Here is a 70,204-nt window from a genome sequence, read left to right as displayed (position 1 = left end):
CAGAGACGGACGGTGGCCCAGCAGACGGCTCTCAGATGCCGGAACGGCTACAGCGCATCCTCACCCCGGTGCCTGCCCAGCCTGGCCTCCTCCCTGAGGTGGCATCTTTGGCCAGCATTTCAGAAACTTGGTGACCAGTGCTCGCTGCAGTGTCTCATTGTCCTGCAGTCCCTCATGCTGTGGAGGTGGCTTCACTGGAGGACCGGTGTGCAGGATTTCTTGGCGGGCCTTAGCAGCCGCTGGGGGCAGGCAGCACCTGCAGAGCGCCCTCATCACAACAAGAGCAGGTCCCCTGTGGCAAAGACGGGGCCTGGCCCTCGGTGTTTCTTGGAGAATGCGGATGGCCACCGACTCTCCCTCACTCCCAGGAGCATCTCAGGCAGGCTGAGCGCCAGCTGCTGAGCTCCAGGGTGCCCAGCTGCGCGGCCAAAGCAAGGCCCTTCCTTGGTCCAGTCTCCAGCTTGTCCAGGGTGTGGCTCCAGGAGTAGCACTGGGCCCCAGAGTCAGCCCTCTTGCCCACTGCCTGCTGGGTGCTGGGTGCTGCTCTGAGCCCGCCAGCCGAGCCTCCCCACCCCGCCACCTTTGTAGGCCCCTGCCCCCCACCGGGCTTCCCTCGGCCCCAGCCCAGTTCCCATGGCATCGTCCCTCCCTGCGGTCTCTCCTCCTTGCCTGGTTGACCGCACCCAGGGCTGGGTTCCCCCGAGAGCCAGGACAGCGCTCATCAGTCTCGTCTCCTAGCCCTGGGACCCACTGTGACATGTGAGGTCCTGCTCCCCGCACACCTGGCTGCACCCGATACAGCTGGCCCAGGCCAGGCTGTCCTCCACTGCAAGGCCTGGATGACAGGGTCTGTCAACATAGCAGCCCCAACATGCTGGTCGCAGGAGCACCTCCCACCCCACTGTGACAGTAAACTATGCCTGGACATGGACAGCATCATGTGCATGGCCGGAGGCCCCCCCAGAGGTGGCGCCATCCCTGGCTGAGGACCCTCTCTAGGCTGACCCCTCCAGGGCCTGCTTCATGCCAGGTGTCCCAGCCAGAGCAAATGACTGCCACTTTCCCAGGTACCTCTGGCTGTCCCCATCTCGAGGGCTTTGCACTAACTGTCCCCTCTTTCAGGAATGTCCTCTGACACCAGAGACTTCTGGAAGGATGTGAGCTGGTTCCCACCACCCTCTTCCTAAGTCCGCACAGGCCCCACCCAAGGGGCCTCCAAGCAGGGGCTGTAGGCACACAGGGAACATCCCCCAAGATCCTCCAGTCTCAAAGGACCTCTGAGGTACAAATGGCCCTGTTGGTGTCAGGGCAGATGGAAGGTCACAGAAACGCAGGGTGTGGGTGCTTGACCAGTTCCCGGGGGCCACAGACGGAGAGCAGAGTCCAGGGGACAAAGAGGTCAGGGGGCATGACAGGTGAGGGATTTCTGCCCCAGCCACCTGTCCCTCCCCCTCAACCTGGACATGGGCAGCTCCAGAAGGGCCTGGCATCTGGCCAGCAGTCTGCCTCAAGAGCAGGAGCTTGGGACAGAGCCCTGGCCTCAGAAGGAAGCTGGGCCACCACTGCCACCCAGAGGCTGGCTGGAGCCAGGCCCCCAGCACAGGGAGCCCTGGAGCCCCCCTCCAGCAGATGATCCAGGCCGCCCAGGGGCAGCCCGCAGCACCTCAGCAGGCCCGGGGAGGGGGGGCTGCAGGTCAGACCCTGAGGCCCAGAGAAGCCACAGAGGGGGCCCAGGGCCCAGAAGCCGCTGATGGGCAGCACAGCCTGGAGGACTAGGTTCCACCCCACAGGAGACTGAAGGGTCCAGTCCTCCCTCAGGCAAAGCCAGCCCCTGCTGCCCCTCACAGCCTCGTTCAGGAAAGGGACTGGCCAGACGCCGTCCTCCTGAGCCCCCCCCATGCAGCCCCCAGTACCTCAGTCCTGGACACGGTTTCCTCCCCAGCCCAGCCCAGGCCACTGGGCTTCCTGGCCAGCACAAGCTGCCTCCCAGACCTTTCCAAGGGAAACCCATCATAACCAAGGCAAGACTGTCCCCAAAGCACAGGCTGCTGGGGTTGGCTCACTAAGGACAGGCAGGTGGAGCAGGAGTCTGCATCCCCAAGGGACCAATCTCCGGAGATACCTGCTGGGGCCCTCACTGCCCACCAACCACCCCACGGAGCTCAGAACCTGCAACCCCACTATTATCTCCCGCTCAACCCCAGCAGGAGCCACACCTCCAGGGGGCCTCCCTGCTTCTGGACACCCCACATCACAGAGGACATTGAGGTCCATAGGGGAAAGTGACCGCGGAGTCCACCACAGAAACAGGACTCTGTGTGGCCAGGAAGGGACCATGAGTGACATCTTTGTGGCCTCCACCAGCTCTGGGACAACCTCACGACTTCAGAGTCACCCTCTTCTGCAGCAGCACCCAGCCTGGCCATCAGGCTAAGTGACCCCGACAGTCCCCACCCTTGTCAAGCCAGCCCTGAGCCTCCACTGTGCCCGTCTCCCCATGGTGACCTGTCTTCCACTGCACATGACGAGAGGGTCCCCTCAGAGGGTGTCTCGGGGCCGCCCTCACCTGGCCAGGGGAACTGCTCCAGGGTTTCCCTACAGGAGCTCGCTGCCCTGTGGAGCCAGGGCATGGGGCCGCCAGCCCCAAACAGACCAAAGGGACCCTGCAGCAGCAGGGCTGCAGGACGCAAGGCGCCTCCCTACAGTCTCAGATCCAATAGCAAGGGCGCAAGGGACCCAAGAAACATGGCTCATGCAGATCCCTCCCACACGCACTATCCAAGGGGAAATCGAGGCCCAGAGAGGGGCACGCACCAAGCACACCAGTCTCTCAAGCTGGGGTGGTCTGCACCCTGGTCACCTGTGCAGCCAAGGCAGGTTGGGAACCCAGGGACAGCCTGGGTCATCGCCCCACCCAGCAGTGTCCACACAGCCTGAAGAAAGGAGCAACACCACCAAGAGCAGGGCAGATACTGCACTGAGGTTTGGTGGACATTCCTTCCTCCCCGCTCAGGGGAGCCCTGGAAGTGGCCACCTCCCTGTTTACACAGGAGGAAATGGGCCTGAGGAGATCCCACCTGCAGGAAGCAGCTGGGGAGAGGATCCCGGCCAGCTGACTCAGGTCTGCTGGACACCACAGCCTGCAACCCCGTAAGCATGGTGAGGGACATCAGCCTTGCTCTCTTCCAACAGACCCAGGGCAGCCCCACTGCTAGACGGAACCACTGAGAGGGCAGTGTGGGCAAAGCACCCCGCGGGCATCTGAGTGGACACTGATGTTCTGACCTTACCACAAAAATAATGATGATATCCTGGCAGCAATGAGCCACCCTGACTGCCCATGCCCGATGGCAGCTGTGTGGGGCCTCAGAGGAGGCTGCGTCCTCAGCCAGGGAGGTCAGACAAGCAGCCTCCACAGACTTCAGTGGCAATCTGGAACCCACTGGGAACCTGCCCAAGTCTGGCAGGGAGCTGGCGTGGACAGGCCCTGCTCCAGGAGACATCAGGGCCACCTGCCGGGCCTTCACCGTGGGTTATCTGGGCTGCCACCCTCTGAGAAGGCCCTGAGTTCCATATGCCAGAGACAGGGAGGTGTGAGCCCCTTCCCAGGAGGAAGAGCAGAGGGCAGGACCCAGCTGGAACTCAGGCGCAGCAAGGTGCTCAGAGGTCCGTGGCTCTAGCCCCTCCATTTGCAGATGGGGACTGAGGTCAGAAAGGTAAGTGGCTTGCCCCACACCACAAAGCAGCTGGGTGAAAACAGAGCCCAGGGTCTGTTGGCCAGTCCAGGGTCTATTATTGACCAGTCCAGGGCTTTGCCACGTGCTCAGCTCCTAACTAACCGCTGACTTGGAAAGCTTCAAGTTTCACTCCGAGAATGGCCAGGAACGTCTTGCAGCCACTCACCCAAGTCCATGTCTTCACCCACCAGCCTGCCCTCCCTCCGCCCCTCCACCTTCCATCTGCTCACGTCCCCCTGCCTGGGCATCTATATCCATCTTCCCACTGACTCATCCGTCCCCTCCTCCTACCCTCCCACCCACCACCCGTCCACCCACCCAACCGTCCATTCTCAAACCCACCCACCTACGGGCCCATCCGCCACCCAGCCTCCCACCTGCCCATTCACCCGCCCATCCCTCCCTCCGCCACGGTGTCCCGTCCATTCATCCTCCAGCCATCTGCCACTCTGCCTCCCCACGGCTTCTCGCCCATCTGCATGTCCGCCCGTCCACCTCCCTACCTCACTGAGCACATGGTTTTCTATCCCTTCTCCAACTCACACTCACCCCACCCACCCACCCATTCCTCCACCTGTCCACCCATTACCCCTCCCTCCACGTGCCCATGCTACACTCACGCCCCTTCCCTCATCCCCCACCCACCCTCCTCCTCAATCCCGCCACCCGACACTCCTGGCGCACAGACCCCAGCATCCTGGCTCTGCGGGTAACAATTCTAATGTGCCCAGGGGAGGCGGAGCAGAAGGAGAGGAAGTCGGAGAGCAGAACCCGGCCTGCAGCTGGTGATGCTCCACCCCCTCCCAGGGCTCCTGGCGGGGTCATTTCATGCCCAGCCTGGGCCCCCAAGTCCCCCCACCATGACCTTTCCCACCAGGGCAGTGGTGCAGCCTGGTCTTTTCTTCTCCCCTCCCCAGGATGTGGGTCACCTGAGTCACCCTGGCCTCTGTACCCTCATTAGTGAGATTAAGTAGCGGACAGGTAGTTCCGGGTCCCCCACTGCCTGCCTCCTGCGGTGGACCCTGTACTCATCCCACCCTGCCTTGGCCCTCTGGGGACCTCAGTCTCTCCATCTGTGCCTTGAGGCACTAGGACCCAGTGGCCTCCAGGGCACAGGAGCCCCTAACTCACAGAGCCACCCTGGGTAGGGGCTGGGGCTCAGGGGGTGGGCACAGCGAGTACGTGAGGTTGGCACCAAGGTGCCAGGGCCTGTGGCCCCCAGGATGAGCCATCAGCAAACTCGGAGCCAGCATCCTGCAGCCCACAGGCCATCCCTCGCCCCCTCCCTGTGACTCACCCTGTCAACACGGATGAGTCACCTCACTGGAAAATGGGGGCACCGTTCCAGCCACCCCCACACAGAGGACTCAGCCCACTCCAGGCCCAGCCTGAGCACGAACCACCACAGCTGGGAGAGGGGGAGACGCCCTGGGGAGGGCAGTGGTGGTGGGCGTCCATTCAAGGGAGAAGCCCTTCCCAAGCTCATTTTGATCAATGAGGGCCTCCAAGGCCCAGAAAGGTTAACTGCCTTGCCCAGAGTCACACAGCTCACGTGGGCCAGAGCAAGGATCAGACCCAGCCCACCTCCCAATAAGCTTCTCGGCCGTCTGTTCTGCTCTTCTCACCCACACTGGGTTAGGGCCTTCACATGGACCCTGGGCTGGGCAAGGGCCCACACACCAGCCACATTCACCTACCTACCTCCTGTTCTGACTCCCCCTTCCCCTTCACCCACCCAGGAGAGCAGAAGGGTCACAGCAGGTCCAAGGAGGCCCTCCCACCCAGCCTCAGGCCACAGCCACTGCCCCACGAGGCCACCTCCCCCCTGGACAGGGGAGAGAAGGGCCTGAGATCTCAGGTTCACAGGCTCCTGGGACTGACTGAAGCCAGGTCTGCCAGGCTGGGCCCTGGGGACGTGACCCACGGCCCTGCCCTCCCCACTCCCATTCTGCAGCAAGCAGGGCTCAGTCCCAGTGGACAAGTGGCCCTGGATGCCTCAGGCTCCGGTGCTCCACATGAAGGGGCCGAGCTTATCACAGTCGTGATTCACCATCCAACCTTCCTTCATCAGGCCACGAGGGTCTACTGAGCCCCAGAGGGGGCTCTGCACGAGCCCCAATTCTCAGGCCCTTTGTACCCCTTTTTCTTGGCTCTGAGACTTAGGGGAGGGTGCATTGCACCCACAGTGCCTCTGCTCGCGGATCTGAAGGACACTGTCTGTCCAGGTCACCTAGCCTGGAAGCCAGGCGGGGTGCACTCAGGAGAGGGTTGTCCCAGAGGTGGTGGGAGCCACAGAGGAGGCTGCTCATGGTCCCTCCTCTTGGTGATGCCTCGGCTGGGCTGCTGCCCTCCCTCCATGCTGGGCCCTGTTCTCGGGGGCCTGATGAGGCCCAGTGATGAACTAATCACCCTTGACACCTGCCTGCCTGGTCCCCACTACACACTGGCCTTTCAGCACCTCCCCACCCTCAGCCCTCTGTGACCAAACCCACCACTGACCCCTCGGGCCTGATATAGGACCAGGCCCCAAGCAGAGCCTCAGTCAGAAAGTCGTGGTGGCTGGGAGGAGCGCTGGGGTCGGCTCTGGCCTTTCCACCAGGCCCACCTGGCCTGTGTGCAGAGCTGAGCTCCCGGCTGGGGACCCAGAGGCAATGAGGGCGAGGCCCCCTTCAGCAGAGACCGCTGCCTGGCCCCCCCGACCGGCCTTACTATCTGACTCACAGTATCAGTGGTCTAATAGTTAAAGTGGATTTGAATTAGCATAACTGGCCCTAAGTGAAAATAAATTAATGTTAGTGCATAAGAAGTTTCTCCCGACAATTAGAACCCGGGCTAAATTAAATTAATATCTCTAATCTTTCCTCCTCTTACTCGGAGCTCAGCTTCCACGTGGAGCGGGGTCTCAGGTGGATGTGGTCTGTTCCGAGATGCCATCAGTCAGAGGAGGGCAGCACAGCACCACCCTGGCCACCACCTGGTGGAGACACTGGGCCAGGAGATGGAGGGGAGACTCCAAGGTGGGGAGCCTGTGGGAGCTGGGAGGGAAGTGAGCAGGGAGAGCCTGGGTCCAGGCAGCTACGATGCAGCAGGCAGCTCCATGAGGGAGCGCCATGGCCTCCTGGACCCTCAGCACCCCTGGGCAGGGCCAGCAGCTGCTGTGGACCCTGGGTGGCTTTCCAGTGCCTCTGACTGCCCAGGAAGTGTCAGGAGGCAGCAGCTCCAAGCCAGACACTCACTAAATGTGTCTCCAACAACCTCGGGCCTACTCCCCATGACACCTAGGACAAGCAAGGTCCAGGTCCAAGATCACTATGGCCTGAGTGGCCAGCAGGGACACGGCCCCACTACAGGGCTCTTTTCCTGGAGACAGAACCCAGCCGAGGGACCCGCACTGTCAAAGGGTGGGGGCCTTTGTGTCTTGGTCAACAGCCTGGAGCTCTGCCCACCGGGTCTGTGCCAGAAATACCACTGGACTCACAGCGGTGCCATCCCAGACAAAGGCTAGCACAAGGAGTGCCCAGCCCGGGGCTGTCCCAGGACTCCTGGCCGGCCATTCCATGAACATTGGGTAGTGCTGAGGGCCTGGGCTTGGCCAGCTCCTGGTTCCTGTGGAGAGCTGCCCAGCCTGAGCTGGGAAGGGAAGCAAGGAGGGCACAGCCACCCCTGCCCACCTCTGCCCCAGGGTCTGAAGGACAGTGTCTGTCCAGTCACTTCGCCGGCCCTCAGGCCTCAGGGGCCGTGAGCTTCTGCAGAACGGCTGTGGCGCTGTTGGTGTCAACGTGCCCCTGACCTGTCCCTGAGCCTCCTTGCTGCCAGGAGCCCAGGGTGGGCCTCCCCAGCAGCTGTCTCTGTGCTGGTCCACCCCCACCTGCTGTCTGTCACCTCGGTTTGCAGAGGAGGACATCTCAGGGCACAGAGATGAATCAGCTCGCTCAAGGTCAAACAGGAAGAGGCAGCGCTGCCGTCACTCAGGGTCTCCCCCAAAAGGAGGCTCCTGGGGAGGGCCAGACCAAAGGGACAGGGACCCTCAGAGGCTCCTCTGGGCAGGCAGGTGTGTGGGGGGGTTCTTTACTCCAAGGACCACCTGGGGCATCACTGAGCAAGAGCTCCTCAGGGTGTCCTCATTTCCCAAAGGGAAAACCAGTTCCCAGAGGTGCCCTAGATGAGCATCAGCCAGGAGGCAGGCTCCTGCCTCAGCAGCCTCTCCCAGGCCTCCACGCTGCAGCAACAACCCGTGGCCACACTGCACCGCCCACCAGCCCCTCAGGCACCTGCCCCAGCACCCCCGATGTCCAGGCCTTCAGCAGCTCTTGAAGATGTTCTGGGGGGGGCCTGGGTAGGTGTTTAGGAGAGAGACGTCACCTGTAGCTACTTCTGTGGCATCTTCAGGGCTGCCTGGCCCCCAGGCCACGCAGCATCACCCCGAGTCCTGGCCCAGCTGAGGTTGACTCTCACTGTCCCCCGGTGCAGACTCCCAGTCCAGGACTCGGCCCATGGCTCCATGGAGACCCTTATGCTGGTCCTGTTCACGGGGGTGTGTGGAGGGGACAAAGGGACAGGCCTGTGCTGCAGGCCAGCCAGCCCCACCTCTGGTTGCTAAGAATCGTCTGCAGCACACCACAGCAGCCCACTGCCAGGACACTGCTGGGATCCAGAGGGGACAGTGGTATTTGTTTCCCACTGACTGCTCGGCTTTATCTCAGTCTGGGGCCTGTGAGTTCAGGCCAGCTCCCCAGAAATCCTGTTCTCCCCACTCCATGCGCCCAGACCAGGAAGAACCACAGCAGCAAGGGGTCGCTGAGTCCTGCTGAGAGTCTGCCCCTGTTCCACGCCTGGGTGTCTGGGGAGGCTTCTGGGGAGATGCCTCAGCTCTCTGCCAGCTAAACCTCGGCGAGGGACCCTGTGCTGGAGGGGTGGGGCGTCAGGCCGAGCAGGAACTCCATAATCACCACGTGCCCAGGCTGCAGAGCCTGGCCTGCCCACACTTGCTGGAGACCGAGGACCAATCATGCTCATTCCCAACCTCAGAGTGCCACCTGTCAAATGGGGGCGCTGGCGCACCGCTCCAGGACACACATTGATGTGGGTAAAGCACCTGGGACGGAGAAATTCTCAGCCAATGCCCAGGTGTTTCCCTTACAGGGAGAGAAGAGCGTGTCCTGCACGAACACATCCAGGGCCCGACTCGGGGAAACTCAACTGTTGCTCCAATGCTGGTCCCACCCAGCTGGACCCTGGAGAGGGGGAGCGGACGAGTCCTGGTCAGCCCTCGGTGAGCGCCCAGTGCAGGGCTGGAGGGAGTATCCACAGGAGAGGGGATCCGATGAGCTGAGCAGGCAATGCCCCGTGTCGTGAGTCCAGACAGGAGCAAGGGGTGGGGTCAGCTGGAGTGTGGACACGACACCGTGGGGCAAGGTGTGCGTCCAGCTTTGATGAACCAGAGGAAGAGGTGGGAGGGTTGAGAGAGACCGAGGGAAGGGCACCTCAGATGGCCCCTGCTCTGTACAAGTCACAGGAAGGGGACATGGTGAGCCCTCCCATCAGTGAACAAGTGAGCAGGTCACATTCAGGGTCATTGGTAACTTGAGCCCTGTAGGAAGTACCAAAGCACTTTCACAGAAATCATTTTCCACCTTGGCCCGGGGCCTGCAAGTGAGCGGCCATGGTGGCTCCTGGCCTCTGAGCACGCAGACAGCTGACCAGGCAGTGAGGGCCAGCAGAGCCAGGTGGAAACCTCCCGGCTCCTCTTCCCTACAACCACCCAGGGCTTTATTTGGTTGCAAGCGACACAGCACCTGGCTCAGAAGGCCCGAGTGCTGGCAGCGCAGACAGCTATGGCAGGGGCCAGGGGCCAGGGGCCAGTGGCGCCATCCAGAGCAGGCCTCTGCTTGCCTGCCCCGACTTCTCTCCCGGGCTCTGTGGTAACAATATGGCCCCATCAGCTCCAACCCTCATCTTCCCAGACCCTGATCCAGAGGCAGAGGAAGCCCAGCACAGTCAGGCACTTCCTCTCCCTGGACCAAGCTGGGCCACCTGTCCATGCTGAACCAAACAGTGGCCTGGGGCCCTGGTGCTCTCATGGGTTGGGCAGCCAGTCCTCTGTCCAGGGGGACGGCACTGTGAACCCAAGGCTGAGAGCCACTGAGGAAAGTTCTAGATCCTTCCCTTTGCAGAGGAGAAAGAGGAGGCAGATAACCAGGAACAGAAACTCTCTACCCCAGAAGAAATGGCTGTGCCCAGCGCAGGTCAAGCCAGGGAGGGTCTCAGACTGAAGGTCTCCAGGGAGGCCAAAGCGAGGCAGCCCAGAGGGTCCCGGAGGCCACCAAGGACAAAGGACCTAGATTTCAGTACCCAGAGGGGCAGCTGGACACAGGGGGCCTCTAGACACAAGGCACAGCTGGACACAGAAGGGACATGGGCACTGGGGGAGCAGCTAGACAGGAGGGGACCGCTGGACACAGAGGGGACAGCTGGACACTGGGGGGCAGCTAGATATGGAGAGTGCAGCTGGATACAGTGGGCACCGAAGACCCTAAAGAGTTCAGAGCTTTGGTGCACCTTGGGGTCCAGAGCAGAGCAGGTGCCAAGGAGCCAGGGCTCTGCCGGGCCTCTGCCCACAGCCCCTGCAGGCCTGGCCTGTGGCTTCCTGGGAACCACTTTGCTCAACGTTTCTTTTATATTGGGGTTTACTGCAGGATTTTTTTCCAGGAAGGGATTTGCACGGCTTCTTGAGGAATCAGCAAGCCCGTGGGTTGTGTGTCCACACGGGAAAAGAGATCAAGAGGTACACCCAGGCAGGCCAAGGACAGCCCTGAAGGTATGTCTGTGGGGAAGAGTCGCTGACCAGTGACAGCAGGGAGGGTCTGGCCCTGAGGGGTCAGCTGTCTGCCCGGGCTCAGCACCCAGGGGAGGCTCCGGGAGTAGTGGAGAGTTACCAGGAAGCGTGGAGCCGAGGGGACGGGAAGAGGGGTCTCAGGGAATGGGAGCTGCACCCCTGCACCCTGGACACCTCACAGTGGCCTGAGGTGGTGCTATGTGGAGTCACCTGGTGGCACGAGATGCCAAGGCCCAGGGCTGTGACACCCAACAGATGCCAAAGGTAGCCTGTCCCACCTTCCTCGGGCGGCCAAGCCTCCTGCTGCAAACATCTCCGATGCTGCGCCAGGCGGGGAACGTGCCCAATGTGCCCGGGTGTGTGTTATGCAGCCCAGAGGGCACCTGCCCAGCCAGAGCCCCCGAGCTCCAAGGGCACGGCTGTTTTCACTGGTGGCGTATGCGGGCACACTTCCAATCACTTCCCAATTACTTCCAGTCATTTTGTCCATCTCCTTAAGATCAGATGGATTATGCTGCAGCTGGACATTCGTGGACAAGCGCCCAGCGCAGGGTGAGAAGGAGCATCATCTGCTCCCTTCCCAGGCTTGGCTGGCTCCCTCTCCAACCAGGGCTTCTCAGTCTGCACAGGCTAGATTATGCTGTGGAACAAACAGACCCCAACAGAGGTGCAGACACGACGTGCCCCAACAGGTTGTGGAGGGGTGTCTCTGCTGCCCAAGGACACACACTGACAGAGCAGCCCCCACCTCCATGACCGCCGGCTGCCACGGAAGTGGGAAGAGAGAACCAGAAAGCCAGGGGCGGGGGAGACAGTCACCACCAAATTCCTTCTTATGCCACGCTGCAGCAGCAGAAGGACACTTGCAGGATTGCTGGGTGGTAACAGGAGCAATGAGGCTCAAAGAGACCCTCCTGGGCCGCAGCCGCCTCAGGGTACGGTAGGGTCCCCAGTGTGCCACCACTGAGAGAGAGGACAAGGGCTGAATTCACACTAGAGCTGCAAGTGTGCAAGACAATCAGCAGAAGTCCCAAGGCCCTCTCTGACCCCCAAGGATGGGCTGCACACCCAGGGCTGCACACCCTGCTTTGAAGACCCTGCTTCAGAGGCAGCGCTGCGCCCCCCACGGGGAGCCAGGTGGCGAGTCATGGGGCCCCCACCCCAGGTGAGGCCACCAGGGCAGGCAAGGAGCCATTCCCGGGAGGCCATCCCTGGTGGCTCCTGCCAGGCGCCTGCCACCTGCCTGGTTGCGCGATCTCAATCTAACCACATGGAGCCAGGAACATGATGGACAGGTGACTGAGGGATGGCCAGGGCCCTTGACAGTGGCCTGCCAGGATCCTGCAGTGCTTGGCTGGCCCGTCCTTCAGCTCCCCTGCTGCTGTCGGAGGTCATGGGCCCAGGCAGCTCACCCCCCAGTAGTGTGAGACAGGCAGGCCTGCAACAGGGAGCTTAGGAGGCACAAGGACACCCCCAGAGGACCGCAGCCTGTCCCTAAGAGAAGACGCAGCCTGAGGAGACGAGGCTGTCCCCGCAGCATCTCTATCCCCACAGGCAAACAGAGCCCCATTCTGTGCCAAGTGCCCACCTCGTCTGCCCAGGACCCGGGTGACTTAAAGCTTTTATTTCCAACCACCTAAAGAGCTTCACAGCCCAGGGCGTGACAGGGACAGGAGAAACTAGGGCATCAGAGATATCGACCCACCGTGAAGCAAACCAGCTGGAGACCTTCCAAAGCTCTCCATCATCTCCACACAGACGGAGCAGGAGGAGGCTCAGCTCCCCCTCACAGGGATGCTTCTGAACCCCGAGGACTGCTTTTAAATCTGGGGGTTCCTTGTTTCATCTCCCCCCCAAGCCCTCTCTCTGATGTGTTCCAGGCTCCTGAACCACCCGAGGCCTGAGTGGTGCAGGGCAGGACTCCCGGAGGGCATGTGGGAGCCCCGGTTGTGTCCCTCTGCTCTGCCAGCCACAGCCCTGGCTGTGCTGTCCAGGGAAGACCTAGGTCTTCCACGAGGAGCCCGGGCAGGGCGGGGAGGCAAGGCAGGGGCCAGGCCTCCTGCACCCCGAGGCCAGCATGGTCCTTCCCCTTCCCCTCTTCTCCACATCCTGCCTCATAATTATTTGGGCTTGTGGCTTCCAGGAGCTGCCCTGCGCTCGTCCCGAGGAGGGAGCTGGGCAGCTCCAGCTCAGACAGGTGGCGCCCGGCCAGGGTAGGGCTGGCTGCCCAGCTGAGACACACCCCGACCTGATTCCAGACCGGAGGGTGGGCCACCAGGTCCCAGGGCTGAGTGGCACCCAGGACTTCCAGTGCTGGCAGAGCCTGGGGCAGCATCAAGGCTGGTGCGGGGTCCGCAGGCTCTAGCTCTCCCCTGGCCAAGGCTGAGCTCACACAGTCACCAGGAGGACAGCAGCCAGTGTCCTTACATGCCGCCACCTCACCTCCCAACAGAGAGCACATCCTGAGGCCTCAGATGGCAGTGCCACCCTACTCAGCCTTCACCTACACCCCCATGCCCACTGGGCCCCCACAAGTGACAGCAGACCCACCTCCTTTCCAGGGTGCCACCACTGGCAGGGAGGCTGCAGGACCTGCCCAGAGCGCTGTCACTCAGCCTCCCACGGGGAAACACCCATGCTCTTAGCGAAGGGTCCTGGCCCCTCGGGTCTGTTCTCAGCTGAACTGTGTGCACTCTGTGGAGAGAGCAAGGATGGGGGCAGGAGGGGGAGGACGGGAGAGGAGGAGGGATCCCTGGAACTGGGAAGTGGGCCAGGTGCAGGCCAGACACAAGCCGGTGGGTAGAAATGGCCTTTGGGCTCAAAGCCACCACCTCAGAGACTTATCTCTCTAAGTCCAAGTTCTATGTCATCACTTCCTGCTACCCAGGGATCAAAGGAGACAGGCACTCCAAAGTCACAGGGGAATGGGCTTGTGACATTGAGAGCGTGTGGTCCCTACAGTGAGCCATTTGACAGGGATATGGGACAAGAAAGTGGCTGCCAACGGCCTGGGGAGGCAGAGTACACCCAGCTCCAGCCCCACAGAGAGGAAGTCAGGCTGGAGGAAGTCAGCCCCCACCATGGCACCCGAGGCCAGGAAAGAACGCCTCCTGCTTCTGCTGCTCATCCTCGTGCAGATGCGGGGCAGTGCACGTGCCTCCCCAGTGCCAGGGACACTCCTGCTGGCTCTTGGACACAGCTGCCCAGATGCTCAAGGGCCACCTGCTCAGCTCATCCAAACCAAAGCTCCGTCTTCACGTGCGCGTGTCCTGCAGAGGTTTTCCAAGCTCCACCCCTGAGCGCCCCTTCCCTGTCTTAGGGCAGAAGTCACATGGGTCTGCTGGGCTCGGCTCAGGCTCTCACTGGCTAACCAAGATGAGCAGGGCTGGACTCTCATCAACAGGCTCTCAGGGGCTTCCAGACCCTGGCCCTTGTGGTCCAAGGTGGACGCCCCTCTTTCCTGCTGGCGTCAGTGAGGACAGGCTGTTCTTGGCTCCTGGGCCACCCCAGCCCCCTCAGGCCTCTCCACCTGCAAGTCAGCCACAGCAAGACAGTCCCCTGGCCTTCCCTCTGTCTTCTCTTGCTGCCTGCCAAGAGCTCTGCAGTGCGGGTCCACAAACGACACTGGTCCGCAAGGTCAGCTGTGCCTCGGTGCAGACAGGGCGAGGCAGGGCCGTGTGCTCAGGTCACCCCCTGTCCGGCAGGGCCACGCACCACACCAGGTACCAACCATGAGGAGAGCCTGGTCGGGCCAACCTGAGCATAAGGAAACATTGGGGGGGTGCGGCCCCCCAGGTGGTCTGCACATAGCACACCCCAGGGAACCAAGTAGCGCTGCCCCACCACGAGGGCCTGCTGTATGCAATCTTCCCTCTCCACTTTGTAATGCCATGGCCCAGCCCCAAAGCCCTAACAGGACTCTCTGCATCCTATAAAGAAAGGAAAGGGAGAGTCCACTCGGGAAGGCTGCTCCTGACCTGCAGAAACCTCAGGGGGACAGAGCCCAAGGAGGCTCCCCAGGCACCGCACCAATCCAGCTGTCACAGGCTGTCCAGGCTCAAGAATGACCTTGGCCTCCTCTTGGCAGCTGCAGGCCCTGCTGTCTCCCGGCCTCAGGGCTCCTGGGTGGAACTCGATCTTAGCACTGACCAGGTAGTGGCGCAGAAGTGGGAGGAGTTTTGGTGGCTCGTGACCTTGAGCATGTTCCTTCGCCTCACTGTGCCCCAGTCCCCTCAGCCTCAAAGGTTGGTGACACTGTCCCTGACTCCACTGTGGGGGATGGCTAGGATCAGGGGTGCAAAGTGCTCAGCGCAGGGTTGGCCATCGCTGCTGGGTTTAAAAGCATCACCTCAGACGGGAAGCCTGACTCCACCCGACCCCAACACACATGTGTTCAGTGAAGACACACACACACATGCAATGTGCAGACCTGCACCCACATACATATACTGCCCTTGTGTGTGGCTGCACATGTGTGCTTGAGTGTGTGTTGCCCAGGTGCACACACAGACACTGTGCCCACGGAGTGAGGCCCAGGCCTGGCCTGCCCCCTCCACATCCCAGCCCTCACCCTCACTCCACTGCCGGCTTCTGCTCCAGCCCAGCCCCCAGCTGCCTGGCTGCAGACACAGCAGACCCCACCCGTGCCCCTCCTGCCCCTCAGGGATTCAGGCCCCCAGGACGGCCACTACCTGATGCCCCTGTGCAATGGCTCCAGGCCTGCGTCCCTCTCCGTCTGCCACTAGGTCAGTTCTGCCCCGGCCCTGAGGTCAGCCTCCACCACTGCCACCCTGCCATGGCCTCACCCCTCACCACCAAGGTGTGCCTTGGGCCCAGGCACTCCCAGGAGTCACTGCAGAGCTTCCTGGGTGCCCAAGGAGCCATTCTATGAAGACAGGTTGGCAGAACTGACAAGAAGGACCCCTGTGGCCAGTTCCCAAGAGGAGGGGTAAGCAGCCCAGGGCAGGATGTCATGGGGGGGGGGAGGCGCCCAGAAGATGGGCACGTCTCACTGCCAGGCCCTTGGCTCCCCTGGCCAGCCTCCCAGCCCCTCCTTGATTTTGGAGAGTCAAAACCTGACATAGAAGGAGGAGTTGTGGAGAAGGAGGGAGAGGAGGAGGAAGGGGGAGAGGAGGAGGAGGGAGAGGAGGAGGAGGGAGAGGAGGAGGAGGGAGAGGAGGAGGGAGAGGAGGAGGAGAGAGGAGGAGGAGGGAGAGGAGGGGGAGGAGGGAGAGGAGGGGGAGGAGGGAGAGGAGGGGGAGGAGGGAAAGGAGGAGGAAGAGGAGGAGGAGGAGCGGGGAGGCCTCCAGCTCCCTGCACAGCACAGTGGAGTCCCCATCAGGACCAGATGAGCGCTCTGCTCACACAGTGGCCTTGCCAGAGTCACAGAAGGTCCTCTGTGTTTAAAGTTTGCAATTGTCATGAGTTGACCACTGTAGCTACTGAGTGAGTTAAAGACTAAGCCCAGTCTTCACCACGGAGCCTGGCAAGCACATGATGGACAGGTGCATGCTGTAACTCCTGGGGACCAGCGCTTCCTGCTAGCCTCCTTGCAGAGCCCGACCCTGCCTCCAGCCCCTCACACACACAGGGCTGCTGGGGACTGGGGACTCTCCTTGGCCAGCCCTGCGGAGCCACCCCCATCACACCTCCAGGAAGCCCCCCAGGCTGTCCCTGGTGCCACCTCAGCCCTGCCTTGAACCCCCTCCCATCCTGGGCTGGGAAGCAGCAGGGAGGTCTTAATAAAAATGAGGAGAGTCGACACAATTTCCTGCTGCAGAACAGCAAACTTCTCCTTGGCATCTGCTCACAGGGCAGGTCCAGCTGCCGGGCCATTTCCCTCGTCCATCACGGCTGAGCTGCAGGAACAGGCTGCTGATGAGGGGCAGTGAGACGGGCCTGTGTGCCCCAAAGGAGCCCAACCAAGGTCCCCAATAACGTGCGGCTTCAGCCCCGCCACCCCCCGGTTTCACTCTCTGCAGCTCCTGCCAGGTGAGCAGAGCCTGACTGGCTTGGAACCGTCCACCCAGGGCCACACCTGGAGGACCTTGTAACTGGTGACGGGTGCTCACAGGAGCAGTGGTGGGATCTTGGCCTTGAGGCAGCAGGAAGGTGGTCCCCTGGCCTTGGGACAGGCAGGACCCCCCTCCAGACACCACTGCCCTCTGGAACTCAGCCACTCTCTCCCTGGGCCTGGCAGCAAGGAGCCAAGCTGGTAGGACGGGTCAGGGACCCCCTCTGCGTGCTAGGCCAAGCAGCAGGAAGGACAGGACAGTGCCCCAGGAGGGGGTGTGCATGGCCTGTGGGGACAGCTCCCCTCCTGGGGAAAGATGAAGCTGCAGAGCAGGGGACCATGTTGTCCCCATGGAGACAGCCGGCAGCCCAGGGATGAGGACCTAATGGAGATCCAGGAAGGGGTGGGCCGTGCTGGGCACAGGCAGAGGGGCCTGCTGAGTCCCAGTGGCGGCCTGTTCCTTGGTGGTCTCAGAGGGGCAGAGCTGGAGGTGCAGAAAGAAAAGGCAGGGGGGGGTGGAGCGTGGTGCCCAGGCCTGAGCCTAGGGCAGCTGCTCCTTGCTGGCCCTGGCGGTCCTCCAGACAAGCCACCGTACACCCTGTCCTCCATACCCCCCACAAGGCAGGCCCTCCTGCTCCCAGGGGAGCCCAGGCTGGACTGCTTCCCCCGGTGCTCCCACACTCAAGGCCTCCTCTCCCCCAGCCTCCTCCCAGACTCCTCGACAGACCCCTCTGCTCCCACACCATGCCCACCCCTGCTGCCTGCTGCCCTCCCTCATAGACCGTGGGCCCTGCAGTGCCCACCTTCCACACCTGCTGCCCCTGTTAGATGCCTTTTCACCTGTCCACCACCAGCCACCCCCATCACACCCCCAGGAAGCCCCCCAGCCTGTCCCTGGTGCCATCCTGGGGAGGACATGTCCAGGTCCATGGTTGGAGCTCCCCTGGCCCCTCCTCTGATTTCTGTTTGCTGAATTGTTCCTCAGCCCTTCTCCCTCCCTCTGGCTTTCATCCAGGGCTAGACGGGCACTCCAGGGGGCAGGACCAGCGCTGTCAGCCCACTCTGCAGCCCATCTTGGACCTGAGATGGCCATCTTGGCAGCTCCATTGGCCAGGACAGGTCCTGCATCAGGATCTGCAGAACTTACGAAGGGCTCCTGGGGTGCCTCCCTCTCCACCCAGCCCTGTTCCCCGGCTGCTTGGGCTGCCACCCTGGGCCCTTCACGTGTGGCTCACCCTCCTGTCCCACTGGTACCTGCTGCCCAGGGTTTGGCAGGGTTAGACAGGGAAAGAAACCTGTGAAACACTGGGGACTTCACGTGCTCAGAACTGCCCCAGCCCTGGCCACCGCTGTCATTCCTAGCCTCCTCCACCCAAGGGTCTCCAAAGCCTGGGCTCAGCAACAGGGCCAGCAGCAAGGTGGACAGGAGCATGCCAGCACTGGCTCCATACAGATCCCCACAGCCCTAGCCACCTTTAGCTACTGTCTCTGTGGCCACTGGACACAGGGACCAGCGCTGCTGTCCACATGTGTCCAGGGGGGAAATTCTACACAGCATCTTTAGTCCACTTTCTGTCACTATGACAAGATGTCTGAGATAATTGGCTTATAAAGACAGGAGGTTTATTTGGCTCAGTCTTGGAGGTGCAGTCCTGACCAGTTGGGCTGCTGCTCTGGGCACTGTGGCAGGGTAGCTGGCAGGGACTCCACTGCCCTCATGGCCAGAAAGCAGCGGAGGCCAAGGAGGGAGGCAGGGCTCACGGTGCCCTTTAAGGGCTCGTCCCCAGGCCCCATGGACTGGCGTCCCCCCACCTCCCAACACCACCCCTGGGATGGAGCCTACAACACGTGGTCACTTGGAGGACAGTCAAGAACCCACAGCAGCCTTCTAATCTGAGCCTGGGAGTCCGTCTTCCTCAGGTGACCCTCAGCAGGACCCCTGCAGACTTCAAGCTGCCCTTCCGTCCTCGGGCCATTTTGTAGGACACGAGGCTGGCACAAGCCCAAGGGCATCTCTGGGACACTGAGCAACAGCCAAGCAGAGGACAGCGGAGTGGACCTGGCCCCCCATGCTCAGGCCGTGCGGCTGCAGGCCAGCCCCCAGGACACCACCTGGCTCCTCTCGGCTGTCATGCCCGGGGCTGCCCACAGCAGGGATCCACTTCCAGTCCCCAGTCCCCGAGGCTGGAAGCCACAGAGGGGCACCCCCAGACCCTGTGTCTTCGGAGGGCCACATCCTGGTGCAGAGGGTGCCCTCTCGCTGGGCCTTGTGGGGGGTCTCTTCTTGGAAGAGCCCTCAGGACCCCGGTCACTGGAAAGGCCCCCAGCTGACACCACCTCCTTGAGGGTTACGAGCTCAACATAAGGGGGACACAGTCCATATCCCAGTGAGGGACACATCAAAGGGCAGGAGCAGCAGGCCACGACCTTGACCATGGCCTCGGGGCCTCCGTCCAACTCTCTCCACCGCAGCCAGCCATGGCAGGAGGCTGGACTGACGGAGAGGAAGGCCTGGCTCCCACCCACACTGGACAGAGGAGCTCTGCCAGGGGAAGCCACAGAGCCCAGGGTCCACTGGGATGGCCACCCGTGGCATGTTCTCCTCCACAGCCAGCCACAGGGAAAGGAAGAGAACCCCCTGCAGAGTCTCAAGTCAGCCACCTGAAGGTTCCTGGGGCCTCCTTTAGACCAGAAGCCTCAACGAGGGGTTGCAGATAGAGTCGGGCGCGGGGGGCGCCAGCGCCAGCCCAGGAAGGGCTCCTGAGGGTCTTGTTTTTGAGGTGAGTTTGTGAAGAACCACGTCCATCTCCACTTGAGCTCAGTATGGAAGGCTTCGCCTCGGATTCTATTTTAAACCGTCAAAAGCGCTATTTCAGAGCAGAAATCAATAAAATGCATCCAAATAAAATGGGAAGGAGCATCCTGAGCAGAACCTCTCCCTGCTGCTGCTAAACGCACGTTGAAAACGTCAATAGCCACAGCTTTTAACTTAATCTGGGGTCTGCAGTCGGTCTGTTGGGGCATTTTATGGCATGGGAGCCCCTGTCCTGTCCCACCCAGAGTGGGCAAACCAAAGCCCAAGGATCAGGCCGCTGCCCCTGTGCCCTTCCACGATTGGGTCTCCCGGTACTCGGAGGCCACCACTCACAGACCCCAGCCCGTCTTATGCTGGTGCTCAGTGGCCTACAGACCCACCAGGAAGACACTCCCGGCCCATGGAAATGGCAGCCAGAATCCCCCTGCCCCGAGCCGGGCAGCCAAGGCCTACGTGGGAGAAACGCCCCAGGGCTGGTGTTCTGGGCTGGCACACAAGAGCCACAGGGAGGCTGGGGGATGGGAGAGGGAAGGGGAGGACAGAGGAGAGCCCAGAGAGGCCTGTGCTGCCCAGACATGCCACTCCCCAGCTGGGCCTGTTGGGGTGAAGGGGGAAGCACCCTCCTTTTTCTTTTCTTTCTTTTTGGTGCTGGGGCTTGGACCCAGGGAGGCTCTGCCACTGAGCTACATCCTAGTCCTCTTTCTTTTTTATTTTGGGAATGGAGGGCTTCACTTCATATCCAAGGCTGGCCTGGACCTCGTGCTCCTCCTGCCTGGCCTCCGAGGGCTGGGACCACAGGCGTGGCCACCGCGCCCAGCGGCCCGCCTCTCCCTGCACATGCCCTGGGCTGGTGGCTGGCACACATGCCGGCCTTCTCCTTTGTCTTTCCCAAGGACCTGGGAGCTTCTAAATGGACCCCTGCCCCCAGTGTTGGGCTGGGGATGGCCAACAGTGAAAAAGCACTGGAGCCCACAGCATAGGGCAGGCGTGGAACCCAGCTCTCCTGGAAGAGGCACCTGCCAGGCGGACTCCACAGGCGACCCCCAAGAGAGCTGAGTCCCTGGGATGAGGGCCTGCACGAGGCCACCCTGCCACCTCCCAGGAGGATGGGGCAGCAGCTCTCCCCATCCTGAGCCAGTCCCCTGGGCCTCTATGTCTCCTTAACAGAAATGAAGGCTGGTCTGGCCAGCACCCGACCCCTCCTGGTTCCTGGGATGAAGACAGGAGCTGAGACAGGAGCCCTGGACATACCAGGCCAGGGCCCAGCAGTCTCCCAAATCTGAAACTCACCTGTACTCGGACATGAGGGAGACCAGGGGCCTACTGGCCCCTCTTTTTTCATTTTTAATTGGTTCCTAATTAGTTACATTTGACAGTAGAATGCATTCTGACACATTGAACACAAAGGGAACACCCTTCCCAGGCCTCTGGCTGTCCCCGTGCAGAGTCACACCTGTAGTGTAATCATGCACGTGCACAGGGCAATGTCCATCTCATCCCACCGTCCTTCCCATCCCCACACCCCTCCTCTCCCTCACTCCCCTCTGTCCAATCCAAAGTCCTTCCATTCTTTCCTACCCCCCCCATTATGGCTCAGCACCCGCTGATCAGAGAAAACATTTGGACTTTGGCTTTTTTGGTTTAGCATGGTAGTCTCCAGCTCCATCCACTTACTGGCAAATGCTGTCATTTCATTATTCTTTAAGTCTGAGTAGTATTTCATTGTGTTTATATTGCACATTTTCTTTATCCATTCATCCATTGAAGGGCATCTAGGTTGGTTCCACAGTTTAGCTATTGTGAATTGAGCTCTATAAACATTGATGTGGCTGCGTCGCTGTAGTATGTTGATTTTAAGCCATTTGGATATAGACCGAGGAGTGGGATAGCTGGGCTAAATGGTGGTTCCATTCCCAGTTTTCTGAGGGTCTCCATACTGCTCTCCAGAGTGACTGCACCACTTTGCAGTCCCACCAGCAGTGTATGGGTGTGCCACATCCTCTCCATGTTATTGCTTGTATTCTTGATAGCTGCCATTCTGACAGGAGTGAGATGAAATCTTAGAGTGGTTTTTGACTTGCATTTCTCTAATTGCTAGAGATGTTGAACATGTTTTCATCTTTGTTGATCAATTGTATTTCTTCTTCTGTGAAGTGTCTGTTCAGTTCCTTGGCCCATTTATTGATTGGGTTATTTGGTTTTTTTTTTTTTTTTTTGGTGTTAAGTAGGTTTTTTTTTTTTTTTTTAGTTCCTTATGTATCCTGGAGACCAGTGCTCTATCTGAGGTGCATGCGGTAAAGATCTTCTCCCACTCTGTAGGCTCTCTCTTCACATTATTGATTGTTTCCTTTGCTGATAAGCAGCTTTTGAGTCTCTGAATCCATCCTATTTATTTATTCTTGATTTTGCTTCTTCTGCTTTAGGAGTCTTGTTGAGGAAGTCAGTTCCTAAGCTGACGTGGTGAAGATCTGGGCCTCCTTTTTCTTCTATTAGGCACAGGGTCTCTGTTCTAGTGTCTGAGTCTTTGATCCACTTTGAGTTGAGTTTTGTGCATGGTGAGAGATAGAGGTTTAATTTCATTTTGCTACATTTGGATTTACAGTTTTCCCAGCACCATTTGTTGAAGAGGCTGTCTTTTCTCTAATGTATGTTTTTGGCACCTCTGTCTAGTAGGGGATAACCGTATTTATGTGGGTTTGTCTCTGTGTCTTCTATTCTGTACCACTGGTCTCATGTCTATTTTGGTGCCAGTACCATGCCATTTTGGTTACTATTGCTCTGTAGTATAATTTAAGGGTCTGGTATTATGATGCCCACTGCTCCACTCTTCTTGGTAAGGATTGCCTTGGCTGAGGTAGTGCACTACGATCAAGTGGGGTTCTTCCCAGGGATGCAAGGTCGGTTCAGTATATGGAAATCAATAAACATAATTCATCATATCAATAGACTTAAAGATAAGAATCATATGATCATCTCAAAAGATGCATAAAAAGCATTTGAAAAAATACAGCACCTCCTCATATTCAAAACACCAGAAAAACTAGGGATAGTAGGAACACACCTCAACATTGTAAAAGCTATGTATGCTAAACCCAAGGCCAGCATCATTTCAAATGGAGAAAAAATGAAAGCATTCCCTCTAAAAACTGGAACAAGACAGGGATATCCTCTTTCACCACTTTTATTCAACATAGTCCTGGAAACTCTAGCCAAAGCAATTAGACAGATGAAAGAAATTAAAGGGATACAGATAGGAAAAGAAGAACTAAAGCTATCACTATTTGCAGGCAACATGCTTCTATATTTAGAAAAATCCAAAAAATTCTACCAGAAAATTCTATAATTAATAAAATAATTTAGCAAAGTAGCAGAATATGAAATCAATACCCTTAAATCAAATGCATTTCTACACATCAGTGATGAATCCACTGAAAGAGAAATTAGAAAGACTACCTTTTTCACAATAGCCTCAAAAAAATACTTGGGAATCAATCTGACAAAAGAGTTAAAGACCTCTATAATAAAAACTACAGAACACTAAAGGAAGAAATTGAAGAAGCCCTCAGAAGATGGAGAGATCTCCCAGCTCCTGGATAGGCAGAATTAATATTGTCAAATGGCCGTACTACCAGAAGCGTTATACAGATTTAATGCAATTCCTGTTAAGATCCCAATGACATTCTTCACAGAAGTAGAAAAAGCAATCATTAAATTCATTTGGGAAAATCAGAGACCAGAATAGACAAGGCAGTCCTGCTTACCCTCTTACAGACAAGCACCACCTCCCAGGCAGAAGCACAAACAATCCTAAATGCCCTCTGGAAGCGTCTGAGCTCACCCCTGGCCAATTCTTGCCCTGATGCCAACGACTCCCCCAGAAAGTTCATGAATGTGAAAATCAAGGAGCATCTAGAAAACTGACAGGCACCCGCCCCCCACCTGGATGGAAGGTTCCAGCACCAGGAGGCCTCTCCTGCACCCCAGAGCCCGCTGTGACACTGCCCCTCCCTTCCGGGGTCCTCTGGCCACCAGCACAGGGAATGGGCTTTACTCACCCTCTGCTGTCTCCCCCTGGAGCATTCTGCCAGGGCAGAACCAGCGCTCTTGCACAAATGCTCTGGCCAGTCACTGCCACCCAGCTGCCTGGGTGGGTGGACAGGTGGGCAGGTGTTCAGGTAAGCAGGTGGGCAGGAGGGCAGGTGGGCAGGAGGGCAGGTAGGCAGGTGGGCAGATGGGCAGGTGGGCAGGTGTGTACGAGGGCAGGTGGGCATGTGGGCAGGTGTGCAGGTGGGCAGGTGGGCAGCAGTCCAGGGAGCAGCCCTGGAGGTGCTGGGCTCACGGATGGATGCTCACCCTGGGCCCCCACCCACTCCCTGGGCCTCAGCATCCCCAGGGAGCTCACGGCCACAGACCAGCACTGCTGCCCTGGGCCTCCCTCCGGGGCCTCCCACAGCCTCTGTGGGACTCTGCTGGGCCTGACTTCCCTTGGGCACATGCCCAGGACTGATCTGAGTCCGCTCAGTAAGGAGCTGGTGGGGGCACCATCCACAGGCAGGGAAGGTGGGCTGAGCCTTCTGCTGGGGAGAAGGTAGCAGGAGCAGGAAAGGCCCAGCAGAGGCCTGCGAGGGGCGGGAGCCCCGAAGGCTCAAGCTCACAGCCCACAGAATGCCCCTCGGGGCTACAGGTGGCCCCGTCACAGTGGCAGAAGGAGGGACAGGAGCTCACAGGCAGCAGATTGGGCTCCAGGCTGGGAGGGGCCTGGGAATTCTGCAGTAGGACAGAGCCCAGAGTCAGCCATGGGCCCGGCAGGGACAAGACAGGGCGCGTCCAGTGAGCCCGAGGACACAGGGCAGGGAGCACCATCTTACACAGCATCCCTGGCACCACTTGCCCCCACGGTCCAGCCCTGGGGACCACAGAAGTGAGATTCAGGAAGATGCCGACACACCCGTGGCCATAGCTGGTATCTGGAGTGTCCCGAGGCCCTCGTCTGGGTCTGCAGCTGGCCACACTATCGTGAGGTGGACCGTGGGGGGTGGCCTGGCGGGAGGAGGGAGGTCACGGGGGTGGCCCTCCAAGGGGATGGTGGTCTTGGGTCTTGTTCTCTCTCCTCGGTGGCCATGAGAGGGCTGTGCTCTGCCCCGTGCTTCCCACCAGGTGCTGCCCGACCAGGAGCCGGGACCAAGACCCGGAACCACGTGGGCTGCCCTCCATGAGCGGATCCCTCCGGGGTCTGCTGCAGTAACAGGAAGCTGGGAACAGCGGCGCTCCCAGGTCGCCATCGCCTCCCACAGCCTGCCCCCAGAAAACCCCCTTCAGGACCCGTGGACCGGTGTCTCGACCAGGAGAAGGTGGGCTTGGCACGGTGACCTCACAGTCAGGTCACCCTGATTCCCCCAGGAAGAGGTCAGGAGGCAGGCGTGGCTGGGGGTGTCTGTCTGCTTTAATTGTCTCAGGCTCTGGGGTCTGGCTGTGTCTGGGGCCCCCGCTGCCTACTACAGATGCAGGACAGGCTGCCCACCTCCTCCCTCACCAGCCGCGCTCACCTCTCTGTCCTGCCTCTGCTGGCGGGCTCCAGCATGGCGACTCTAAGCCCTGCTCTGCCAGGTGTGGCTCTCCTGGACCCTTCTCTGCCCACCCCACTCCGTGCCCGTCCAGCAGCCAGCACCCGCCCGGGCTCCGCCGCCTTCAGAGGGAATTGCCGGCTGGCGGAGAACAAGATAAGATTTGTAAGGCCGAACTTGCCGCGACCTTTCTTTTTCCTACAGAATCCACTTCCTTAAGAAAGAGCTCGGCTGTCATACGTCACCATCACTCAGGCACCCGCGACGGGCTCAGGAGCTGGGGGCATTTATCACAGTTTGGGGACTTTGACAGCCCGTCCACTATTAAATTCACAAACGGCAGCCCCTTCCCCTCCACCGCCACCTTTCCCTCCACAGAGGACGTTTCTTCCGCTGGGATCCCCTCTCCCTCCCACTCCGCTAACACGCGAAATTCCAGGCAGCTCAGACACCGTCTCCTCCAGGAAGCCCTCCCTGGCCTCCCACCTCAGGCTGAATTGGACCCCAACCCTGAAGTGCTCACGACGAAGCCTTGGCTGAGAAGTCTGCCACCCACCCTTGACTTTGACTCAGGCCCCCACGGCTGCTTTTTTCATTGGCTGGTGCAGAATGAGCTCAGAGAGGGCCAGAGGCTCTCCTGGAACCACACAACAGACATCCTGGTGGGGAGGCTGGAGTGCAGGCCAAGCTCTGCTGCCTGTGGCCCTCCTGAGGGTGCACACTTTGTAAGGGTAAAATTTCTAAGCTGATTCTAAGCCGCAAAGCCTGAGTTAAAGTGTAAAAGACCAGGCATGGTAAAGTTTCTAAACTGCAAGGCCTGGGTTAAAAAGAAAAAGACCAGGTATTGTTAAAATTCCTCTGCTACCCCCAAGACCTGTAATCCCTGTAGCTGTTAGGACAATACCCGAACTGCCCAGTAAATATTCCCACTGACTCCCTGGTTGTATAATGACCTGGGACTCTGTGTAGTTTGTCACGTAGTTATTCAGGCCCTAAAACCAATCACTTTGAATGTGTACCCCGCTTAGAAGTGACCAATCACCCCTGCCCAGCCTGTTCCCGCCAATGAATGGACTAATCATGTCTCAGAGTTGTTGTTCAATTTCCCCGCGCCTCATGATGATTTGTTCTGATGTATGCAAAGCCCCGCCCTCCCCAGAAAGTGTACTTAAGCTCTGCTGGACCTCTGCTCTGGGCTCTGGGCTGCTCTATCTTCCTGAGTGTGCCTGGAGCCTCAGCATGCTGGAACAATAAAAATCCCCTTGTGTGTTTTGCATAAAGCCAGTCTCTTGTGGTCTCTTCCTCCGACGCTTCGCCGGACCCTTACAACTTGGGCACTAGGGCTTGCACACAGGCAGAAGGACAGCAAGGCCGGACACCCAGAGGGGGAGGAGGCTTGTCACACCCTTGCTGCCCAGCCAGACAGCTGCCTCTCGGCCCCCCAGCGACTCACAGAGGCCTGGCCGGGCGGCCGGTGGCTCACTCTCCAAGGCCTGCTCCTCCAGGAAAGCCGCTATGGGGAGTGACCCTTCCTCCCTGCAGGACCACCCTCCTTCCAGGCCCCATCACAGAGGGCCACAGAGGAGGAGTCCCACGAGGTTCTGGAAAATGAGCTCCCCGTGTGGCTCAGGCTCAGGGGAGAGGACCCTGGCCACGGTCATGCAGGGAGGGAGGCTACGGGGAAGGTCACTGAGGAGAGGGGGAAGGAGGGCCTGCAGATGAGTGGGCGGGGCTCTCCAGCCCTTCCCAGCGCCCGCAGGGGACAGCCCCGCCCATTGAGGTACCCAGCTAGAAGCCCTTCCTGAGTCAGAAGCCCTCACAGCTGAGGGCTCCCTGCTAGGAACGGCCACCCTCCCAAGGAGCCAGCACACCTGCAGGGCACTGGGTGGACTGCAACGGCCCTCTGTCCTCCCAGCTCCCCTCTCTGGGTCACTCTCAAGTCTCTCAAAGCATGTGGTGTGCACAGAGCCAGGCAGGAAGCCATAGCCAGGGCCAGGTGTCCTCTGGGCCTGGGGTGTCTAGGGCAGCCCCTTCCCACTGGGCTGGCCCTGCTGTACTCTGGGCCTGGTGGAGACCACCATGAAGGCAGGCCCAGCCTGTGGGAGGAGGCGCACGTGGTCAGGCAGTCCCTCATTTGTGAACAGCCATTGTGTGCTGGCTCTAGGGCACACAGAAGGTGGCCTTGGGGCTTCTGTTCCCTGGGGGGACAGGGATCAAGCAAAGCTGACCAGTGTCACCCAGTGGCCATGAGGACAGACTGGGGGAGTGGGAGCATCTCTGCAGGGGGCCTGGCCTGCAGGGCAGGGGACGTGGAGAGGGAAGAGCGGGCAGGAAGGACAGGCGGGGCTGGCACTGGGCGCCCGAGAGGCAGGCCCTCAGAGGAGCCCTGAGCACCGCAGAGCTCACGTGTACTCAAAGGGCAGGAAGCAGACACTGGGGCTCTGGGTTTGGGGTGTGGGAGTTTGTCACGTGAAGCGTGAGGCCTGTCGGGGGCAGCGTGGACAAGAGAAGGCTGTGGTGAGGGTCAGGTGGCCAGCCCTGGCCCCAAGCTCACACTGGGACCCTCCCAAGCCGGGAGGGCAGGGAGGTGGTCAGTCTGAACTAAGAGCCCCCCTCTCTTGCTCTCAGGGAGACTCATGGGGAAGCAGGCAGAGGTCAGCTGGGACAGGAGGATCCACACCCCCTGACCTCAGGCCCAGAGTCCCCTCCCTCCACCCACAGGTAACTCTTGGAAGTCCCAGCTGCCTCCGCCAGGCCAGGGGACATTAACCCTCCAGACCCCTCTGCTGCTCCCAGAAGGGCCCCAGGGAGAAGTCAGAGGGGACGTTCGACTTGCAGGACATGTCCCCCGCAACGCTGCCTTGGAGGCCAGGACACTCACGGGCATTTTGCCTGGATCTGTCTGTTGGAATTTTCTTAAATGCCCGAAGCTAGAGTCTTTATGAAATCTGCATACATATTCATGCAAATAATATGCAAATCACACCACCCCCAGATCAGCTGCAGGACTCAGGCTGCTGGTCCTTCTTCCCCAGAGGGTCAGCGCACCAGCGCAGCTAGGAAGATGTCAGGCCAGGAGAGAACTTTCCATCTGCCTTCACACGTGCAGCTGGGAAACTGAGGCCAGAGGGAGGGACAGACTGCCCAGGCTCATGTGCATGTCCAGGAGGAGTGGGATGAGAAGGCCTCCCTCAGACAGGGCCCCTGCTCCGGATGTGTCCCCTGGTGGGGGGTGGTGAGCAGGGCTGGCCTGGCAGGGAGGAGGCCCAGCAGACAGGGCCCCTGTTCTCAGCTGGGGCGGTCACCTGTGCAGGAGACAGCAATATTTTCTCCTAAATCCTCTCTCCAGGGGACACAGTTAACAGTCCCTCCCAAATCAAAGCCAGCTCCAAAAATAAAGCTTCTGCCAGCCTGCATAGACTAACTGTCCCCACAAAAGGGCAGAGGAACACCGAGTCTGCGGGGGGAGCTGGCGGGGAGAGAGGGCCATCAGGAGGACCTTGCTCGGGTGACCACAAGGCTCCATCCCGGCCTCAGCCTCCTCCCCACGGGCACGCTGCCCTCAGCATTCAGCCCACTGCTCAAGTGAGGACGCTGAGGGTCAGCGAGGCCAGGTCTCCTGGAGAAGGTGTGCAGGGCCAAGTCAAGAACCAGGTCTCTGGCCTCCAGGTCCCTTGGGGGACATGCCCGAGCCTGGAATGTGCCTCCCTGAGGTTCCAGGAACACCAGGGAGGCCTGGGGCCAGAGCCGTGGCCCATCCACTCTGGAGCCTGAAGTCTCCATGATCTGTAGACACCAAGGCCTCAGGACAGATCCCCAGGATGTGACATCTACCCAGAGCACACTGCTGGCACAGTGCTCAACACGGGCTGAGGAACTCTGAAGAGCAGGCCCGGCCCAGGCTCCACCACTTGTGCGTCCACTGGGCAGGTGTCCTCACCTGCACAGTGGGTGAATCTGCACTGGCTGGGTGGCCATGAGGACCAGGGGTTGCAGTTCTGGGACATCAAGCCTAGAAAGGCAGGTGAACCAATGTCATGTGGGTAGGTCAGCAAGGGGCAGACAGCAGAGCCCAGCAAACACCATCTGCAGTGGGCATCAGCTTTCTTACTGGACCCTGGAAAGGGGGTCTCCAGCCCCCACTTAAGCTGGTTCACTCTCATGGTGGAGCGGGTAGCCCTTCGGGTCATGACCAGGGCCTCTGTTCTCTGCATGGGCCTCTCCATGGCCACTTGAGCCTCCTCTCAACATGGCAGCTGGGTCCCAAGAGCAAGTGTCTCTGGAAACCCAGGCAAAGCCATGTCACCTTTTATGACCTAGACTTACAGTCACCTAGCCTCACTTCTGCCCCAGTCACGAGGCCACCAGGACACATGGCTCTGGGGAGGACTGTCAGAGTCATGTAAAAGTGCAGAGCACAAGGGGTGGAGAGACCGTCCCAGCCGTCCTGGAGGCACAGGGCAGGTGCCCACGGGCTCCGTGTCCTGTCAGCCTCTGACGGAGCAGGAGAGACACTCACCGTCTGACTGCAGCCTGCTGGTGGCCAGGACCCTGTCCCCACTCCCTGTCACAGCCCCTGACATGTGACCTTCCCAACACTCCACGAGCCTCGCCCACACCCACCCCCTGCCCCACATCTGGTCAGCAGAGTGGGCTGCCTTCCCCACAAGACACACCAGGTCCAGCTGACTCCCTGTTCCCAAGGCCGCTGCCAGCTCAAGGCACCCGGGCTCCAGCTGGGCTCCACCGCAGCCTCCTCTTGGTGGCCCTGTCCACCCGCCGTCCTTTCTGCCACACCCTGTCCCTCCCCTGTGCAGCTGTGTCTTTAGGTTAGAGGCCAATTCCACACCAAGTGCCCCCTGGCTTCCCCGCCGCAGCCCCAGAGCCCTGCTCTCCCCCGCCCAGAGCCCTGCTCTCTGCTCCAGCCACACTGGCCCTGGGGGCTCCCAGGAGCCAAGCCCATCCCTGCCGTGGGCCTCGAACGCAGCTCCCCACCTGGAATGCTCCTCCTGCACCACACCCTGGCTCGCACTCATGCGGGAGACAGAGCTCCCCAGGACACCCTGCCTGCCTTGTCCCGGATGCCTCCAGGGACCTGCCCAGAGTGGCTGCCGCTCCTTCTGCTCTGGCTGCCGCTGTGCTTGGCCCCAAGGTGCCGTGGCACACACTGGTCCCTCTTCCGCCCAGCGCTCCCCCGACACTGCAGGGCACAGTTCTGGGGCTGGAGAGGGTGTACCCTCGGGGTGCTCACGAAGCCCTGGGCTCAGCCTGCACCTCCACCCAGGGGACCAGCTGGGGTCTCCCAGCTGACTGTGGGCTCCCTGAGGACCAGCCAGGCACACAGGGGTCCTCAGTTGACACCTAAGAGTGTCAGGACATGAGCCCTGATCCCCATGCCCCCCACATTGACCCACGGTGCCGCTGCCCTACATGTGTGTCCATGCTGGGCTGGTCGGCTCATGGTGACCAACATGCTCAGCAGGCACAGAGCTCCCTAGGGAGGCAGTGGCCCTGGAGTCCTCCTGGGAAGATGGAGGAGAAAAGGATTTGTGAACCGGGGAGAAGAGGCTGGAGCAGGAGAGGGGGGGGAGGTTCCAGCCCTGGAGACTTTAGGGTGGTGTGACAGGGACTGCCCAGCTCTGCAGGGACCCGGAGCCTCTGGAGGGCGTGGGAGCAGGAAGGATGCTGGTCCCTGGAATGAGTCAACCCTACCTGGGAGTCAGTGAACTCCTACAGGCCGCAGGGGACAAAGGATTTGGCCCAGGAGAAAAGGAGGGACGAGGAACAGGGACCACCTCCTTCCCTGGGGCCGGCATGGGCAGGCTCTGTAGGACGCCACCTCATCAGGCTGCCCAGCTGCCTGGGAGGGGAGACGCGGCCTCACCTGACAGACAGGCAGACGGAGGCTGGGGGGTCCAGGCCCAGGCTGGGCACAGATGCACCCCCAGTGTCACCCCTGCACACGCACACCTTCCCGACACATCAAGGAACACTCGCCCAGAGTGGAGCAGGCAGGAGGTAACAGGAAGAGCAGCAGAAGGGCCTCCCACGGCCACGGCACCCCTGGGACGTCCAGCTCTGTGCCCGATGCCCCAGGGTCAGAGGTGCTCGCTGCCCAGAGGCCAGAGGGGAGGCCAGCTCCTGTGCCGCTGTAGTGAGGAGCACCTTACTTCTGGCTAGAGCCGGGGCACTGGGCAGCATGGCCTCCAGGTGGTCACCCGCAGCCTCTCCACAGGCGAGCAGGACTAGGAAGGTGGTGGGAGGTGGGCTGGTGGGTCCCTCTGCTGCCCTCAGCAGGGCTGGATCTCCCCAGGCCTTGCCCCTGAGACGTGACCCGCTGCTGAGTCTGGTGGAGTCGGCAGAACCCCAGGCCGGGGCCCGGGGGCTCCAGGTTCTCAGTGCACCTCCCAGAAACCCCCGCTGCAGGGCTTCTCCTTCCCGTCAAGCCCCAGCTGCAGAGTGGGGTCCGCCCGCCAGAGCCCTGCCTGCATGCCCCTCCTCCAGCCCCTCCACGCTCACCAGCCGAGGGCAGGAGTGGGTTTCCCTTCCAGGGCTTCCCAGGAGGCCCTGACCCTAGCAGTGTGCTCAAGATGGTGACTAACAGGCGGTTTCTGTCCCCATGAGTCAGTGGCTCCTAGCAACCGTCACTGCACTGCAGGTCCCCGGAGCTTGGCTCCTCCCTGTCCATGCCCACATGGCACCATCCCCAGCTGCCCTCTGGCCCCCAGCTCCCTGCCCCCCCCCAGCCCCCCACTCACCAGCGGAAGCTGCCTCAGCCATCAGAAGCACACCTGCCCCCCGCCATGGGGCCAGCCAGACGGTGGGCCCCCTCCAGCATCCCCGCTTTAAGGGGCTACTCCTGGTACCAAGTGTCATAGGCTCGGGTCCCCGGACAGGAATTCCTGTGCAGTGACCCTGAGGGGAGCTGCAGAGGACGGGTCTGGCAGGACAAGCTGCTGCCTGGTACCTCAGTGTGGCTCCCAGAGGTGACCCTCCGCCTCCCTGGGCCCGCAGCCAGGGCTGTGGTTGTCCCTGTGGGAGGAGTGTTGGCCCCAGGCCAGTTCCCCCCAGAGGGGAGGAAGCAGCCAGTCTCACAGCAGCAGGGCGGAGGGGAGGGCACCCACCGTGTGGGAGGACAGGGTTGCAGGGAGGGGCTGGGCTCTGGGAGGGACGTGGGGGCCTGGCCAGGAACAGGCTCAGAACCACTTGCAAAGCTCTCACCCAGTGCCTTCCTGGTCACTGTCCACTGTCAGCAGAAGAGGAGACCACTGGGACGGGGATAGGTCTTCAGGGGTACTGGTGAGCCCCTAGAGGACAGGCCACTAAGGGATGGTTCTGGAAAACCCACAGTGTTCCCGGGACAGGCCTCCAGGAGACTCACCTGTGTCCTTCCAGAGCCTGGGGAGGGGGCACACAGACGGCAGCGAGGGGCAGGCAGACAGGCCAGGGCCGCGGGCCTGAGAGCCATGCCCAAGCGTCCTCCTTGGACGGCCTGGGTCTTCCATGCCTGGGATGCCGCCTGGGGCTCTCTGGGTCTGAGCACTTCCCCTCCTGGACTCCTTGAGAATCCACGGGAGACAGGCCACCAGCCCGACACTCACCACAGTCAGAAACAGGAAACGGGGCTTTACTCCTTCCTCTTGGGTGGGGAAGCCTGCAGGTCCCTATCCAGAGGGGAGGGAGGTCATGCTGGAGGAGGAGAGGGACAGGCGACAGAGATGGAGGCCTGGAAGGTCCCCCATCCCACCCTGCTGCCACTGTCCTGGGGTGGATACGGGGCAGGCAGTGAGGTCAGACAGTCGCCTTGGGGGCAGAGTCCCCCTGACACAGCCCGCCGGCCTGGGAGGGGCCTCCTATTCCTTCCATCCCCAGCCTCCCAGCTGTCTCCCAAGGGCCCGAGAACCGTGCCCTCAGGGCCCACGGTGGCCAAATAGCACCGCAAGACCACAGGATGAAGCTGGGCCCGGGCAGGGGGTGCCACAGACTACCCAGTGCCCAGAGGAGAATCCTGCCCGCTCGGGGCTGGAGTTGAGCCATAGAGCCACAGAGAGGCCCCTGAGGTTGGAGGTCGGGGACTGCCAGCCCAGCAGCCCCCACTTCTAGGGGACAAGACAAGAATGGAGTCACCACGTCCACAGTGCGTTCCATCCCGTCGTCCAGCCTACCCAGCAGAGCAGCTGTTGGGAGCCCAGAGGGACGGCCCAGCCTGGGGTGAGCTGTGCCCAGGTCCACGAGCAGCCAGGGCAGCCTGGAGGCCCAGCCCCATGGGACCAGGGCAGAGCGAGGAGGAGGGAGGAGGGTGGTAGAGTGGGCACCTGGGCACGGCCATCAGGACAGGGCAGCTAGAGCAGTGGGCCTGCGCTGGAGTCTGCCCTGGTGGGGCCTGGACAAGGAGTTTGCTGAATGAATAAACCAACCACTGGAACAGGCTGTGAGAACAGGAGGCCCGCTGTCTCGTCCACCTCCCGGGGCCAGGGGCCAGCGCTGGCCCCACCAGCACGCAGGCGGTGTCTGTGGAAGTTTCCATGAAGACTGAGAGTCGGCCCGTTCTGTTGTCAAATACCCCTGACCACCAGGAGCACAGAGCTGGGTGGCACCTGGTACATTCACTGAATGCCACCTCTGTCCTATGTCCAAGAGTTCTCATCACCCCAGAGCGAAGCCCTGTACCCACTCAGCCCGTGGCCCGTCAGCCTGAGCCACCCACCTCGCCCCACCTGCTGGCCTGAGGGCCCACAGCCCTGGCCAGGGCCCTGGATGTGAGAGAGCCCTGCCATGGCCAGCAGAGCCACCTGCCCCACCCACAGCTGACAGCGGGTGCCCAGGGAGTCCAGCAGACCCACAGCGCTCACCCTGGACCTGTGGGAAACCAGCAGTGCACATTGCTCCCAGCCACTCACTGGGGGCACTTGTCAAGCTGTGCCTCCGCAGCAGTGGGAAGGTGACACTGCCCCCCAGCCCCCCAGAGCAGCACCCCCATGAGCCGCCAAGGAGCCCTCCCCACCTCGGGCCCCTGAGCCTCTCCTCCCCTGAGCCTCGCTCCCTGGGCAACCTCCTGTCTCCTTCTCCCTTTTTAGTTTTTCTTTCTCCCTTGCAAGTTAAGATCAAGGGCAGCTCTTAGAAGCAAAACGTAACATTTTTCTTCCATGACAGATCCTCTGTTGAAGGCCTTAGTGATGAGCCTCGCTCCGGGACACCCCTGGGACTAGTGCTGTGTGACACAGTAACCGTGAAGCGGGCCCCGAGTCCACCCCTTGGTCACAGCCAAGCACCTGGCTCCCTTCCTCCTCCTGGTCCTGCACCTGTGGCCTCCCTGAGCCAGCCTTCCTGGCTGCAGGACGAGGAAGCAGCCCAGAACAGCACCCTCGGGCAGGCAGGACCCACCACCAGGAGGACCCGGGAGCCCAGGCTCGTGGGTGGGGCCTGGTGCGCGACACCAACCCGCACACCTGCCTCATAGGAGGACTGGGCTCAGCACTGAGCACCGCTGAGTCCACTCACCCCCTATGGGGGGCGGGGATTGACGCTCGGGGAACAGTCTCCCACACCCCAGGGCGACTCCAGCCCACACCCCCTGCCCCACCAGGTCACAGGAGGAGGGAGGTGGCAGGAAAGGGCCGGAGGCCGTGATGGCTGGGACGCTGCTCGGGACCACCGGGACGTCTCAGGGCACTGCCACCCTCCCGAGGCCACGCTTCCGCAGCCAGGGCCACCTCCAGGCCAGAGGGCTGAGGGCTCTAGGATCCAAGGCAGGCCAAGGGGCTGGACAAACAGGAGGCTCTGGTCCCAGGAAGTCGGGCAGAAAGAGTCCACCGCGACTGGGTCAGCACCATGGACAGCTGCTCATGCTCTGCCCAGAGCTCAGAGCTTCAAGCTAGGGCCCAGGGGCCACAGGACAGGGACTTCTGCCCTCACCTGCCCTCTGGGGCATGCCAGCACTGGCCACTCTGGCTGAGCTCTGCCTGTGCATTCACTCAGATCCAAAACCAAGGCACAGAGAAGTTACCACAAGTGCCTGTGGTCACACAGCTACGAGATCAGGATCCCAAGTGTACCCAGGTGTCCTGATGGCAGAGCTGGTGCTCAGGATTTGTGGGTGGTCTATGGGAGGACACAGCCCCAGAGGACCTGGGACCGAGCACTGCTGCCCGGGAGGGGAAGCTGCCAGCAGGAGCCCAGGGGCCGCGTAGGCAGAGCTGCCGCTGCCCCCACCAAGGGGCTCCTGAGTGTGTGTGGGCCCCTCCCCTCCCTGGAGCCCTGTGACCGAGGGGAGCCGCCAGGGCACCAAGTGCTGCTGGCCAGAGTGGCCGGCTCAGAGGGAAGCCCGTGACAGCAGGGGGTGAGCAGAAGGAAGCTGGGAGGCAGGGAAGCCACTCTGACGCCGTTCTCCATGTGCCATGTGTGTCACCCTGGGAGGAACTGGGCCAGGAGCTGCTGGCTGTCATCCTGCCTCTTGGGGTCCTGAGAATTAACTCAGCCCAGAGAAGTCAAAGAAATGGAGAGAGATGCAGTGCTCTGGATTCTGCTGAACTCCTGGATTCAGCTGGACCTGAACTCTGATCTCCCCAGGCACATGAGGCAATGCAGGCCCCTTCCTGCTTGGGACTTTTTGAGTTTCCTGTTCTTCCACTTGCAGCCAACGCCTCCTAACAGTCATGCTCTCCTTCAAGGGTCGAGCAATGCACCAAAACATCCTTCCCACTTCCCTCCCTAACTTCTGGCCCCGCCCCTCTGGCCTCCTGCTCTCCCCTCCCCCTTCCTACAGGCAACAAGACACCCTGGAGGGTAGGTCTGGGCCCCACCACACTCTGGGCCCCGTCTTGCCCTGGAGTCCAGGGGCCCTCTCAGCTCTGGCATAGTTAGGTCACTTCTCTAAGAGCAGGATGGGCACCCAAGGTGGCCAGGGACTGCAGAGCAGGAGGGGCCCGCAGTCTGCCAAGAGCTCTCCAGTGGCCCAGGACACTGACAGGCCCCAGGGAGAGGTCACTGACAGGGCTCCCAGCCTGCCTGGGCCCTGCTGGCCCCCATCCTAGGCTGGGTGGCTCTCAGCCTCTGACATTCCCCTGCCCCTGAATTAACTAAACCCTCACCCACCTGGCTGGGTGCCCTCAGTGCTTCTCAAGGGCCGGCTTTAGCACCAGGAAGCCCTCCTGGATTGTCCTGAACAGGAGGCTCACTCTGACCTCCTGAACACCAATGGTCAGACTTGGGTTATTAGTTGTATCTGGAACACACCTCACTCCTGTGGTCAGGCAGTGATCTCTTTGGGGACTCTGATAAGAAGAGAGCAAGGCTCAGCCTGTTGCCAGGATCAGAGCTCAGCCTGTGGACAGGATCAGGGCTCAGTATGAGACCAGGATCAGGGCTCAGTCTGTGGACAGGATCAAGGCTCAGCCTGCAGCCAGGATCAGGACTCAGCCTGCAGCCAGGATCAGGACTCAGCCTGTGGACAGGATCAGGACTCAGCATGAGGCCAGGATCAGGGCTCAGTATGAGACCAGGATCAGGGCTCAGTCTGTGGACAGGATCAAGGCCTGCAGCCAGGATCAGGACTCAGCTTGCAGCCAGGATCAGGACTCAGCCTGTGGACAGGATCAAGGCTCAGTCTGTGGACAGGATCAAGGCTCAGCCCGTGGACAGGATCAGGGCTCAGTATGAGACCAGGATCAGGGTGCAGTCTGTGGACAGGATCAAGGCTCAGCCTGCAGCCAGGATCAGGACTCAGCATGAGGCCAGGATCAGGGCTCAGCCTGCAGCCAGGATCAGGACTCAGCATGAGGCCAGGATCAGGGCTCAGTATGAGACCAGGATCAGGGCTCAGTCTGTGGACAGGATCAGGGCTCAGCCTGTGGACAGGATCAGGACTCAGCCTGTGGCCAGGATCAGGACTCAGCATGAGACCAGGATCAGGGCTCATTATATGAGGGATCAGTGCTCTGTGACCAAGGTAAAAGGTCAGTCTGTGACCAGGGCTCAATCTGACCAGAATCTAGACTCAAAGTGTGACACACGTCAAGGCTCAGCGTCACCATCTCTTTCCCAGGGGTGAAACTTTTGCATACCTACAAGAAAATCGGGGATTAGCAGCACCTCCCAACACCCCGTTTTCTCTTTGTCGTCCACGGAGCCCAGCCCAACTCGGCCCCTCCTGCAGGTCCTCTGGCCCTCAGCTCCCTCCTTCTCCCACCGCCCCCGCTGGGCCCTGGAGGGGAGAGAGCTGTCCCTCCTGCCATTCGGTACCCGCAGCTCTGACTCTCTCCTTCCTTCCTGGTAGTAGAGTTCTAGTAAGTGACACTGCTGCCCCGGGCTGCTCGGGGAAAAGGAAGAGGCCCAGGTCTCTTGGAGGCCAACCAGGTGGAGCGCTGGCTGCAGGCACGGGCTGCCTCAGCCCCAGACCTGTGCCTGCCGTCTTCAGGAAGGGGTGCGGGGCCTCTGAGGGCCCGAGTGTGCTTCCTCTTTGCTGCTCCTCCGTCCTCCTGCCCTGGGGGGTTGATTGGCCAGGGTCCCTCTTTGGGATCCCTGCCTCCCACCCAGGCCTCTCTGACAGGTTCAGGACCAAGAAATCCACCTCAGCCCCAGCCCGTCTGAACCAAAGTCAGGGCCAAGTTTGCTCAGCTCCCAGGAAGCTGAGGGAGCACTCGGCTCAGAGCAGCCTCTTCCACTGCGCGCTGAGCAGCCTCAGGGACCTTCTTAGCCTCTCTGAGCTTGCCTCCTCGGAGTCAGAATGGGGACAGTGGCACCTGGCTTGTGGGCCGTGGGGACACAGACAGGTGGTGGGGGACACTTGGACACTCAGTGGGTTCTTGAGAATGCCGTGGGTGGTGCTGGAGGCAGCATCTCCCCGGCTGGTGGGTCTCGCCTTGCTGGTGCCCAGCACAGCCTCCTCTCTTCAGCCCGTCACCGGGCAGCACCAGGCTCCCTCCCAGCTCTCTGTAGGCCCTGCTGCCCTCTGCTCCTCCAGAAGCCAAATCTTCCTTCCATGAGTAATCTGGCCACACTCTGTCCAGCAGTGCCCTCGGTGCCTAGGTGGGCACAGACTTCTGCAGGCCCCTGGAGGGCCCTCAGAAGGGCCGGGTGACCTCAGTCTGTCCAAACAGCTTGAGGCTGCCCGGGAGAGTGGCCTTGGACAGGTGAGGAGGGAGCAGGAGGAAGAGAGGAGGAGAGGTGAGCAGAGAGCGGCCCCTGGGGGCATTGTGGTGAGACTGAGCCCTGTCCTACGCGGGCAAGGGCAGAGACAGTGAGGGCGGGCCAGGTCTGAGCTGGGGACCATCAGGTCAGGCAATGGACCCTCGGGGGTCACGAGGCTGGGAGTTTGCTGATGACACATCTCAGAATGACCACCAGGAAGTGGTCCATTAGAAGACCCAGGTCAGGGGCAGAGGTGCCATCAGTAGGCATTCAGGGCCCTCGGCAGCTGTGTGCAGTGCAGGCCCCTGGTGTGCAAGGCCACCTCCGCACAGTCCCCACACGCAGAGAAGCTCTCCCTTCCTCCTCACAGTGGCCTCGCTCAGAGGCCACCTCCTTCAAGGGCAGCTCTGCAGCCCTCAAAGGGCCCCGCGTGCCTGGAGCACAGCACTGCAGGTGCCACGGCGGCGTGTGCCGTGACCTCCGCGGGGTTAAGGAGCAGGACACAGTGCCAGTACACCTGTGCACAAATGCCCACTCCATGACCCTGAACAAGCCCTCGCTGTGGCCTGATCTTGCATCTTCCAACAGGGGGCCCAGTCTCACGCTGAGACAGTCACTGGGCTGACTGTCACCTATCTGCAGAGTGCCTCCCAGGCGGGGTGTGGCAGTCCAGACGGGCACCTGTCACCTGCAGTGTGAGATGCCCTCAGGTGGCTCTTGCTGCTGACTCCAGGTGATGACAGCTCACTGAGCTCTGAGCAAACAGGTCTCAAGTGATCAGAGAAGCCCCAGCTCCACGAATCCCAGGCAGCAGCTGCCATCCAGAGGGAAGCACCCAGCCTGCCGGAAAGCAGGGGCGAGGGACAGGGCTGCACCCAGGACCCCACCTGCCAGGCCCCTGGCTCCCAGCAGCTGGAGAGAGGGGCCATTGAACTGGGGCCTTCGGAGCTGCACCCTCCTCAGCCAGGGCACTGGGACTTGGAGGGACAGGGCTCTGCAGGCTGGGACCCAGCCACACCGTCCAGAGCCATCCCCGGAAGGTGGAGGAGCCCTGCCCCGACGCACAGCCCAGCCTGGCGAGCTCCAGTAACGGGGCCTCAAGCTGTTCCCTGTGACGTCTGCTGAAAAGTAATCGTGCCCTAATTTATTCATCTTGTCAGCTGCCATCTGCCACCCACAGCTCCGGGCAAGTGTGCTAGGGTTTTTGGAAGCGAGCGCTGAGCCTCCTTCTCTCCCTGGGGCTGGTTCCTGGAGAGAGCCCAAACACTGCTGCCCCTCAGAGGGGAGCCGGCTCTTGGCAGGTGCTCAGGATGGCTCTGGGAGGGGAACAAGGAGGCCGGTGGGCAGGGAGCCACCGCCTGGGGCGGGAGAGGCCCAGGGTGCAGCTGGCAGGGAGCCCAGAGAGCAGGCAGGTCGGCCCCACCCCGACAACCGGAAACCCCAGCCTGGGGTGAGGAGCGCTGAAGCCAGGCTGGGGCCCCTGTGAGCAGACTCCCTGGGGGGGCAGGGGCTTCAGAGCCAGCCCAGGGCCGTGACAGCATCTGTCATCAGACCAAGTTCAGACCCCGTGAGGCTGCCAGGGAGCCGGCGCCTTCAGCACCTTGCACATCCCGCCAGCCTCTGGCTCTTGCTGAGCGGCAATTTCTTGACCTTGAGGAGCCACGTGTCAGGCCAGGAGCTGGGAGCTGGAGAGGGAGAGCACCAGGCCACACCGGCTGTTGCTCCCCAGACAGAGCCACAGCTGGCTGTGGGTGCTGCACCCCTCGGACCACCTCCCTCCCTCAGCCCACCAGGCCTGGGTCCCCGAGGGTCTCTGTGTCTCCACTGGGGAGCCCCGGGCTGCCTCTAGGGCAGAGCCTCTGAGGGAGCCGCCTTGGGGCAGGTCCAGAGCCTGCAGCTCGAGCCCTCCAGCCACTCTGAGCCTGAGGCAGGCAAACGTCCCCAGGGAGGACGAGGGAGGAGGACGAGGGCTGAGGACGAGGGCGGAGGACAAGGGACGAGAAGGGCTGTACTGTGCCCTCTGCTGGAATGCCCACCCTCCTGCCACCTCAGGGCCACCTGCTCAGGGGTCCTTCCCCGTGCAGCCTCCCTCCAGGGCCCACAGCTCCACCTGCCTCGTCCTCCCTGGGGTCCAGGAGCCTCCTGGAGCCCGGTGGCGCCCTGTGCTGTTGCTCGTTCACTGGCCACTGACCAGTCTTCTCCTGACAGACCCTTACTCCTGCACCAACCCCCAGCCAGGGGTCACCTCCACTCCTAGCCTGACCTTGTGGCTTCCCCATCACAGGACAGTCCCCTCTAGTGGGGACTGCCTGCCGAAGACAGGGCGGTCACCTAGGTGTTCACTGCTTCTTCAGCTGCCTACCTGAGCCCTGCAGGAGCTGCTCTGCCAGCCCAGCCGGGGACCGGGCACCCCTGCAGGATGTCCCAGCCTGACGGCACACAGGCTCTGTGGTCAGGTCCCCAGACAGCTGGGAAGCAGGGAGGGGCACCAGGCCCTGTTCTGGACGGGGCTAGTCACTGGGGGGGGGAGGGGGTGAGAGGAGTCTCTGGGTTCCCTCGAGAAGCCCCTGGGCTCAGAGGGCCACCAGGTTAAGGAAGGGGAGGGAAAGCGGTCAACATGGAGCCGCTCCCCTTTCTGGAAGGAACCCTCAGCTCTGGCCAGACACAGGCCTGGGAGATGACCACACCGTGAACGGCCGACTGCACCCCCAGCTGGGGTCCACTTGTGCAGCCTGTGACCCCTTCACACCTCTCACAGCCTCGGTTTCCCGTCTGTGAAAGGGAGGAAACCTCGCTGTCCAGGCCCTGCCCGGGCTGGGAGGAGCACTATGCCTTCTGCCCCTGGGTGCTGGACGTGCCCGCCCACTTCCAAAAGGGCCTTCCTGGGACCTGAGGATCCAGCCTGCTCTCCACCTTGGCCCAAGGCTACACGGTCAGGAGGATCCAGAACAGGTCCCTGACCCCAGTCTCAGGCCAGAGCTCATCTGCCTCCCGGGCCACCCCAGCCCCCAGCGCTCCCCAGGGAGGCTGCCGTATCCCCTGACAGCCTCCAGCCAGACCTGCGTGAAGAGATGGCTGGGCAGGGACACCAGCTCCCAGCTCAGGACCTGTCCAGGCATATTAAATGGTCAGTAAACTTAATACCAAGAACAAGTTTTAAATTGATTAAAGTTTATGACCAGTGCTGGCCGCATAATCACCGCACCATCGGGCCCTGTCCTCCCTGCCCAGCCCCGCTCGCACTTGCTTGTGCTTCTCTCAGGCTCCTGCAGAGCTCAGTGCATGTGCTGGACACCACAGTTCCCTGGACGGCCCCAGGAGCCTGCCACCAGCTCAGCACCCTGAAGGTGGCGCGGGTCACTGGCTCCCCAGGGATAAAGCACTCCACCTGCAGCGCCCAATGTGAGGGTGGTGTCTGGACGGTGTGGGGGAGGACGATGCTCCCGGGAGCTGCCCCAGGGCTGCCTCTGCACGCCAGCCCCGCACACTCCAGCCCTGCACACTCCAGCCCTGCACACTCCAGCCCTGCACACTCCAGCCCTGCACACTCCAGCCCTGCTGCCTCGCACACTCCAGCCCTGCACACTCCAGCCCTGCTGCCTCGCACACTCCAGCCCTGCACACTCCAGCCCTGCTGCCTCGCACACTCCAGCCCCGCACACTCCAGCCCTGCACACTCCAGCCCTGCTGCCTCGCACACTCCAGCCCTGCACACTCCAGCCCTGCACACTCCAGCCCTACAGCCCTGCACACCTCAGCCCTGCTGCCTCACACACTCCAGCCCCAAACACTCCAGCCCTGCTGCCTCGCACACTCCAGCCCCGCACACTCCAGCCCTGCACACTCCAGCCCTGCTGCCTCGCACACTTCAGACCCGCACACTCCAGCCCCCCAACACTCCAGCCCCGCACACTCCAGCCCTACATCCCTGCATACTTCAGCCCTGCTGCCTCACACACTCCAGCCCTGCACACTCCAGCCCCGCACACTCCAGCCCCCCCACACTCCAGCCCCGCACACTCCAGCCCTGCACATTCCAGCCCTGCACTCTCCAGCCCTGCACACTCCAGCCCCGCACACTCCAGCCCTGCAGCCCTGCACACTCCAGCCCCGCACACTCCAGCCCCGCACACTCCAGCCCCGCACACTCCAGTCCCGCACACTGCAGCCCTGCACACTCCAGCCCTGCACACTCCAGCCCTGCACACTCTAGCCCTGCTGCCTCGCACACTCCAGCCCCGCACACTCCACCCTGCACACTCTAGCCCTGCACACTCCAGCCCCGCACACTCCAGCCCCGCACACTCCACCCTGCACACTCCAGCCCTGCACACTCTAGCCCCACACACTCCAGCCCCACACACTCCAGCCCTGTGCTGCCTCGAACACTCCATCCTTGCACACTCCATCCTTGCACACTCCACCCTGCACACTCCAGCCCCTCACACTCCAGCCCTGCGTGCTCTCAGCTGCCACCAGCAGGAACCCACTTCCGTTTTCCAGGAGCACCAGCCAGGGGACAAGGGGCTTCCTATGAAGGGGACAAGGCCTCTAGCACCTTCCCTGAAGATATTGTGATGTGTCACTCAGAGCCAGGCCTGTGCTGGGCCCTGGGGGATGGGGCTTCAGACCTGTCAGTTTCCTAAGGGAGCCTTGGGCCAGCCGCGGGCAAGATGGCCCCAAGGCAAGATGGCCTGGAGCAGACCCTTTCAGATGTCCTGGTGTCTTCCAGCCCTGTGGCTCCAGGCACTCCTTGGCCGGGGAAGGCATCACTCCTAACTCTGCTGTGTGCCCCGTGCTGTGCTGGGCACTGCTGCCCTGGTCTCAGGGGACCTCAGCCCCCAGCCTGAGACGTGCCCACAGGGGGCATGGGCTGCCCACCCCCAGAAGTGAGTGCTCAGGAGGCCGGGTCCCTGGGCCACTGGGCAGGCCTGTGGGGCAGGGGGAGGCTGCATGCACGTGTGCCCTCCCTCCCGTGCCTTGTGGCCATCGCTTGTCGAGAGGTATCATACCCAGGCCTGCGCTGGGGTTCTGATTCAGACCATGGCATGCTGAGCAACACTCTGGGCTGAACAGACCACACGTCCCCAAATCCCAACCCACGGCTGCACTCTGCTTCCAGACCCTCCCCTCCTCAGCCGCACCCTGTGGGACATCTCACAGGCCACCACCTCCCTGGGAGCGAGCCGTTGGGCATGGGGTTAGCCCACGGCCCCTGCCAGCCCTCCCTCCTCAGCCCTCCCAGGTCCGCTGGAATTCTGCCACACGAGGCTCTCATCACCCACGGAGCCCAACCCAGTGTCCTCTTCACAGGTGGGGAGGGCCGGGACGGGCACAGGTCACTGCCAGGCCCCAGTGCCAGACGTGAGAGTCTTCATGCCCTATGTGGACAGCAGATGGGAAGTCCCCAGGGGCCACCCAAGGCAGGGTGGAGCCTGCAGGCAGGCTGGAGAGGTGGCCAGTGGCAGCCTGGAGCTAGGGATAGCCCTGCAGGGTGCATCTACCAGGAGGCTGAGCCCAGGAAGCAGCTGGGCCAAGGTCCCAGTCCACCCTCTGTCACAGGGCCTTCCGAGGCCAGGCACCATGGGCTGGATGCAGAAGGTACTGGGGCAGCAAGGTGCCCTCTCCTTTGTCCCCTCTGAGAGCCCCACCCAGCCACCACACCCCTAGCCCTCCTGGCAAGCCCAGAGCCACCGCACATCCAACCCTGTGACCCCCTGGCGTCCCAAGCTCCCAGGACACGGCACCTTGAGGGCCCAGGAGTCCAACCAGCACTGGACACCAGGCTGGCACGGTGTCTGGCCCTGGCCCTGGAGGGAGCTGACTGAGGGCAGCGTGAGAGTCCCATGCAGAGAAGGCGCTTCCCACCTGGGCCTCCCAGCCAGCCCAGCAGCGCAGCAGGGCACATGGCGCCACTCAGGGTGTGGACTGGCCCAAGGCCAAGCTGCCAGGAGAGGGTTTCTGTCTCCGCTCCAGGCTCACCACAGCCCCAGCACCACCAAGCCTGCTGCACCTTCCCTGAGACCCCTGGGTCCCAGCGCCAGCCCCTCCCTGCATGGGCATCTGGCCATTTTCCACGGCTTCCCAGCCTGGGCTGTCCAGCCCTGGCTGGGCCTGCTGCTCTCTGGGACACTAACCACCGCAGCTCAGCTTCTGTTTCCCAAAGCAGGATTCCGTGGGTCTCCAAGGAGGAATGCAGGAGAACTGCTCCTCCTGGAGGTGACTCGGAGGGCACCTGGTCCCCAGGTCCTGCCTGGGAACAGGGAGAGAATTACAGCCCTGCTTTATTAGGACACATAAACGTCCTCCATGTTTGATGCCCCGGCTGCCACCACACGGTCATTAAGAGGGAGATCATATTTCTTCCTTCTTCCCACGGGTCCCACTCCGTGTGCACATGGCAGCAGGCTGCCTTCTGACAGGGCTCCTCTAAGCAGAACTGCCAGGAGCCAAGCCCACCCACGTGGCTGGACGCCAGGACTGACCACGATGCAGGGCAGTGACCTGAAGCCAGGAGAAAGAAAAGGTAGCGTCCTGTGTCCCCTCCCAGGCAGCTCCCCTCCCGGGCAGCTCCCCGCCCCAGCCGGCTGTTCCTGGGGGCTTTGGTGAGCAGGCAGGTGAGAGGCGCTTTCTCTGTGGGGGACCATCTCTTCTGGGCCAAGTGTCCATGCCAGGTTCCCAGAGGAGGAAGCCAGGGTTCGGAGCTCACCCACCCAGGCCACCCAGGCAGAAGCCACGGGAGAGCTGGCTCCTCATGGGAATGTGGACTCGGCACACGGCTGGTGCCAGACAGGACAGTGGCGGTCAGCCTGCGCCTGCCCCACCTGGGCTCCTGCTGCTGAGGGTCTCTTCCACGTCAGCCTTGCTCATGCTCAGCCGGGGTCCCACCCTACCCCAGCTTTGCAGATGCAACTGCGGAGGTCCAGGAAGGCAAAGGAGCCCAAGTCCCCCGGGGGATGGACACACCTAGACCGTGTCTCAGGTCTGCCCTGAGCCCTGCTGTGGGTAAAGGGCTGACCAAGTCCAGGGTCACAGAAGACGGGTTCTCTCCCTCAGCCTGAGATTCTCCCTGAGCTCGCTCAGGAGTGTCCCTGAGGGACACAGGGCTGGCATCTGTCCACACACACAGGAAGAATGCCCTGAGCCCCGGGCCTCACCAGCCCAGCATCCCGAGAATCCCGAGCACCTCCAATATTGTTTGGTCAGCTTTTCACCACCGCGACCCAAACGCTGGCAAGAACAATCTGAGGAGAAAAACTTTAATTGGGGGTTCATGGTGTCAGAGTCTCAGTCTATAAGTGGGCCCCTCCATTGCCCAGTGCCAGCATGATGCAGAGCCCCAGAACAGAGGGCCCAGCGGAGGACAGCAGCTCCACACAGCCACCAGGAAGCAGAGAGAGCAGCACTCACCAGGGACACAATGGATACCCCAAAGGCACGTCCCCAGACCACCTCCTCCAGCCGCACCCCACCCGTGTACAGCTGCCCCCAGTGAGTCCTATTAGTGGGTTCACGTGCTTCTCGGGTTAAGGCCCTCATGACCCAGTTGCTTCACCTCGAAACCCTCTTGCGTGGTCTCACACATGAGCTTTGGGGACACCTCACCTCTGAACTACAACAAATGGCTCATGGGAAACGGAACAGAGAAGCTGAGATGCCTGGGAGCCAAGGCTGTGCACTGGCTAAGGAGGCGGGCAGCACGGTCCAGAAATGCCCTTGCAGGGCTGCGGGCACCTTGTCCATCTCAAACCCCACAGCGGCCATCCCAACAGGAAACTGGCCTCTGAACCGCCTTCCCCCGGCCTCTCCCCGTCGGCGTCCCCCATCCGCCCCCTTTCCCGAGGCTGCCAGGGGCAGGGGCCGTGCATACTCTCCTCCCTGGGCTGCTTCCACGTGTGGACCAGGGAGCACCTCTCCTTCCAGGTGAGCCCAGAGTGGCCCCAGGTCTGCCCCGCCCGCCCTCAGGGGGATGAGGCCTCCACAGTGGCTCACGGGCAGGGACCACCTTCACAGTCCTGGACCCCGACCCAGAGCCTGGCCTCTGTGGGGGTTGAAAGAGAGGCACCCAGACACAGGACCACGGTCCAGCCAGGCTCTGCTGCCTGGGGCATGTGGTGAGAGCGGCTCGAAGCCTCCATGGGAAAGAAAGTCCCTTTGACGGGGTGACAGAGCGTGGTTGACCTTAGAAAGGTTTGTTCTGCAAGGAGACAATCTCAAAACCCCAAAGGGAGGCCAAGACACAGCTTTTAGAAGGACTAACACAAGCCCCAGCCTGACCTTGATCCCAGCCCCAGCCAGTTCGGGGAGGGGCCACAAGTCCTCCAGTAGGAGCTGTTCGGATATTAAGCACCTTACATTTGGAGACTATCAGCTCACCAAAAACCGAGATCACCCAATCCACAGACAGGGACACTGAGACACAGAGAGGGTAAGTGGGTCTCCTGAGGTCACACAGTAGTAAGTGGAAGAGCCAGGGCAGCACTGGGACCCTGGACCCCGCATGTTAGGTGTCAAGGCACTCAGTGCCCAGAGGGCCACCCCAAGGCACCCTCATCCACCAGGGGCCAGGAGCACACCACGCCTGAAGTCAGCAGGCCCCGAGGCCCCTGTGGGGCACGCGGATCTTGGGTCCAGGAATGAGGTTAACTTCAGAGAGATCTCGGAGCCAGAGGCGTGGGCCCAGGACTCCGAGCAGCCTCGGGGGCAAGGAGGGAGAGAGGGGGCAAGCCCAGGACTCGGAAGCAGGGAGGGCAGAGCACGCAGTAGAGGGGGGTCCTGCCCCCTCAGGCAGAGTCCCTCCAGACCCCTCAGAGCAAAGCTGTGGCCACAGCCAGCTCCGTGGACCTGGGGAGGGACAGTCCCTGTTGGGGCCATTGCCAGGCAGGCTGCTGGACACAGGGGCCGCCTGCCTGTCAGGCCTGGCTGCCCCAGCCCTGTATCTGCAGGCCCTGGATGGCCCCTGGGAGCCCTTAACCCCGCCACTGGAGCTCTGGAGGGCTGAGGGGTCCGGCTGCCCACCTGTCCACACGGAAGGCCAGGAGCAGGGTGGAACGGGAGAACCCTCTCCTTCAGAAAGAGTGATCCGTGCTCCCTGGCTCCACTCCACCCTCCCCTGGCTCCACTCCACCCTCCCCTGGCTCCACTCCACCCTCCCCTGGCTCCACTCCACCCTCCCCTGGCTCCACTCCACCCTCCCCTGGCTCTGTGGCCAACAGACAGAACAGAGCTCCGACTGAATGAGAGCCAGCAGCCTAGAGAAGGTCCAGCCCGCCCCGGCCGGCCCGCCCTGCCGTCTGAACTGCAGTGGGCTGCTGTACTGCAGGCGCCTCAGCTGCCTGGAGAGCGTGCTTATGTCCCTGTCTGGGGGACACTCCAAAAGTCCACCTGCAGGACGGGTCTTCTCTCCAACCCAGCCAGCCCTGGAAAGCTCAGGCGTCACCTGCAGGCTGCGGCCACCTGGGGCCTCGCCCAGGCCATCTCCTCTGCAGAACACCTCCTCGCCACCAGAACAGCCTGCGCCCTGCTGGGGCTCTCCGTGGCCCAAGCAAGAGCCACCACCCCTCCCAGGTTCCCGAGCACTGTCCTCATCACATCACTGCTCTGACTTGTTGGGTTTCGAGGTTGGTGCCCAGCTTAACCAGTCCATGAGACAGTGACCGACAGCTGCCAGCCCTGGTGCACAACAGAACCTGCCAGAGACCCCCCGAGCCACTCCTTTGGGGTGGCTAGGAGGGTCTGGTCCAATGTCCATCTGAAGGAAGGCCCCACGTGCATCTGCTTATGGTGAACACTCGCCCCCACCTCATTTTCCTAAATAGATTCTTGGCTGGGACCAAAGAGACCCTCCAATCAAGCTGAAATATTTTTAAATGTAAAAGACAAATTTAGAAGTTACATGTGTGTCTCAGGCTAACATGGAACTCACTAACAATATGCCCAGCACCACTGAAACCGTCAACTGAGTTAACTCTTCTAATCCCAGATAGCCATCCTGGGAGGGGAGGTGTCCTAACATCCTCACGACAGACGCAAAAACTGAGGACAGAGATTGCGTGGCCTGCCCAGAGTGGACAGTGAGCCCTTCCCCAAATATGGTCACCTCAGCAATCTGCCCCCGCCCCATCCCACCTCGGCTGGCTGCAGCCCAGGGCCCCAGGAGGGGAGGCAAGGCTGACTGGCGGGCCTCCACCCACCCAGGAGGGACTCCAGGTCAAGCCCCTATAACTGCCCATTCTTGGACCCTCACAGCAACTGGCACAGAGGGCAACTTGGAGGGTTGAAGGAATGAGAGCTGGCTGGATAAGGTGGTAGGTGGAGGGATGGGTGGGTGGGTGGGTGGACCAACAGATGGATGGACAGATGGATGGATGAACACATGGATGGATGGATGGATGGATGGATGGATGGATGGATGGATGGACGGGTGGATGGACAGAAAGATGGATGGATAGATGGGTGGATGGGTGGGTGGGTGGGTGGGTGGATAGATGGGTGGATGGGTGGGTGGGTGGGTGGGTGGATGGATGGGTGGATGGATAGATAGGTGGATGGGTGGATGGGTGGATGGGTGGGTGGGTGGGTGGGTGGATAGATGGGTGGATGGGTGGGTGGGTGGGTGGGTGGATGGATGGGTGGATGGATAGATAGGTGGATGGGTGGATGGGTGGATGGGTGGGTGGGTGGATGGATGGGTGGATGGATAGATGGGTGGATGGGTGGACAGGTGGGTGGGTGGACCAATGGATGGATGGACAGATGGATGGATGAACACATGGATGGATGATGGATGGATGGATGGATGGACAGACGGACAGAAAGATGGGTAGATGGATGGATGGATGGACGGACGGATGGAAAGATGGATGGAGAGATGGGTGGATGGGTGGATGGGTGGATGGGTGGATGGGTCCTTAGAAGAAGAGTCCGGCTGGCCCAGGTGGAGTGCTAGGTGAGCCGTCATCACCCTGCTAAGCTTGGTCCCAGTGGCTGCTGTGTGTGTGTGTGCACACACTCCTGCACACGTGTGGGGTTGGTGGAGTAAATGTGGAAATTAATCACGCTTTGGGCCTCACGTGAACCGTCTGGGGAGCCACATCTCAGTCGTTAAGAGCAGCATCAAAAACGTCAGACGAGTTTCCCTGGGAGCCCAGCTTGGGGTGCCAGCTAGGGCCCCGCCAGACTCCACCGTTTGGGACTCTGAAGACACCCAGGGCAGGGAGGGGCCTCGCCTCTGAGTGAGCGAGGCTGAGTCTCGGTCAGCACCCTGCGCCACTGTGGGGGTACACAGCTGTGGCCCACAGGGACGGGCCTGGTGCCCACATGGCCGGTGCCACCATGTAGGTGCTCAGAACCCCAGGGCCTGCTCGATGCCGTCTTGAAGTCATTAGTGATGATCTAACAGGGGCCTGGGTTCTCACCTGGTAGTGGCCCCCACATCCACAGCTGACCCTGAGGAGGGGCAGCTACAACAGGGGCCGGGGTCAAGCCCACCTGTCCCAGCAGCGTGACCTCCAGGGCATCGGCCTCTCTGGCCGGCCTCTCTGCAGTGACTCAGGCACAGCCAGGTAGAACACCAGCCAAGGAGAGGCCCGGCTTCCTGCCTGGGCCCAGGAAGCCGCGGGCTCCCGTGAACAGCCTCCTGCTGGCTGGCCAGGCCTGCCACTGGGCCTGTGCTCAGGCCGTGGCTCTGTCCTCATGCCAGGAGAGCAAGTGTGTCCGGGAGTAACAGATAACACCATTAAGGAGGCTGAGCAGCTCCATCCTTCCAGAGGAGAGAGATGAGGCTGTCAGGCGGCCCGAGCCTCCAGGCCGTGATTAACGCCATCAGGCGACACACGGGCTGCAGCGGAAGGTGCCAGGAGATGATTGCTTACAAAATGTACCAATTACCTTCACACCTTCCTGCCTACCCTGCCGCCAGGCAGGGAAACACATCGGCTGCCAGCTGCTCCAGCCTGGGCTTGGCCAGGGCCCTGTGGCCGGGCCACCTGAAGGGTCCAGGTGCACCATCCTGTCCCCACAAGCCCACGGGCAGCTGAGGAAGTGGTGTCCTTGTCCAGGCAAGCATTTGGTGTCTGAGCAGGGATTGGGAAGGTACCAGAGGCTCCCAGGACCCGCATGGCAGGAGCTGTACCCTGCAGGCCAGACGACGGGAGCCCTGCGCTGGGCACGGGTGACTGGTCACCTTGGCCACCCCAAAGCTAAGCTGTGCCTGCACGCAGGTGGGCGTGCATGTGCGCCCTGTCTGCAGGCGACCTGCAGGTGTGGAGTGCTGGGGGGCACAGGGGAAGGGGGGACAAGGGCGTGCCTGCCTCTCAGTGTGCCGAGACGCGTGTTGAGATGCACACACATGTGTGCGTGCGTGCAGACGCAGGCTCAGGCTCACTTCCTGCACCATCAGGCCTGGTGAGCGAGAGAGGGCAAAGGAAGGTGCTGGCGCAGGAACCTTCCAGAGGGGGCACCTTTGCTGGATCATGCCTGGGAAGGTGCCCAGGACAAGGCCAGGAGAGATGGAAGCCCACCAGGGGAGGGCATGGGGCAGCCAGGTGGCCATCTGGGGGCTGCTACGGGACAACTGGGAGCAGGTGCACAAGGGGCTTGACTCAGGCCAAGGGGGGACTCCCCTGCCTTGGGGGTCTCGAGCAGGGGGTGTCTGTGGAGGGCAAGCCTCCGGCCTGGGGTGTGCAGCAGGTCACCCCCGCCTGGAAGCCTGGCACTTAGGGCACCAGGGCTCCTCCCTGCTGGGAGATGGGCCACAGTGACGGGGCGGCTGGGGAGGAGCAGAGCGAGGGCAGAATCACATGCACTCTCAAGAGCACAGGCCCGCACAGGAGCCAGCAGGCACAACCCAGCCCCGCGCCAGGCCCCGAGAAAACCCAGCTCCTTCCTGACATTCAGACGCTGTGTGAGCTCAGAGCCACCGGGTCGTGAGGGGCCGGCTGCCTCCCTCCCTCTTCAGGCAGGTGTGGATTCTGGCCTGACCCCTGCTGTGACCTTGGGCTGACCCTATTTCTCCTCTGGAGAATGAGCTTGTCGGGTCAGCCCTCCTCACTGGAAGGACAGTTCTAGGCCCTGGGTCACACCTGGACGTGGACACGGGCTTCAGAGAGCACGGACTGTCTTCCCAGAAGCCTTCTCTGAGGGTCACCAAGAGACCTTCCTCCTTCCAGAGGCTTCTCTTCCCTGCCCCCATTCAGGCTTCCTCCTGGGTCTGGAGGGTCATTGGGACATGACATGCCCTCAGAACAGAGCCAGGCTTGTGACCTGAACCCAGTGACAGCCTCCCCTGTCCCCTCAGGAGCCATCTCCACTCAAAGATGCTCCCCTTTGGACCCCCCTAGGCCAGAGCAGTGCAGCCCCCACCTGCCCCCCACCCCCTCTGCCATTGTCAGGGTGGCAGCACTGGGCACAGCAGGCAGAGATGAGTCCCAGCAGGGACAGGTGGGCAGGGAGCCTGCTCACCACACTGGCCGCCCTGCACTGTCAGTAGGGCACAGCTGGCCACGTGGAGGAAGCTCAGCTGACCTCCCCAGAGCTGCCCTCTAAAGGAGGGGTTGGAAAGTCAACTCCACAGCCGCCAACGCCAGTCACTGAGTCTGGGACGAGTCCTGTGAGCCCTGCTGTGGGAGCCCCACCCTGCAGACACCCACCTGCTGCCAGCTCCCGGCCGGCTGAGAGCTAGAGCTCCTGACAGCACGACCCAGGTGGAGAGACGCCAGAGGTCGGGGTCTGGGGCGGGTCCTGGGCAGAGTCCTGGGCAGAGTCCTTGCCACCTCCACAGGCCGGTAACTGACTTCTGCCTGCCTCGGTCTCCCCCACATGGAAACGGGCTCAGCAGAGACGGCTGCTCAGGAAAACTCGCCTGTTGTGGGTGTGGCCTGTCATGGGCAGCTCATCCCCTGCCCTGCAAAGGAGTGGCCCCTTCCCCCCAGCCCAGTCCAGGCCTGGTCACCCTGTGGGCTTCTGCCCAGGGGCCACCACCCCAGGAAGCCTGCCCCGACTGCCCTGCTGTGCCCTTCTTTCCTCCGCTGGGCAGAAGGTCTCGAGCCCCACACAGAAGCTGCAGGCTGGGAAGGAGCAGGCGTCTCTTTCCAGCCCTTTGTGTGGTGGGGTGTGGGAGTGTCCCCAACCTGCAGAGGCCTAGACTGCGCATAGGTGGAGGAAGCTGCATGTCCACCTTCGCCGGCCCTGGGGCACAGGGCTCCTGGTTCTCATGTCCTCCAACTTTTACTGAACTTTACCAGCAACTCTCTGGGGCCCCAACTTATGAATAGCAGATGGTGAGATTTCTCAGCCTCCAAATCTCAGCCAATTTCTCACCGTAAAATTCTATATCCCTGTCTAACTTTCTATTTATCCATCCACCTATGCAATCATCTGTCCAGCCATCCATCCACCCATCCATCCATACACACATCCAACCATCTGTCCATCCATCCATCCATCCATCTATCCAATCATTTATCCATTCATCCATCCATCTATCCATCCATCCATCCATTCATCTACCCATCCATCCATCCATCCATCCACCTTTCCATGCATCCATCCACCCATCCATCCATCCACACATCTATCCATTCACCTATCCATCCATCCATCCACCCATCCATGTACGCATTTATCTATTCATGCATCCATCCACCATTCCACCCATCTGTCCATCTATCCATCTACCCAACCACTCACCCATCTAGTCATCCATGTACCTAGCCTTTCATCTACTCACCCATCCATCCACCTGCCCATCCATCCATCCCTGCCTCCATCCGTCTGTCTGTCTATCTACCTATCCACCTGCCCATCAATCCATCCATCCATCTAATTGGTGCTATTTCTCTAGAGAAGCCTGGCTAATCCACACCCACTGACAGGTGAGGAACTGAAGTCAGAGATAACCAGGTAAGACCTACAGTAGCAGTGACATTAGTTAGACCCTGAACCATGAGCTGGTTGCACAGACTACCCCAGGACCTGAGGCTCCGAGCATCTCACAGGCTGGCATGGCCCTACGTGGCAGAGCTTGGGGGACCACGGGCAGATGGTGCCGGAGCCTGGCCTCCCAGGCCGGCGTTCAGGCAGGCAGCCTGCTCCCCACACGTGGTGGTGCAACTGCCTCTGGCCTCAAAGCCTTATCTCCCTCCAGCAGCTGTGTCTCCCCCCACTCCGAGCAGGGCCCAGCCCACACACGCCCAGACCCATCAGAGCACCGTTCAATAGATTGGATTGAATTTACAGCCAGCAGAGGCAAGCGGCCTGCAGGTCATGGAGATGGGACATTCATCTTTTTTGACTGTTCTTGGAATGTCAACAACAAATGCTAAGACGAATAAAAATATTCCCAGAAAAACAGGAGAGCAGCTCTCCAGGGATGGAATCCTGAGAGGAGGGGTGGAGAAGGGCCCCGAGGAGCCAGGGAGTGGGGCAGGGGAGCTCCCAGCCAGCCCTCCCATGACCACAGGATCCCACCCACCCAGGTCCCAGGACGCCTAGGAGGAGTGCACAGGCAAGCAGTAATGGCGGAGAGGAAGGGACCAGGGAGCCCCAGGACCCCTGTGGCTTGGCTCTGCAGTGTCCCCCAGGCTCACGTGTTGAAAGGTGGTCCCCAGGGCAGCAAGGCTCAGAGTGGGTGCTTAGGCCGTGGACGGGTCTGGAGGGCTCTGACCCCTCGGATGCTTTGGTGGATCTAATCCATAGAGAGGATGACCAGGAGGTGGCCAACTAGAGGAAGTAGGTCCCTGGGGTGCCCTGGATGGGCCTGCCTTCTACCCCACCCCCGGCTCTCTCCCCCAACCCTTCTTGGCTGCCAAAGCTGGGTGCTTTTCCCGGCCACACCTTGCACAGTGGCCTTCCTCCCTATTTCTGCCCTGGAGCCAGCCAACCATGAGCTGAGACCATGACCACAAGGCCCCTCTCCTCCTCTCAGCTGTCCTTGAGACGTATCTTGTCCCAGCAACAAAAGCAGCCCAACGCACCCAGCCAACTGCCCCCCAGTGTCCACCCACTTCCACGGGCAGCAGCAAGTGCCAGGGAACTGACCCCCCAGCTACCCACACACTGCAGGCTGGTGGCCCACCCGGCTCCTGGGAGCTCCACGGGGGCTTAAGTGCCTGTCCCTCAGGATGGCAGCTGCCAGGACTCCATACCTCTGCAGGATGCCCTCCTTGTGGCATCAGCTCCTGACCCAGGACGAAGAGTGTCCCCACAGGTTTCGTCACCCAGAACCTACGAAAGTGACCTGACTTGGAAATGGGGTCTTTGCAGGCCCAGGAGGCACAGCAGCTCTTTCTACAGGTGGCCCTGTCCTGTCTTGGAGCCCCAGAGTCACCCCTCCCACCCTGGCTGTCCCTCGCCCCGCACTGGGCAGGGGTCTTCCCAAATGCCTCTCATCGTGCCACGCCTCTGACAAACCTCCTACAGCTTGAGCGGCTCCGGGCCACAGACCCTTCCTCCAAGACCCCCGCCCGGGAGCCCCGCCCTCTGGCCATCTCCCCTACTCCCCCAAGGAGCAGGACAGGCCTCCAAGGCAGTGGACAGGCCTCTGGCAAGGCCCTGCAGGGACACTGGCGGACAAGCCCTGTGGTGTGACAACCATCCCAAAGCCAAGGTGCTGGGAGCAGTTGTCCCTCTTCTGTCCACAGCCCGTGGGTCTGGGTTTGGACAGGGCTCATCGGCTGATTCTCCTGGGGTCCCCAGGATGCCGCCCAGCTCAGCAAGCGGCCCACGGGCTGCCAGCCTCACTCCCCCTCTGGCCCTTGGCCACTGTCCACAGGCTCCGGGGGTAGCTGGGCCGCAAGCTCATCACCCTGCAGGCCAGCCTAGGGTCACACATGGTGACAGTCTCTGGGTCCCCAAGCTACAAGATAGGGCAAGTCCCAACTCTCGGGCCCATTCCAGTATCTTTTGTGCCTTATTTGCTACTGTCCCACGGACCAAAGCCAGCCCAGGGTCAGGCCCAGAGTCACGGGTGGACAAACAGGCTCTGCCTCCTGATGGAGGAGCAACAGGTCATGTTGCAGAGGGTCAGGGACACAGGAGACTTTTGTGGCCACTTTTGAAGCACATCACACTAGAAAAGGCAGCAATCAGCGTCACCCAGGGGACTTGGGAGGCTTCCAAGACTTGGGGACATTTGAACTGAGTGGGCTGAAAGGAAGAGGTGCACAACCTGAACAACCATCCACAGCATTCCTGTACCACACAGGGACTGCAGTGACACCAAGATCTGCCCACTGTGCTGACCTTGTATCTGCCCTTCCACAGAAATAAGATGCCCCACTCCCACCCAGCCCTGACAGACTGGGGACTTCTAGCTGGGTGGTTATCAGACTGCTTTCCCGGATGACGGTTTGTCTCCCTGGCTTGTTCACTCTCTGGCCATCGAAGCCAGCCATGGAAGGCCACACGGGTCACCCCAGATCCTCACCACAGCCCAGTGGACTTGCTCAGGACTGGAGGCTCTGAGACGGGCAGCCCCGGTGGCCCTTCCCATGGTACCGTGGCCCCCGCCCATGCTGGAGCCCAGCCCCTCACCCGACGCTCTGCCACCTCCCCAGCCAAAGGCCGCGATTCATGGACGGGTCAGTGTGAAGCCTAGGTCCCTAGTCAGAGCCCAGGCCCTCGGGGCAGAAAGACGTGGGGGCAGAGCAGGAGGCCTTGTGCTTGAACCTCATGGCAATGGAGGCCAGTGGCCGAGGGCATCTGCCCAGAGCCATGGGATAGAGGCTCAGAGCCTCCACCACAGGCTGGTCTTGAGGCCACGTCCTCAGGGCCACCAGTCCAGGGAGCCCTCCCTGACCTGCCCACCATGCTCAGCTCTTCCGTACAGCAGTGGCCTCGCCTGGGGGTCACAGCTTCTGAGCCTGGGTCCAGCCTGAGAGCCGGGCTTTCCTAGCCCAGCGTGTGGCAGGACATGTCCCCTGGGCAGCACCAGCACTCTCATCGGCAGGTGGGCAGGAGCCCTCCTCTGCTGGCCCACAGGCGGACACAAGGACCCAGACCGTGAGAGGAGAGGCCCTGTGGGCCTGGACAGGACACAGGAGCTGGGCAGCACCGTGAGGACCACAGGAGGGGGGCCCTGCAACGAAGTCCCTGTGCGTCACGCCTGGCGCTCAGGCTGAGATGGAGGTCCCACCAGGAGTGTGGCCTTCCTCTCCCAGTGTGGTGGCCGTGCGGGGCCTTCCTCTCTCCTGCACACCCCCACTGCCCTCCACCTCCCACAGGAGCTGGGCAGCATGAGGCTCTCAAGACCAGGACCAGAAACTAACCTGAACCTCTTTCCTTACAAATGGCCCTGTCTCAGGTGCCCCATTACAGCAACGGAAAACGAGCTCTGACGGGTGAGAGGTCACACGATGAACCCGAGTCGGCCTCGGCTGTGAGGGAAGACAGCCAGCAGGGACATAATTGGCTGGAGTCACCATTCCTTACGTCTGGCTCCAGGCAGGGGAGCAAATTTACTTTGAAGTTTCTAATAATGATGCAGAAAGATGGGGCGCTTGTACCTCTGTCAGGCTGAGCCGGCTTTGAACAGGACCCAGGCTGCCTGCGCTCAGGGTGCCTAGGGCGGGTGGTGGGAGGACCGGCAGCCCAGGCAGATGGCAGAGGTGTTTGTTGAGGGACTGAATGGCTGAATCTCTTCAAGGGTTACCACCCCAGATCCTGGAGTGACCGTCCCCTCCCATGGACAGCAGGGCATCCTGCCTGGCCAGCCCAGGGGTCTCTGTCCCTTCCACCCCCATGAAGGGTCCTGGGAACCGTGGCCCTGGGGGCACAGCCACAGGCTTTGTGGGAAGTGCGGGGAGGTGGCCACAGAGTGGGCCATGGAGCTGGAGGGCAGAGGCCCCTGGCTGGACAAACGCCTGGCACTGCCCCCACTTTGTTGTGAATAACTGCGCAGGTCACCTGGAGCCAGGAAGGCACAAGAAGCCATCCTGGAAATGGGGCAGGGTGAAGTGGGGACGGCTCCGGGAGGGTGAAGTGCTGTGGCCCACTTATGGTGGCCTGCTTACGGTGGCCTGCTCACGGGCCCTGGGGTCTCCTCCCCTGTCGGGAGGGGAGGCGGGTCTGGCTGCTCTGCTGGGGGAGACAGGAGTGGCAGGGAGGGTCCTCGCAGTGGAGCACTGGGCTGGGGGTCTCCAGAACCTGCAGGAGAGCCGGGGGACAGGAGCCCGGGGAAACCAAGAGGGACCAGAACCGGAACCCGGTGGCCGAGAAGTGGGAGCTGGGCAGGGCCCTACTGGAGCCCGGGAGGGGGGACCTGCACGTGGGAGAGGGCCAGCTCCCAGCGCTGTCTCCCGGGCCTGGCTGCGGGGCAGGGAGCACAAAGCTGGTGGTCACACAGCCCCCTGGGGCTCCTAGATCCCGCCTGCCTCTCTGTGCCAAGGGCCACAGCCTGCTGTCATCAGGGAGCCCACGCCATGCCCTCGGGGGTGAAGTGAGCCCCCAGCTGCCTCCTTCCAAATGTCGGTTTTGGGGGAGGAGCACTGGCCTTGGCTGGCCCCCAACAAGAACACGAGAACCTGGCTGCCCTCCCGGCCCTCCCCAGCCAGTCCCACCCCTCTGCAGGGAGTGCAGCGGCAGGACAGGGAGTCCCTGCTCTCTCAGCCCACCGAGGGAGTGAGAGGCCAGGTCCCCTCCTGCTGAGGCTCAGAAGAGCCAGCAGCTGGCTCTGCGTCCCCTCCCCTTTCTGTCATCTGCAGGCCTCACTGTAACACCGTATTGCAGACTGTTAGGGACTCACACAATTAGCCTGACCCCCAAGGCAGGGCACCAGGAGGGAGCTTTGGGTCAGAGGTCGCACCCTGCAGAAGGGGCCTGGGAGACTCCTCGCCATCCCACAGGGCGCACTCTCCCCAGGCAGCCAGTCTGCCTGACCTTGGACTCCCACCTCCGGGACCATGGGGACAAGGTCCTGTGCCTCCCTTGTCACTGCGCCGACAGACTGACACCAACTCACAGTGGGCTTTGCTTGAGCAAGAAAGGAGCTCCTGAGAGGGCTGGGCTGGGGGTCCTCGTTACCCCCCACCTAGCCAGGACGCAGCCTGCAGGCCGGCACCCCTCGGGCCTGGTGACAGCAGAGGGGGCAAGTTTCTCTCCTCCCATTTTCCAGATGAGCAGGTGGAAACTCCACCAGGGGAAGTGACTGCGTGGGACACAGCAGCTGCTGCAGCCCCTTCCTCCACGCCCACCTGCTGCAGAGCGTCCCCTCACCACCCAAGCACCAGGCCCCTGGAGGGCTGCACCCCGGGCTGGCCTGGGCGGTGCTGCAGCCTGGCACTCCCCCCGGGGCTGGGCGCCCCATAACCAGGCCCTTTTGTGCCTCCCTCCACCATTAGCTAGATGACTGGGTCTGTGGGCAGCGGCCAGGACTCAGTGGCACCACTGAACCACCTGAGGGCTTGGGTGGGGTCCCTTCCTGAAGACCCCCCTCAGTGTGGGAGGCAGGCGAGGAGAGGGTGTGGGTGGGCCCACAGGTGCTCAGGGCAGGTGAGCCCAAACCTGCGGGGAGCAGACAGGCTGCAGGGTCCTTCAGAGACCAGGCGGCCCCACAGAGACTGGAAGCAGGGCTGGGGCAGGCAGGGGAGGTGGGGCGCTGGGGGCTCAGGCTCTCTTTCAAGGTGAAGCAAGTGTGCTGAAATTAACTACTGCACCGTGACTTGCCAAGGTGAGACGCGGGGTCACAGCTCCATGAACCTGGCTTTCCTGGGGCCCAGCTCAGTGTGCAGGCAGCGGCTCTCCCAGGTGGGCTGGCTCCCCAGGGGCTCCTGGGCAAGTCTCTCAGGAGCTGTGGCCCTCTCACTTGACCTTGACACCTCCCCTCACCTCCAGGCCACCAAGGGGCACCTTGGGTCATTCCTAAACATGAATAGCCACCTCAGTGCAGCTTTCTGGAAAGAAAAAGGTCAGGGAGGGAGGGAGAGAGGGAGGGTGGGAGAGAGAGAGGGTGGGAGGGAGGGAGAGAGGGAGGGAGGAGGGGGAGGGAAGGCCGGCCTTCTCTGAGGGGCACCGTGGCAGACTAGGGTGGACTTGCGGTAGACTGTGTTTGCTCCTTCCTCCTTTGGCCATCAGCCCTGGCACACCAGCAGGGGAAGCCAGAGCCCCTTCAAACAGGGGAGGATGCTGCAGGGCCCGTGGCCTGGGGAGCTTTCCTAGAAGAGCCATCCAGGAGGCTTGGTGCCCCAGGCCTTGGTGTGGCAGGCCACAGGGGCAGGCGGGCACTGGGAGGGGGCTCAGTGGGCGGCGGGGCCCGCAGCACCCGCGCAGGACAGCGCCATGCCTGGGACAGCGGGCAGCAGGGCAAGCCAGGAGCTGGTGGCCTGTCCTCATCTCCCCCTGGTGAGGACTTCCGCCTGGACTTCTGTGACCTCTCCCTTGGTAAAGGAGGCAAAGACACAGTCTTCAGGGGAGGGATTCTTTCAGACTCTGGCATCCATTCCCAGGGCTGGGCAGAGGCGGGCCCCTCTTCCCACCCTCTCTGGGGCAGCTGTGGCTCTCACTGCCCCGGGCCTGCAGAAGCCCCAGGCCTGGCCCCGAGCTGGTGTTGGACGGAGACTGCAGGGTGGAGGGAGGAGGGCGTCTCCTTCCACGGGATGGGACCCAGGAGACCCAGGTCAAGGCGGGAGGCCTTGCCAAGGGCAGGTGGAGTGTGCCCTCCATGGGGCAGATGAGGACCAGATGAGGACCGCAGAGACAGGGAGGCCCCCCAGGAGGGGTCAGTTAGGTCACGTAGGGAAGAAAAGCGATGGAAGTCACAGCCTCGCCCCTGGAGGCACCTTGGGACTGAGGGAGGTGCGTGGAGGCAGAGGGGACCTTCCCAGGCACCGGCTGGCTGGGTCTAGGGATGCTGTGGGAGGCCCAGCAGGCGAGGGGACCACAGAGGCAAAGGGTGGAGGTAGACTGTGGTGAGACAGATGGAACAGGGCACCTGGGGTGGACACCGGGCAGCTGCATACATGGGTCCCCGCTGCCTCTGTCTGCTCCTCCAGGAACCCCTCCCTGAGCCTCCTGGGCAGGAGCGTGGCGGGGGCCTGGCGTTCCATCAGCACACACTTGGTGGCTGCCCTGTGCCACGGAGAGACATAGGTGGCTCCCACGGGCTGACCTGCACCCCACAGAGACCTGGCACCCGGGAGGAGACTAGCACTGCACTCCTCTCACCCACGCCACCTGAGCTTCCACATCAGGACGTTCCTCAGGCTCCTCAGGGACGAATGTCCATCTACCCACTGGACAGGAGTGCCAAAACTCAGTGCCCTGGTCCCCGAGACCTGCCCAGGCCTCCCTCTGGGCTTCTGCTGGCTACTGGTGAGCCTCGTGGCCCTCAGTGTGGGGGTACGCCACCTGGATCTCTGCTCTGCCATCACAGGGTCTTCTCCCTGTCTCTGTCTTCAAAGGGCACCTGCCTCTCTGCGTCCATGTCTGAATGTCTCTCTTCCTGGGAGAACTCCAGCCCCTGAGGACCAGGGCCCACTCCAGGGCTGCAGCACTAACTCACTGGGTCTTCAAAATCTACTGCAAAGCACACTCACGTTCCCAGGCCCAGGGGAGCACTTGCCGGCAGGGGGCTACCCGTGAAATGCGCGTGGACCCGATGGGCACTGAAGCCATCGAGGGGGAAGGTCTGGTCTCTGGGAACTCGGAGTGGCAGTCCTGCTGGTGGGATGGCCTGCCACAAGGTCGCACAACACCGGAGATGGCCACACCACAACAGAGATGGTTGTGATGTGACCGGTTAAGAGCCAACAGCCTGCCTACCCCCACCCACGTCCTGTTTTTTGTGAAGGAGCCAGCACCAGACAAGACTCCTCCCACACTGAAGCCCATACCTACCAATCCCCTCTGCTCTGTACCGCCATGAATAAAGAAGCGCGGGCTCCACCTTCACAGAAGCTGCACGCCTCTGGTCAGTTGGCCCGTCACTGCCCCCGCGCTGGAGCTATATTTCTGTGTCCTGCAGTTATTTCATAGTACTGTTTTCTTAGCTTTTATTTCTCAGCCAGCCCATCCCTCTGGAGGGGAACCCTTTTCTTCACCCACGAGGGACGTGTGCAAGGCGTAAGGCACAGTTCAACCCAGAACAGCCCGTGCCACCCACCACCCACGGGGCAGCTGCACCGAGGGCTGTCCAGCAGATGAGTGTCCACAGAGTAAGAGACCAACCGCGCCCAGCCCAGGGGCACAGCTCTCACCCCCGTGCTGGAGTAGCCCAGGCAGCTCACCTGAAGAGCGGGGTCTTCTTGTCACGGCGTGGAGAGGCGGGCGCTGGGGTGGCTGCCCGCAGCCCTGCAGGAGGACACCTCCAGCCCTTCCCCTGCCGCTCTTCCCTGCAGGGAGAAGGAGCCAGATGCGGACCCTCCAGGCAGCCTGTAGGCACATCACGTCCCAAACAGACCCAAACCTCCCGAACATTCCGCGAGCGCCAGGGCAGTCAGAGTGATTTATTAGCTGCCAGGAACTTTCCATGGTCCTAACGCGGTATTTAGAATCCATTTAACTGGGCCACAAAAACACCCAGCACCAGAAATGGTAAATAATCATCACATCCACTGGGCTTTTGAGGCCAACTCCAGCTCGTCCCCTCCATGCCACTCCAGGGCCACGGCCAGTGCTTCCCCTCCGTTTGGAACAAGTGCCCAGTTCATCAAAGAGCGCACTCCCTGGACTTCAGGGAGGGACATGGAGGCCCCTGCAAGTCTGCAATTAGAGCACAAGAAGGAGGATCGAGGTAATTAATTTTTTTTAACTTTAAATTTTTTTCCCGTTTCCTCATCAGCTCCCGCAAACCCACATGAATTATATCTGCTTATGTAAATAAAGCCAATCGGTGATAACATTAATTAACAGCATAAAACTTTGGCTCATCCGGCTGGAGATAGCAGAGAGTTGGGGAGAGGATTAATTTCTATTTTAATTAGAAATGTGCGTTTTCAGCCTGTGGCCTCCAGCAGTGAAAAGTGTCAGCGTCCAGGGGCAAATGCTAGTTCCTTCCAAATGTGGTAGCTTTCCAGAAGGGCCTTGGGGACACCTGCCCCCAAAGGGGATCCAAAGCCAGCACAAAGGGACAGGTGGAGAGATCCCTCTGTGGAGCTGCTGGACCCACACTCGCTAGCTGCGCTAGGGGCCTGCCCAGCCACCCATGCAGAGCCCGAGCGCCCGGTCTGAGCTGCAGTGTGTCTGGGAAGAGTGGCAGGTCGGCCCCTGGGCAGGCATTTGTCTCTAACAAACTTGAAGCCAAAAGAAGCCCCGGGGTGAGAGGCCGGCAGCACCCTTGGGTGACACCTGGAGCCCGAGCCTGGAGCCTGGCCCACAGAGGTGCAGCTGGCCGGCCAGTCCCATGGAGTGATTCAGAGCCCAGCGATGCCGGCGCCCTCTGGGGCTCGAGAAGTGTGTGGGCCTGGGTGTGTTCCACCGGCGCACGCGTATGTGCTGTTGCACCGGAAGGAGAGCCATGGCTTGTGCACAGTGCGTGTCATGGGCTGAGTGTGAGTGGGTGATGTAAGCTTGTGACCTTGCACATGTAGCACAGGGCCTGACAGGAAGAGCAACAGACGTGGAATGCCTGTGTGCGTGTGCACGTGGGGTGTGTGTGTGTGTGTGTGTGTGGAGTGCATATGTGTGGAAGGTGCGTGTGCATAGAGTGCCTGTGTGTGTGCACGGCAGTGTATGTGTAGAGTGTGTGGTGCCGGTATGTAGGGATGTGAGTATGTGGAGTGTGTGCATGTGGGTGCGAGTGTGTGGTGTGAGACGCAACGAGGCAGGGCAGTGGCAGACCTAGAGCAGAAGCTAAGTGATGTAAGGACCCCTGTCCCCTGTGTCCACTGCAGGAACAGCGTGGGCAGGAAAGTGCTGTGTCCCTGAATCCCCGTGTCAGCCCACACCCCTGCACCTCAGGATGTGACCATGTTTGGGGCCTTCAGTGGGGTAACGAAGGCAGGGTGAGGTCCCCAGGCCCAGTCTACGGCATATGTCAGGTGGCCCCAGAAAGCCCACCGTGAGTTCTCCCCGCTCCAGGCAAGAAGGAGCAAGCGCCCACCCGCAGGGCCATGCTGCCACTCCTCCCAGCCCACTGCCCACCACAGAGGTCAGCCAGGAACGGTCCCAGCACACTCTGCTCTCATGTATGCACACCCGTGTGCGCTGGGCACGTGCACAGCCTGAGTGAGCGTGGCTGGTGAGGCCAGACCTGTGTGCCATGTGCAAACCTGCCGCAGTGCTGGTGCAGCGCACCGTGTGGGGTCAGAGGCCGGGGGCCTGCTCACCTGCGTTCACACCCTCTGGCCCTGTCCTTCCTCCTGCAGAGCAGGGTGAGGCTGCCCACCTGAACACCATCCGTGAAGACTGGGTGCCAAGTGGCCCGCAGGGGAGGCCAGTCCACATGGGGACCGCCGCTCCTCTACGTCAAGAAGATGGCCCTGCTCCCTTCTGCTGGGCACCACCCAAGACCAGGGCCTCTGGGAAATGCCCTGCCTGCCTGCACTCCTGAGGCCCACCCTCATGACAGGGCCACACGACCCAGCCGGGACCCAAGCTCCCAAGTGCTCCCACAGGACCAAGTCTCCCTCTGCTCTAACGCCTTCTGGGGCTCCCCCGGCCCCAGCACGGAGGCAACGATGTGAAGCAGCCTCCTCGGGAGAGACCACGGGGAACCTGGTAGAGAGTGACAGAGGTTCCTTGTCTAGGCTGGGAGACGGCACTATGGCCAACCAGCTATGGCTGACGAGCAGTCTGCCAGGGGCCCAAGGGGGACAGTCTGTCTGTCACCTGGGAAACCCTGTGCTCAGGCTAGGAGCAGAGCTCCTCGAGGGTCCCATCAGCCACTCAGTGAGTGTGCATCTGGCACCTGCCCCAAGCCAGGGATGTAGGGGTGTGAGTGTGTGGGAACTCACTGTGGGGTAGGGAGGCTAAGGACCCAACGGGGTCCCACCGGGATGGGAGCCACAAGAAGGGCCTTGCTTGGTGCCTAGGGGACTGTGACGCCCCTCCTGGAGCCACCAGCGCCTGGCTGGGACCTCCCTCCACGGGCTTGCTCTGTTCTCCACAGCCTGTAGCTGGGCGGCTCTGACCCCAGGGCCTCGACTCCACCCTGCAGGACGCGCAGCTCCAGGATCTGCCCTGGCAGCTGGGAACGCCTGTCCTCTGCAGCTTCAGAGGCTTGGCAGTCCCTCAGGGGGCGTCTGAGGTCAGCTCAGCCCTGGGTCAGGTCCAGGGAGGCAGGAGCCCTGGAAGGACTGGAGTCTGGGGCCACCCTGTCACAAGAAGGCTGAGGACAGCCGGGCACAGTCCCTGTGTGACCTGGTGCTCCGTTGGTACGAGGTCAAGGGAGAAGTGACCGTCCTGCTCTGCCCCACCGTGGGCGAGGAGGCCAGCCTCCAGGTAGCTGTGAGGGGACAGCATGTGCCTCTAGAAGCTTCTCTGCCTCTGCTCCCAGAGAAGCTCCCAGCTGCCCCTCAGCAGCTCACGGGGGGCCTGGAAAGAAGCCCTCCCTGAGCAGCCAGGCCGAGCTCCTCCAATCGCAATTCACGTCTAATTAGGTTCTGAAGAGGAGGTTGGCTGGAACTGCAGCAGGTGCGAGCCAGGGTAGACAGGAGAAGGACTTTCCAGCCACCCATGGGACCCAGTAGGCAGGGAATGGGTGATAGCCCCAGAGTCCAGAGTTGGCCTCAAACACCACTTGGGTCACACAGACATTGACCCTCTGAACTCCGAGCCCTGCCCAGATGGAGATAGGATACCAAACTTACACCTCTGGACCTGAGATCCTGAAGACCAGTGAGGGTCACCGGGAGTCCCTGGGCTCCACACAGGTGCCCAAGGAACATGAACCCCAACACCTTGGCCCCTGTGGGGGCCAGGCCCTGTTCCAAAGGCTTCAGATCCAACCACCTGCCAAGGCTAGTTCCCCATTTCACAGATGAGAAAACTGAGACACGGAGAGATGAACAGAGGGGGAGACAGACCAAGCAGGCTGGCTCAGCCACACCTTCTGCTCCAGGAGGACAGACAGGAGGGGGATGAAGAGGGGACCTTGATGGTCTGGAGCCAGGCCACCCCAGCTGGGCTCTGAGGGGCCCTTGGTGTGAAGCCCATGTCACAGGGAAATGGAGGCCTGGAGCACAGCACAGCCACCGTGCGCAGAGGGCCAGGCCCAGTGGAGGTGCGCTGGAGCCAGGAGTGAGCCAGAGAACGCGACTGACCCCAGGTCAGAAGCAGAGCCCCTCCTGGGGTTCAGGCAGCCCGTCCATCTCTGGATTTCCTCTGTAGGACCCAGCGGTCACCGGGCCTCTCAGGGTCTCTCAGGCAGGTCTTTGGGGCAACCTGAGGCTGACCAGGAGCAGCTGGCCTGCAGTAGGGCCCAGCCCGGCTCCCAGTAGCCCTTTCCGCGGTCCCAAGCCCCGCTGCCCCAGCTCGGTGGCTCCGTGGCCATGCCCCTCCCAGGCAGCATTTGCTCCCAGCAGGTTGGATCCAGAGCTGGACTGTTTGTGCAGCATGTTCCGCATCCGAGAGTGAAGAGCTGGTGGCTCTGACATCCAGGGACAAGCCCACCCGGCCCCGCCCTGGTGGGAACAGGGGACGTCGCCTGAAAGTGGATTTCAGGCACAGACCCATCTCAATCCCCAGGAGACAGAGGCTCAGGGCCCGCTCTGAGGGCACCGAGGTTACCAGTTCACTCTGCCCATCAAGATGAGGCCAGGACAGGTAGTGGTGACCTCCGCAGCTGTCGCCATGCCCATGTCCTGGGCCCCCACTCCACGGCACAGAACCCCCACGTGCTCCTGGCCTGGGGGCCGGCAAGAGGAAGAGGACCCTGCCCACCAGGTCCAGGCTGCAGCCCCCTCCCCTGCCTGGCCAAGTTTGCTTGGAGCTCCAGTCAGTGTGGGCAAACCTGGAATCCAGGGGGTACCCAGGACAGGCGCTGGGAACGGTCACAGCAGAGCCCCTCCCTCGGGACACAGGGTGTTTCCACCGCAGGCTGAGCCCTGCCCCCCAGCTCCCCAGCTGCCTTCCCCCCAGGCCAGCCCTGCAGCCCCCTCCTTGTACCCCCACCCAGCTCAGCCCTTCCTCAGTGCATCCACCCAGCCGCCCCCTCTGCAGCGAGTGGCCAGGAGAAAGCAGTCCCCATGTCCGCAGCCAGGACACCAGCTCAGGCAGCATCACCTGAGAAGAGGAAGAGAAGCTCGGGCCTGAGCTACGGGCAGGCGGGCAGGGCTTAGGGAAGGCCTGGAGAGGGCACCAGGCGGCCCGTGTTGTTCCAGGCTGCAGACAGGCCACACACAGCGCCAGGAGACAGCGTGTGGGGTTTATGGGGCCTGGGGAAGCGCACCAGAGATCAGGGATGCCCCCAGCAGAGTTCAGTGCCAACACACCTCCGTCCCTCTGCATGTCATCAAGCAGGGTTTCTGCCTCTTGGAGTATGGGCCAGTGGTGGCCAGCTAGACGAGTGGCACACAGCCTTTCCACAGTGGCCTCAGTTCTGCCCACTAAGAGGAGTTCCATAGCTTGGGCTGCAGAATCAGCAACACCTTCAGCACCAGCTGCTCAGTTAGCTCCTGTGACCAGCCTCCAGGGGCGGCTGTCCTGGTGCCCATGCAAGAAAGTAGCTTTCTGCAGAGGACACTGCTTGCCAAGAGAGCCAGTGTCCTTCAAGGTGACATGTAGTTGGACTTTCTGGCCCAGGCTTGCTCTCATCATTCCCTAACTCAGGGGGGTGGCGTTTTATTGTCCTGCTTTCTTTAGGGACACCTAGGGAATGCAGGACCCAGCTGGAATCCTTGCTCACCATGCAGCCCTGGACAAGTCAGGTCCCCTGAGCCACAGCCTCACCCTCTCCAAAGCACACAGATAAGGTGGACAGGAGGAGTGTCATGCCCAGCCAGGACTGTGGCGTGTGTAGAACCTCTGCCCATGCTGATGGAGTCACAGCAGTCCCCGGTCCAGACAGAGATGAGAAGCCGGGGACACCAAGGACTCACCCAGGCTCTGCAGCAGGCAGGGCAGCAGTTCTCAGAGAGGTCTCTTGGACACCATGGCTCCCTCCCTTTGTGTCCAGGACCCAGGCCCAGGAGGGCTCAGGGGCAGCAGTACAGCCAGGGCTGAGGCCATGTGGGGGTCAGCCCCCAGCACTGTCATCCAGGAACAGGTTGCTAGTGGAGCCTGGACGGCTTTGACCTTGCAGACCACCTGCAAGCAGCTCGGGGCATCCCCAGGGCTGCACAGATCGCATTTGAGAGGTAACACACCAGGTGAGCTCCCTGAGGCAGGGGTGACCCTGGCTGAGCCAAGCCCAAGTAGGTAAGGGCACTGAAGCACCTCAACTGCACTCCAGGGACCATGGGATGTGCGAGCCAGGGCACAGCAGGCGGGGCCTCTCTGACAGCGTGACTGCCACCAACCTCGGACCCGCATGTCCAGGGTGCAAGAAGCCAGCAACCGAGTGCTAGGAGAAGAGCCACAGAAGCCACTGGTTCAGTCTCACATTCATCTGATGTACAAGATCAAATCACCCATGCCAGCCACCCTAGAGGGAAGAAGGGGGAGCAGGGACATTCTGAAGGCTGGGGAGGACCTTGGGGTGCAGTTTAGCAACATTAGCTTCCTACTCTGGTCCTCAGGAGCCATTGAAAATTCCTGCACACAGAAGGGCCACTGCAACTTCACCTTGTTAGAAATCCTGGGGTGCCCCAGGGAGTCACACAAGTGGGAAGCAGCTCAGCAAGGCAGACGCTCCTCTGCAGGAGGGCCAGCGACCGAGAAAACCAGGCAAGCAAGGCACCTGGGTGGGCGGGCCACCTGCTTTTATCCCTAACACAGGGTGCCCCTGACCTGTTGGGAGGAGCTGATTTTAAAACTGGGGACGGTAAAGGGAAGGGTTGTGGTTACAATGGCTGCGACTGGATCTCACGTCCCAATTCCACCTAAATACGATATTCTGAAGATGGACCACCGACTTCTGTTTCTCACAGTCCATTTCAGGGATAGAAACAGCACTGACAGCCTGGTGCCAGGAGGACAGGTGGAACAGCCTGCCTGGGGCCAGCTCAGACAGCTGACGAGGGCCCTGAAGGCTGTCCAGATCCCAGGCAAATCAGCGTCACTCTTTGAAAAATGTGAATAAAGGACTTGTTAAAGTGTCAATTACACCGATTACTGCAGTTTATCTTTGGGCAAAACCCCATGAATATGACACTAAAATACACAATTTGCATAACGTTTTCATTAATTCAATATTTTCACTATTGCCACAAAATGAGAGTGGCAGATTACAACAGTAAGGACCCCCCCCCCCCCGAATGCCCACTGGTAGTGAGGCGCTCCTCCTGATGACAGGAATGAATGTCACTCTGTGTCCCCCAAGCCCAGACAGTTGTCCTGCTGGACTGGCAGCACCTCACCACAGGGGCCCAGCAGAGCAGCCAATCACAACAGCCTGCTGGTCCAACAGCAGCTGATTGGTCCAGGGTATGACCACATGACCAATATGGACCAATCAGGGCCCTACCCAGGGAGTCTTGGAAAAACTTTCAATTGGACCTTGGGAACATTTCAGCCTTTTCCTGGTGGAGCAGCCCCTACCTTGACCAGCAGAGAAAGGATGAAGACCATGTGCCTAGGCTGGCAATGGGCGCCAACCAGCTGGCCTCAGCTCATGACTGGGACACAGGGAGGGCAGCCTTCCCAAGGGTGGGCTGGGCTGGAGGCACCCCTCTGTCCCCAGGGAAAACACTCCCAGATGGGCCTCCACACACCCCTGCACACCCTAAGAGAATCTGCAGAGGATGTGGGTGTCACTGCATTTTTCTGTCTGCATCTTTGTAACCAGACAATCTGCCACACACCAGCCGAGTGACCCCAGATAAGTCCTTTCATCTCCTAGAGCCACCACTTTATCATTCATGAAAGGGGTGAACATGGCCTTCATTCTCCCCTCTGGGCTGGGCCTCATGCTGAGGGCTCGTCCAGCTGCCCCCAGATCCTTCCCAGGAAAGGGCTGAAGGTCTCCCAAGACTCCCAGGGAAGGGCCCTGACCATGCCTGCAGGGTGTGGAAGGACGTGTAGCAGAGGGCATGATGGTCTCACCACCCCTCCCAGCACTCTGGCCAGACCGCCTGGTCCTTGAGGGGTGCTCACTGGGAAGTGGCCCCATCTTATGGACTGAACATGGGAAGAGGCATCTCCACACACACTAGTGACTGGAAAACCAGGGGCCGTGGCTCAGCCATCCGCCCACCCAGCCCGTTTTCCGTGAGGCCCACAAGGTCTTCCCTGCAAGCTCAGACTCACCACATTAGAGGTGCCAGCTAAGGGTGCTGAGATTATCAGTGAATGTCTGAGGACCTTGTCTGTGGACATGACTGAGGCTTAGTCCATGGCTGGGATCAAGGCTCATGACCAGGAACTAGGCTAAGTTTACAGCCAGAATCAAGGCTCAATCTGTATCTAACAAGTCATAGAGCTCACTTGAAATCATGGCTCAGTTATGACCAGGATCAGTATGTAACTGGGATCTGGGTCAGACTATGAGCAGGGAAGGGGCTCAGTGTTGTACAGGGACAGCACCATCCTGTGACTGGGAAATGAAGGTCAGCAAGGGTGGAGCCACCCCACACCCCGCGCAGCCCAGTGTCTGAGTTGACTGTCAGGGCAGTGTCTGCAAAGGGCATCCTGAGAACCTGGCTGTCACTTCTGACGGCAAACCACGCTTGTTTTGCCTAGTTGTTTTTCTCCCTCTCCCTACTCTCAGCCCTGCCAGGCAGCAGAGGAAGGTGTAATTAAAAATCAGGTTTGTTAACATGAACATGACGTACATAATATTTAAACATCCGAGCGCCTTTAACTCGCTACCAACGTGCATTTGCTCATTAAGCAGGAATTTTTTTTTATGGCAGAAACACTGCAAATAGCTCTTATTAAAATGCTCAAAACACCATCTGGTCCTTCGCCCAGACTCCGGAGTGTGGTGGAGGTGGCCAGCCTGCCTGGAGACCTGCAGATCCCAGGGTGGTGTGGCTGTCCACCTGCTCCAGAGCGTCCTGTGTCCCCTCACGCAGCATCGCACTCCTTCCCCTCCTTCCCCACGGCACGGATGAGGACAGGCGGAGAGGCAGGAGTATGGGA

This window comes from Spermophilus citellus (assembly GCF_964194105.1).
Source record: "Spermophilus citellus genome assembly, chromosome: 14".
Lineage (NCBI taxonomy): Eukaryota > Metazoa > Chordata > Mammalia > Rodentia > Sciuridae > Spermophilus > Spermophilus citellus.
This window is presented reverse-complemented; position numbering follows the sequence as displayed.